The sequence below is a fragment of the Cetorhinus maximus genome, chromosome 13 (assembly GCF_964194155.1).
Source record: "Cetorhinus maximus chromosome 13, sCetMax3.hap1.1, whole genome shotgun sequence".
NCBI classification, from domain to species: domain Eukaryota; kingdom Metazoa; phylum Chordata; class Chondrichthyes; order Lamniformes; family Cetorhinidae; genus Cetorhinus; species Cetorhinus maximus.
The window spans coordinates 101,571,620-101,630,778 of NC_135891.1; the positions used below are offsets into that span (position 1 = coordinate 101,571,620).

The window sequence follows — 59,159 nt, forward strand, 5'->3', positions numbered from 1 at the left end:
TGTATTTAAGGGAGTCAGAGACTTGGGGGGAGGCATAGTATAAAGGGTTAATTTTAAATATGTAATAGAGAGTTTACATCATCAGTGACTTAAGATCACAAGACAAGAATGCTGAAGAATAGTTCTATTTAGAGCCTCGTACTAAGTCTGTACTGTCCATAGTTAGTATAATGTTCAATAAAAGGTAAAGTTTACCAACAGCCTTACGTCCAGGAGTATCTGTAAATCCAGACCATGGACAACTCCATCTAAAACCCACAACAATGATAACTGGCTTTTGGCCACAGCAGAACAACACATAGGATGACTAGTTAGTGCCTGGGCCTTAAAGACAAAAGCAGCTTTAAAGAGGGAGGAATAATGAAAGCCTCAGGGGAATATTTAAACTGGAAAGAAATGATCCCAAGAGATCCAAAGCACATCAGGGACAGATAAATACTTTTTGAAGTGTAGTCAATGTTATAATGTAGGGAAATGTGGTAGGTAATATGTACAAAGTCGCACAAACAACAGGGAACATTCTTTGCACAACCAGGTTACCTGTTCTAGTTGCTTGAGGGAAAAATTGGACATGACACTAGTAGTGCACCCTGATCTTTTTTAAAACAAACAATGGAATCTCTTATATCCACCTGAGAGTGCAAAGGGGCCTTTGATTTAAAACCTTATCCAAAAGCTGGTATCTATTGAGGTTCTGCACTGAAGTATGAGCCTAAGTTCCTGTTAAAGGCACTACATAAATGCAAATTGTTCTTACATAGAATTACATAGAGCAAACAGCACACAAATTAGTCATTCAGCCTATCTAGTCTGTCTTGGTGTTTCCAGTCCAGATTAGTCATCCCATCTATCTCATCAGTCTTTCAGAATATCATTCTATCCTCTTTTCTCTGTGTGTACTTGTCCAGTTTATTTTTGAAAGCATCTAAGCTATTTGCCTCAATCACATCCAGAATGTGTTCCACATTCTGCCACCTCTCTGAGTAGAGAAGTTTCTCATTTCCCTATTGTAATTATCAATAATTATCTTTTTTTTTGTGGTCCTTAGTTTTGGATTCTCACCCAAATGGAAAAATTCTCCCCACATCAAACCCTGTCCAACCCATTCATAATTTTCAAGATCTCTTATCAGATCGCCTGTAAGAGTTCTCTGTTGTCAACAAAAAAGGCCAGGAGGAGGATTTTCCCCTCGTCAGGTGGGCTCATCGGGCAGGTCGGGAGCTGTCACGCGATGGCCCACCACCCGCGATCGGGACCCGACCATAATTTCACACTGGTTGGCCAATTAACAGCCAGCCAGCCTGAATCACGCGCTGAAACGCTCAGCGCTGCCTGGGTGGGTGGGTGGGTGGGTGGGGGGAGGAGGAGGGTGAGTGCAGAAGTCAGCACATGCGTGCGGGTGCGCTCAGTGAAAGCTCCCTGAGGGCATGGGGCTGCCTCAGGGAGCTGAAGATTTTCCACATTAAAAATAAAGTTTTTTAAAAAAGAAAAACATGTCCCCTCGTGTGACTCTGACCCATGAGCAGGGACATGGTGAAAATGAGTTCTGAAAGCTTTTGTTTTATTTTTAATTATAGCTGTTAGAGAATTATGAATGATTGGCTAAGTTTCTAAAGCTCCAGAACCACTTCTCTCTGAAGGGGGCTGAGTTCACATTTTGATATACAGCTTTAAGAGGTCATTAAAAGATTATTTGTTTTTGATGTGGTTAGTAAGTAGATGGTTGTTTGTTTTTATAACAGATTGACCACTTGAGAGGTTTTAAGTTTTTTGAATGGGTTTTATGAATAAGAGCTTTTTTTTAATATGAAGTGTGTTGGAGAGCTGGATGGTTAGAAGTTTTTTTCATCTCCATTTCAAAGACCTAGCTCCTGAGTTCTACCCATAATGGATACTGCGTGGGTGGCTATGCAGGAAACGTGGAGGGCATGGAGGTGGCATATGTGGTATGTGGAGGCATGGAGAGGGGCGTGACAGGGCTTATGAAGGGTGAGGGTTTAAGGACCTAACATTCATTATTAAAACTGGGACATGTCCCAGTAAATGGATGCAGGCATTCTCGCCGAATAGTCTCGTCATCTGCCCGCCTCGATTGCCACCTCGCAGGCCCGACTCTATCCCACCCCGCCTCCCCGGCACAAAAATACAGCAGGCGGGGACCCTTTTAAAGGAGATGGATCTGCGGGGTTGACAAGTTTCCTGACTCAACCCTCTGGCCTCCCTCATGAAAATCTGGACCCTGGACCTCCCTCCCTAATAGCAGTGTGTGTGTACCTCAAATACATGGACTGAAGGGCAATTAGAGATGGGCAATGATGACACTCGCATCCCAAGAATGAATTTTTTAAAAAATCAGTCAGAGATCCTGAATTGTTCTAGGTTTGCTGTCTGCCCACAAAAACGAATTATGCCATGTTCACATGTCTCTCAGTTGGATAGCAAGCAGCTCACCTAAACCAAATAACATAAGCTTTGGTTAGCAGGAGTTGAAGTTAACAGTTCCTAAGGTCAGAGAATAACCAGCTAAACTACACAGCTTATTAGCACTAAGTACTGGTAACCTTTCTGCTCCTTGTCTCGCTCCTACACTTAACTATTAAAGCTTTGAGTTCCCACATTACAGCAGTAACTACACTTCAAAAGTACTTGTGTGCTGCTTTGCCACAGATTGTCACAAGGCAGGATGTAGACTGGTCACTGGAGGGCACTCTTGGACTTCAAAATGCTAAGAGCTACATGTTTTGACCATCCTTAAAGGGGAAGCGTGACCACGCCCACTGAGAGACTAGAGAGACTCAATATGAAGAGTCAGCCTTACAATTGTTGGTATGGATCTGATTGAGGTCCTGGCCAAGGGAAAGTTTGATGACAGCTGAATGAGGCAAGCAACCTTCGTTTACTTCATTGTCTCAGTCCACCTTCAAATTCACTGGGTCAGCAAGACTCAGTCATATTCTTTATCATTGCAGGGCATCTCATGACCACATGTCACACACTCGCAGATGGCACGAAATTAGTGGGGTAGTAAATAGTGAGGAGGATAGCCTTAGATTACAGGAGGATATAGAGGGGCTGGTCAGATGGGCTGATCAGTGGCAAATGGAACTTAATCCGGATAAGTGTGAGGTGATGCACTTGGGCAGGACAAACAAGGCACGGGAATACACGATGAATGGTAGGACCCTGGGAAGTACCAAGGGTCAGAGAGGGACCTTGGTGTGCGTGTCCACTGGTCCCTTAATGTAGCGGGACAGGTAGAAAAGGTGGTTAAGAATGCATACCTGGGATACCTGCCTTTATTAGCCGAGGCATAGAATATAAATGCATGGTGGTAGAGGCAGAAACCCTCATAACATTTAAGAAGGATTTGGATGTGCACTTGCAATGCCATGGCATACAAGGCTATGGGCCTAGTGCTGGAAAATGGGATTAGAATAGTTAGGTATTTGTTTGACTGGCACAGACTCGATGGGCCGAAGGGCCTTTTTCTGTGCTGTAAACCTCTGTGACTCTATGACTCTATGACACTCCTAATTGTTCAGGCACCAGCTCAGAGACCTCCATCTAAGGGATTCACTTAGCCAGAGCTAGGGAGTAACACCACAAACTGTACAGCAAATGTAAGGAGGAAATAGAGGTGGGAGCAGAGGGGCAGGAGGAGCTGAATGGATGCCCAGCCATTGCTCTGCTGCAGGCTCATAGAAACTTGTATAACAGGTGCAATCTGTAGAGGGATTATCTTTGTAGAGTATAAATACTTCATGCAGCCTTTCAACAATCTTCACAACAGCCTGCATTTAAGGGACTGTGGAAATGCAGGCCAACCTTTATTCAAGTCACGTCAAAGGGATTCATGAAGCCTGCTACCCATCAAAAGGTGAGTAGGGACTCCACAGACATCTGCAGGGGAATGCCTGAGAGCAGAGATCCGAAATGCAGTCACCGGCCAACCCATCATGCAGGTGGGAACTTCCGGTCCTGCCAATGTGAACAGAGATTTCAATGGCTCAACGGCCCTGCCATGGTGTCGGGGAGGGGGGGACCGGAAATTCCGCCCACCATCTCTGTCAAGAACAACGGCACTCCAAATTTACAGGACCTAAATCCTGGATTAGAGGCAGAAGGAAAGGCTTGTATTTACATCGCATCACTCATGACCTGAGGACATCCTAAAGCACTTTACTGCCAATGAAATATCTTCAAAGTGTAGTTACTATAGGGGATAGGAAACATAGAAGCCAATTTGCACACAGCAAGCTCTCACAGCAATGTGACAAAGATTAATCTGTTTGTTGATATTGGTGGAGGGATAAATAATGGTCAGCACACTGGGGATAACTTTCCCGCTCTTCTTTCCTGCTGCTGATTTGAACAAGTTCTGCTGTAGGAAGGGAGCAAATAGGTGCCACAGAGTTCTGAATAAACCACGGCAATTTTACCCAACTTAAAGAATAGTATTGTCAGCTTCATTGAGTTGTGAACATTATCACCTCGTAGGTGAGAATGTTGTGGAATCAAGTTCCACTCCAAAACTTAATATACGTAAAACTGATACTTCAGTGCAATACAGTGGGAGTGCTGCATTGTGGCTAAAATGTTAAGCTCTGTCAGCCCGCTCTGATGGGTGTTAAAAATTCGATGCTACTATTCAAAGAAAATTAGGGCCCTCTTCAACTAACACAACTCATCACGTGACTCATTCCAGCTGCTGGGATTTTGCTGTGTGCAAAATGACAGTTATATTTCCCTACATAACAAGAGTGGCTGCACTTCAAAATGATTCATTGCGTTTTAAGCAATTTTGGGTTACGTGAGAAGATGGTATGTAAATGTAGCCCTATTTTAGAACCGGCCAAATTCCCATGCTGTCAACAGAAAACAGATTTTCTGTGTACACAGAACAGGAGCATCTAAAATCAGAGGAATATACTGTAGATAAACGGGGTTAATATTAAATGAAATACTGTGTATTTAAATAATCCAAAACCGGTTCACTCAGAATTCTCAATTGCCTTAAAACGAATGTTCAGTGTAATATGGCAATGAGCTAAAAGTCCATTATTGGGAGTTCTTCACGAAGAACATATATTGAGAAAACTTGGTGGATAATAAACTGTTGAACATAGTACTGTGCAATGAAAATGTAATTTCTAGAGACAAGTTTATTAAAGTATAGCAACAGGTTAAACCCTACCTATACCAGCACAATGTGGTTTACTCAAACATTTCACCAGAAACAGAATTCAATAGCATTAGCTGGACCACAACTTCCTAATTTTGTTATTTTAGTTCCACAATCTCTTTCTGCTCAAAAAAGCCAAGATTTTCAGGTTTAACAAAATTACAACAGTCATTTCAAAATAGCTACCTGACACAAGCCAACATATTTGGCATCTGTTGATTTCAAATGCAGACACAGTGCACAAAATTCTAATGAAAAATTAAATATAACATGCCCAAATTATGATTTTAAAAATCATTTCTAGTAGATGTTGAGGGGCTTTGAACAAAGAAGCAGCCCATTTATGATTTTTTCACTGTGCTTTTCCTACAATAATTTTACAAAATATGACACAAAAGCATCACTCTGCTTCAGGAAAGGAATTGCAAGTGGCACGGGTGACTTAGGCAAACATAAATTAAAGCCTTAAATAAACTGAACCAACCAAGCCATGAAGAAAGGCTGAAGGAATGAAGAATTTGCAAAACCCCATTCCAAACGTGCAACCCCGGGCACCCTTCGGTCATCTGGCTGTAACTGTGGGGGTGGAAAGTCGGGGATCGTCTTGTTGTCAATAGCATGAGAAATCGCTCAGCAAGTTGCGGAGGGGGGAGCAGCAGTTCCCAGCCCCAGCTTAGCCCACAGGCTGGCTGACAAAGAGCTGAAAGACTTGGCCTGACTTTGAGAGCTCTGAATCCATCAGGTTGAACGTGTAAAACCCGTGGGAAATGAGGTTGTATTTTGTGGGTAAAAATGGTGCCTGATTGTATTGATTACCTGATCCAAAATCCGGGAAAATCCAAAATCCGGCACAGTCTCAGTCCCAGTGGTGCAGGATTTTGAACATTGTACCTGGTCGTAAGGACCGGATAACCTGTATTTTGTGATGGTGATTGAGGGATAAACATGGGGCAGGACTCGGGGGATAACTCCCATGCTCTTCTTCAAACTAGTGCCAAAGGGTCTTTTACAGCCACCCCAGCAGGCAGATGGGGCATCAATTTAACATCTCATCTGAAAGATGGCATCTCCAACACGGCAGCGCTCCCTCAGTGCTGCACTGCAGGCTCAGCCTAGGTTTTTGTGCTTAAGTCCTGGAGTGCGACTTGAACCTGGAACTCTGTGACTCATGATTTTACTAGTTAATAATGGAAGTTACACTGTGCTCTTGCACTTTTAAATGTGAACCATGGAACAATGTGGTAGTCTAAGCATTTGTTTTCTCCTTTGGAAACTTTTGAACATTTCAACAGCCCTGTTACATTCATATTAACTGTGCCTCAGACAACTGCTCAGGAATCCTACTCATCAATAATCTGTTTATTGATGCTGCCTGAGTTGTGCCAGAACCAATTGGCTCCAAACCTCATCACATCCTTATTCCAGTTATGGGCACCAGAGCTAAAATCACAGAGGAGGTGAGAGTAGTTTGCATCGACATTAAAGTAAGTATGTGTTACTTTAACATAGAGCTGAGAATAGCACTGAGAAAGCTTCCAGTGACTGGAGTTATACCTGACAAGAAGGAAAGATGATCAAGCTGGGCAACCATTGCAGCTCTACAAACGTCACTGCAGAAGTTCCTCATGGAAAAGTCTTCCACCCAATCATCAATTAACTTTTTTCCATTGAAACAACACTCGAGATGCTGAACAGTATCCAAGGCTGAGCCCTTAATTTGGGTACACTTCAACCTTGTATCTTGCAATCTGTGTCTTTAATATCACATTTCATTTTGGATTGCAGTATTTCTGAAATTTCTTAATTATTACATCTAGTATCAGGTCACCCTGCTCCTCAAAATTGAAGTTCCTCTAAAAAAAAACTCAAACCACCATCCTAATAACATGTAGGAAAATTAATGCTTTCACTTAATCACTTTTTCCAGCTGTGACCAAATTTGCAATGAACAATTTTAAACCATTAGTTAAATATTTTCCAAATGCCTGCAAGATTTCCAATCATCTGAGTTCTACACTGCGGCTTCTCTACTTTACTTTCCTTATATTTTTACTGTGTAAGGTTTTTTTTTCCTTAAAGATATATTTCTTAATTTTCCTGTCCCTTTCTTTCACCTTTTTCACCAGCCACTCTGAACTGATTTCTCACACTAAGGAATGTTCTAGTAACTGAGTCACTGAAAAGTAATAACTTTATGCAGATTCCGAAATAATGGCCCAGAATTGGCTGAAAAAAATAATAATGTCTGAATGAAGCACTTCGTTACTAATGCAAAAGTCAGCCAGTAACTTTCGGCGAGGAAGATGTGGTCCATGAATTGTGAAACGCCAGGAGTTACTGGTCAATTTGTGCCTTTCCACCATCTCATTCAATGACATCTTGCGCATAATCTTCCTGTAATTTTCATGAAGTCGCTGCATTTGTACATTGCTGTAATTGCCCATTAAATATGCCACAAAAATGTAAATTCAGTTATTTACATCATAAGCACACTGTTAATGACATGATAATAGCACTGTGGGTTGTACCTACACCACATGGACTGCGTCGGTTCAAGGAGGTGGCCGATCTACCACTTTCTCAAGGGAAATTGGGAATGGGCAGAAAATGTTGGCCTTGCCAGCAACCCTCACATCCCATGAAAGGATACCAAAAATTCTTACTGACTGCCAAACAATGTCTCTGACCTAGAAAGTGAACAATTAAAACAGTGGAGCCTCACTCCTTCAGGTTGTGAAATGTTTTTGGATACTTTCAAATTATGAACAGTTTAAATTTAATTTCCTACTTTTCTTTACTGTCTTATTTTTCTCTCAGTCTTTCGTTTCCTTTGTTTTACATCTCTTTTTTGTACTTGACTTTCCAATAAGTCCAACCATTCTAATTCACCCTCCACCTCCCTCCTCCCTGTTTATTTCCGAATCCTTAAATCACATTCGTTAAGGGGAAATACTGTATATTCCATTGTTCACCCAAGTTTCCAGAGGTCCTTGCTGTGCCGTTACCAGTGTACACACCCACTTTGTGAGCAACATATCTTGGAACTGATGGCTGCAGGAAAAGTCTAACAGGGCATGCCGTGAGATGTCCCATTCCAGCAAATTCTGGGACACGAACATTCAGACTCAGCTGATAGAATTATACCTCACCCTCTTAACTGCACTATTCTGCTTGAAACCAATCCACTAATTATCTCCAAATTGAAATATGAAGGCTTTATAATAACAGAAGTAAAGAGCAAGTATAAATGCTGAGACTACGATCATTGCACAAATATGCCATGCAACTCACTGTTCCTCCTCTCTTAAAATCAAGACTCATTACACCATCTGCTGTTCTGAGTCTTTCATAGACCCACAGAACTGAGGAAGTTTAACCTTCCTCATTCTTCCCTTCCTCCTTTAAACTATGGGGGTGAGAAATTGGGTTCAGTAGAGTCCATTCTTCAGGTGCTATTGGCACTCTTAGGATTCCAAAAAGGCATCTACAACATACTTGCGCCCTTCTGATGCAAAGCGCACCAAAAAGCATCTGGGTAATTGGGCCGGTGCATATTTTAACGTCTGTTGAGTGTACACAGTGCAAGCAGAACATGACATCAGTCAGGATGCTATGCTAATTTGATGTCTTGTGCCTCCATTTTGGATCCCCACATTACAGCTGATGCACTCTCTTAAACTGGCACAACTGAAAGTGCATTAAACAACAGGAAGGGACACCCCCTCCCTCCCCCATCCCAACCATCCCCTCTACCAGCGCTATTTAAAGGGATCAACAACTACTTAGAGGTTAGTTGCTTGTTGATTTGTTTCAAGTTTCAAAGATGTACAGGGAATGGTGTGGCAGATGCTCACATCATTTTTGCCGACTCCAAGGCTTCTGCACAAACCAGTTGCTCCCAGGCATGGGTCCATTATTAGGCTTCCTCTTGGAACTGAGCATGGCTGGGAGAATGAGCAGAGGTCACCAGAGCAGGACAAGCTGCTAAAAGAGGGAGGGGGGGCACGGGGGAGGAAAAGCAGGATGAGGAGGAGTTAAAAGAAGAGACAGAGGAAGGGAAGCTGCCACCTAAACAGCCCTTTCCTTGCAGGGCTGTGTATGAAGAACTAATAACAATAGCCTCAACCCTGACTCTCTATTCACCAACGGCGCCACTCCTTACCTTCCCTGTCACTGGCCATACATATCCTCTCAGCCACAATGCAAAAAGAAAAGCCAACTCAAAATACAGATTGTAAGCAGATTTAATCATAAATCGTGCCATACTGCACATAAATGTAATTTATCTTCCATGTGCCTTTGTATGTCCTGGTGCCTCTATGAAGTGCTACTCCAGTGGCTGAAGCATGGCAGCCGACTTTCAGTGGACTAGGCTGCAGATGGCCTTGCCAGACCTTGCCCCACCTTGGCATGAGCTGCAGCAGGGCTGGCCGACTGGCAACAGCAAGGGCATTGGCAGAGTGCCAGGGTGGGAGGATGAATGCTGTCTCACTGAGAGGCAATGCTGCTTGGAGCCACTGCTACTTCCCCAAAGCACATCAGCAATCCTAGTAACATGTTGAAGGGCAGATTGCCAGACATTTGTGGTACTCTGCAAGCCCCGTTGAGCAGTGGCATCTACAACCATGACAGCAGCAGCCTGAACTGGAATGGCAGAAATTGGCATTCCAATGGCAATCTGACCTTACATGATTTCATACTGAGCTTCCATTGCAAGAAGCTGTTTGTGCTGCACACTGAGACATTAACTTCGGCATCGTGTTGGGGCCTTAAGTGTGTTGAGGTGGCCACCAGCTCCATGCTCGAAAGGATTGGCTCCAGGCTTTATGCAAAGCTCTGTGCCAAGTTGGTGCCAGACTCCTCCACACTCATTAACATTGACCACCCTAGTGCTCTTCCCAGTGCATCAAACATCCTTCAGCCTTCGCCTAGTGAAGTTCTCAACTGAGTCCTCTGCAGCAAAACCTCACCCTATGACAAGCTGGCACCTGTCCTTTGTGCTATCCATTCCTCCTGCCTTGGCTGCAGTGCACTAGTGCTTTGTGTTTCACCATGCGCAGGTCCCATCACAGAAACATGCAGTGTCGGTATCTGAATCGGTGGCTCTGGTAATCAGGTGGTAGTCTTGTCTCCATCATCACTGTATTCTTGGTCTACCTCCATTCCCTGGAGCGTTGCAATTCTTAGGTGTTTGAAAGGAAAAAGGTACAGGGGTAAGGTTGTGGTGAAAGGAGAGTGGAAAGTAAGCATACTTACACCATCACCAGCTTGTAAGTCAGAAGAGATTCTGGGATGAAGGGAGCGTGGGATGTGAGAAGGAAGATTGGGTTCTGAGGGGACTGTCATCAGTCAACGCTGTCAATGGCCATGTTCTCAGCAATGGTCCATTGGATAATGGCCACTCCTCCTTGGTCTCCTCCTTGGGTTTTAGAACATGTTGGCAGGTTTCTTCCCCTCCGATTAACCCCTGCTTCCTGCCTGTAAGAAAGGGGGAAGCGTGTCAGTGAGTGTCAAGAAACCTGTTTGGATAACATGGCTGTCAGGTGGTAGCGTGTGCAAGCTGCACGATGTGCTTCTCTAATCTCCTTTTGCACAGACCCGCAGGGTGGGATGAATTGTGAAACGTCCAACTGTGTAACAATTACTTGTTGCCATTTGAAGTCCATTCCATTGTGTGAGCACAGGGAGATTTTCACGTTAATATAGATTCACAGTGTACTGTATACCTGGCTAGCTTTTAAGAAAGAGTTGATTTATAAATTTGATCACAGTCTGAGAGAATTAGAACAGGAGGAAGCATGGAACAGAAAATGGCCATCTGGCCTCTCAAGCCAACTCCCTCCACAGGCTTTGCACAATTCACCTACTCAAATCTGCTTCGCATGGCACTAGAGTGTTTAAGTGTTGCAGAGACCTGGTGCTGGTGCTGTGCTTTTTATGCCACCCAACAAAGGTTTCGTATTCTCAAACTGCAGTGAGTTAATTTTCCACTACTTATTGATTTATCTGATAATGTCCTTATGAGTTGTTGGCAAATTAATTAGTGCATTCCTCCCAATAGTGAAATGAGCAATCACAGTTGTGGATAGATATTTCATAAGCATACATACCATGTGCAATGGACAGTGCAGGCTGTGTAAGATGTAATCATTACTGATGAGCTGGAAATGCTCCCTGAAAGCTGAGGTTAAGCTATATTTTAATTAAGTCAACTTTTGCCAGAAACCACTCAACATTTTGCTCATGTAGCTGCTTCACTGATGAAATGATAACACTTGAGTCTTACTGTTGTTCTGTTTATATACCTGATGATATAACAGTCCTTTTTCCTGGTTAACACCTAAGCGCCGACACAAGAACACGAGAGCGCAAGAAACAGCAGCTGCAGTTTGCCATTTGACCCTTTGAACCTGCTCTGCCACTCAACAAGATCATGGCTGATCTTCGACCTCAACTCCACTTACCACATTATCTCCCTATTCCTTAATTCCCTTAGTACTCAAAATACTATCCACCTCTGTCTTGAATATACTCAACAGCTGAACGTCCTTAGCTCTCTGGCATAGAGAATTCTAAAAATTCACAACCCTTTGAGTAAAGAAATTTCTCCGCTTCTCAGTCCTACTGACTCCTTATTTGGTATCGCATTCTGGATTCTCCAGCCAGGGAATATATTTTCTCAGCATCTACCCTGTTAAGCCCCTTAAGAATCTTACATGTTTCAAGTACATCGCCTCTCGTTCTCGTAAATCCCAAGGGTATAGGCCATAGTTGAAATCCTCCTTACAGGACAATTTGCTCATCCCAGGAATCAGCCTCGTGAACTTTTGTTGCACTCCCTCTAGGGCAAGTATGTCCTTCCTTAGGTAAAGAGGCCAAAACTGGGCACAGTAAACCAGGGCCAGAATCTTCAGGTTGGCAAGCAGGGCGGGCCCCACTTGCAGACACGTAAAATGACGCGCGGTGACATCGGGCGTGCGTCCAGACGTCACCGCGCGTCATCCAGATCTTCAGTTCGGCGGGCCGGAGTTGGCTACACGCCCACCAAACTGTAGAAGGCATATTAAGGCCATTTAAATACTAATTAAAATAATTAACTGAGCTGCCCATCCAACCTTAAGATGGCGGGGGGCAGGCGAAGAGCCCAGGCGGCCTTTGCATTTATCATGAAACCTCATCCACGGGTGGGTTTTTAAACCTTTAATAAAAATTTTTAATAAAATTCATAACCATGACACTGTCACGTGAGGGGACATGTCTTTAAAAAAATTTTTTTCGCTTTATTTAAATTTTTAAAAATCAAACTCATCTCCCTGAGGCAGCTCTGTGCCTCAGGGAGATTTCTGCACTCATGCACGTGCATTCGCGAAAGAACGCAGGCCCTGACTCAGCCTCCTCCCCACGCCCGCACAGGTAGCACTCAGCTTAATTGGCCTGCCCGCGTATAATGGCAGCGTGCAGCTGATAGCGGGCTGCGATCAGCTGCACGCCCGCCTGCACCCGCTCCCGCCCAACCACCAGGTGTGGCTTCACCAAGGCCTTTTTTAATTGTTCTAAGACTTCTTTTATTCTTAATCTCCAATCCTTTTGTACCAAAAGCTAACATGCAGTTTGTCTTCCTAATTGTTTGTTGTGCATGTGTGTTAACTTTCTGTGAATCATGTACATGGACACCAAGGTTCCTTTGAATGCAACATTTTTCAGTGTCTCACCATTCAAAAATAAAACTCTGTCTTTTTTAATTTTCCTCATTATGGCACAGTGGCTGGTAAATGCCAAGCTGCTCAAATCCCTGAGATGAGGAAACTTGAAACAGCTGTCGCAACTGCATGAGGTGCGTGCCTTGAATTCAGTAGTAATAAGTCCAAGTCTTAGAGATTTTTTGCAAAACTAAATTAAACATTTCTTAATAGGAGAAAAGATTTTAAGCACATACATAGGTCTACAAATTGCTACTATAATAACTCCTAAATCCCCTAATTAACCTGACTCCCAGTTACAACTCCATTAAGGCAACTGTAAAAACAAATACATTTCCACAGATCCAGGCAAAGCACACAATACCCTGGACAGTGATATTCACAGTAAGTTTTCTTAGCTTCAATTCCTGTAGATAGCAACTTGATGCATAAAGGCTGGAGGCTTTTCACACTTGTTAGATCTTAGAATGCCTTCTCTCTTACACAAAACCTCATCCCATTTATACATGTTGCTCCATTTTTAATGTAAATTCCATTGTTCCTATATGTCTTTACAACTTTACTCATAATATAAATTTTTCATAGTACTCGGACTATCAATAACCTTTGGGAAAAATAAACACACTGTTTGTCTTAGCTTCTTATGGCTAGGTGTAACATCTCACCACCTCTTTGAAATTCAAACTGACTTAATTTATCTATAAATGCAAATGTTCCTCACACCTCACATTCTAAAACTTCAGCCATGTTTACATATTTAGCATTTCAAAGCGAGCTTCCCTTTTGATAGCTCAAAAGCTCTGGAGAATATAGGTGCTAACTAGCTGAGGCCCATGTACTGATCCATGCAGAACACAGCTAGTTACAGTAGCTAGCCCAAAAATGTCCCATTTATTCCTACTCTGTTTTCTGTCCATTAACCAATCCTCTATCCATGCTAATATATTATCCCAATCCCATGAGTCCTAATTTTGTGTAATAACCTCTTGTGTGGCATTTATTGTATGCTTTTTGAAAATCCAAGTAGATTACATCCACAGGTTCCCCCTTATCCATCCTACTAGTAAACCCACAGCCACCACCATCTAGAAGGACAAGGGCAGCAGATAGATAGGAACACCACCACCTGGAGGTTCCCTTCCAAGTCACTCACCATCCAGACTTGGAAATATATCACCGTTCCTTCACTGTTGCTGGGTCAAAATCCTGGAACTCCCTTCCTAACAGTACTGTGGGTGTACCTACACCACATGGACTGCAACAGTTCAAGAAGGCAGCTGACCACTACCTTCTCATAGGCAATTAGGGATGGGCAATAAATGCTGGTTTAACCAGCAATGCCCATATTTCATAAACAAATAAAAAATTTTTTGCTGGACCCTTGATTCCCCATTATCATCAGAATTTCTTTTGTGTTTTCTACCGGAAAGACAAATACAAAGTATTTGTTTAATGTCTCTGCCATTTCCATATTTCCCAACATAATTTCATCTTCCTCCACCTCCAATGGGTCCACATTAACTTTTGCTATCCTCATCCTACTTGCACACCTACAGAAATGTTTACAATCTAGTTTTCATGTTTCTCGTTAGTCTACTCTCTTTTTCTCTTTTCTCTTTCCTAATGAATTTCTTGGTCCTCCTTTGCTTAATTCTAAAACCCTCCCAATCATCGGGCTTATGACTCTATTTAGCAACATTATAAGCCTCTTCTTTTGATTTTTAACTCCTCTTGTTAGACAGGATCAGACCAATTTTTCTGCAAAGTTTCTGTGCCTTAAAGGAATATATATTTTTCAAATCATGTGTTAATTCTTTAAATGCTAACCATTCCTTGTCTGCCATCATACCTCTTAATATAGGGCAGGATTTTCAAGACCCACCACCAGGGGGATCTTCCTGTCTCACCAAACTTAATGGACTATTGGTTGGCTTGCCGCATCCACTGAGGTGGGACCCGCTGCGCCAGGCCAGAAAATCCTGGCCATAGTTTCAAAATTGACCTCAGCCAAATCGGCCCTCATGCCCACATGATTTGCTTTGTTTAGATTTAAGGCCTCAGTTTTGGACTTCACTAAACAATTTTCAAACTCAATATTTTGTGGTTGCTCTCCTCTAGATGCCCCGTTACTGCAATTAGCCCTTTCTCATTGGAGGAGGATTATGAGGCAAGGCCAGTTCCTTTATATTATGGCCAACAAATTCCACCTCATCAGCACGGCCAACTCTATTTCAAAGAACACATTTCCAACATTATAGGCTTTCTGGCTGGCTGAGGATTTTAATGTCTATTGCCTGAGAATGTATTACCTGCCAAAAACAGACTTTAGCTAAGAATAGTTACTGAAAAAGAATGATGGCTCTTGACACAACTGTGAAAGCTGGCTGTTCTCCAGTGCCTTGACTAAGCAGCCTTTCTTCTCATGAGAGTAATAAGCGTCCACAAGCAGTTTGACTGGGAAGAGGGGGAAGAAAATGAATACAGCTGAGTTGAATCATGTCAACACCTGAGGGAAGTTATTCCTCTTATCGCACTTGGGTGTCAATATAGGATTACATAAGATATATGGCACAGAAACAGGCAATTCCGTCCAAGCAGTCCATGCTAGTCTTTATGCTCCCCTGGAGCCTCCTCCCATTTTTCTCATCTAATTCTACTATCGTAACCAAATATTCCTTTCTCCTCCCACTGCTTGTCTAGCTTCCCCTTAAAAGCATCTTGACTATTCGCTCCAACCACTCCCTCTACTAGAGTTCCACATTCTTACCACTCTTTGGGTAAAGAGGTTTCTTCTGAATTCCCTATTGGATTTCTTGGCCAATATCTTATATGTATGGTCTCCAGTTACTCTATTCCCTACAAGAGAAAGGTTTGGGTAGGATTTTGTTCCAGAGACACGGATCCCCCCCATCTACCTGTTTGAGAATTGGCAAGAAATCCCCCATCGCTTCTGAAGGGGAGGCCCGACGCAATTAAGTGCCCGTCAAGCACGTCACTGGCCAGTGTTGGGCATCCCACGTGATCAAACACCAGTGGGGCAGGAATCCCATCCCTGAGAGCTGCCGGCCAATTGGAGGCTGGGAGCAGTGGCTGCTGCTGGTGTTGCACTGAGGCCCAGTCCCAGGATTGATGCCGGATCCCAGGACACAGGTGAGTGAGGGTGGAATGGTGGTCTTGAAGAAGAGGTCGCTGGAGAGGAGAAGAAGTGGGTTTGGAGGGAAGGGCTGGGTGTGGTGTTCAAAGGCTCTGCACCCTCCCTTCCTGATGCTGGGTCCCTCGATGGGGCACATTGTGGCTGTGAACAAGGAACCCCATCTCCTTTTCTGCAAGCAAACACAACATGGTTTGATGGGCTGCCTTTGGGAGGCACAGGAAAGCTGTGCGGCTCCCACTTCAGCCACCACTAAATTCCAATGGGCTCAGGAATGATTGCCTTTAACTGCTTCATTAATGAGCCTAATTGCCTTCCCACCACAGCCGGCGAGATTCCTGTATCGGGCCCTCCCTGTCCCCCACTTAACTGGCACCAGTTTTCCTAACGTTGGGAATCCGATGCGGGTACTCCAATCCAATTCTCCCGGTGGCCCTGCCATCATTCCCACCTCAGGGAGCTCCACTAAATCCAGCCCATCCCTATGTAGCCATTCTATCAAAACACTTCACAATTTTAAAGACCTCCTTTAGGTCAACCCTCAGTCTTCTTTTTTTCAAGAGAAAAGAGACCCAGCTTGCCAATCCTTTCCTGATATGTACACTCACACATCTTTTAGCATCATCCTTGTAAATATTTACTGCACCCTCTCCAGTGCCTCTATATCCCTCTTTATAATGTGTCAACCAGAACTGTACGTATTACTCTAAATGTGGTCTAACAAGGTTTGATACAGGTTTAGCATAACATCTCTACTTTGCAATTCTATCCCCGTAGAAATAAAGCCTAGTGCTTGCTTTGCTTTTTTTTTAACAGCCTTGTTAATCTGTGGCGTAGCTTTTAGTGATTTAGTGAAGGATCACCTAGGCAAACTGGTTGTGAAACCAGTTTGCAATCATCCGCTCTGCCCACCAATGGTGGGCCACATTTCCTGCCATCTGATGTCAGGAACCTTATTGTGATCCATCTGCATATCATTATAAGCTCAGCTCGCTGGAATCGAGCCCCCACACTGGATCATCGAAGTGTGTCGGCATGATTACACGCTGACACGTTTCACAACAGCATTCAGTGTCTCACCATGTCCCCTGATGGGCTGCACTTCACTCGGGGTTTCGAGGTCTGTTTGCCTACCTTGCTTCGGGCAGCACTCGCAGTCATCAGTGCCAGGCTTCACAAGCAGCACCACATCACTTTTAGGGGGGCACAAGGGCAGGTCACTACTTACCAGGCCAACTATAAGTTGGGGGTGGCTTTTCAATGGCTACAGGGCTAGAGTTTGCTTGGGGAAGGGGGAGAAATGGCCTCAGACAAGGGAAGAGGCTGCAGGACGAGGGGTGTACTGGAGAAGGGGGGGTATCCCAGGGTGTGTGGGGGGAGGGGCTCAAGTTGATCTGTGCAAGTGGCCTCAAGATGGTGAGGATTGAGATAGCAGTCTCCAGAGGAGATGAGGCCAGATGGAGATGTGTGTGTGCGATAGAGTGAGTGGTGATGTCCCTTGAGCTGGCAGTGAGTGAAATGCCAGTGAAAGTGCGATGGGCTTGAGTGTGAGAGTTTAGAGTGATGAGATGGTTTCCATACCCTGGTGGCATGGATGAGATCATTCATCCTCTATCTGCGTTGGATGGCCAACCTCTTCTGTGCAGCATTGGCACTGACCACCACAGCCACTGCCTACCAAGCCGGAGTGGTGAGATTGCTGGACTTTCTGCGGCCAGAGTGCGGGTAGAGGACATCACAGCGAGCCTCTACAGTGTCCAAAAGGCATTCCAGGGATGCATCACTGAATTGGGGGCTGCAGTCATCTTGCTTTTCGGGGCCATATCTTCTGTGTAGCAGTCCTGGGCTGGGAGAATTGAGTGGTGTGCGTGCGGCTGCCCTTTAAATATGGCACTCGGCATGAAGAAGCGGTGAGGTGATGGCGTGGTGGGCAAATGAGAGCCCGCCCACCATCGAAACGGCGTGTTTCCCGGGAACACACGATTAATGAGTCGGAATTGGGACAATACGGTGTGAAACTGCGGCCGGTGGGTAAAACGTCCTTTTTCCCGCCCACTACCGCACTTTGTGCAAATCTGGGGCGATTCCGCCACTAGTCTCCCTTTTTTTAACAGAGATCTCTAACTTCCCTTGCTCGACATGGGATTCTCAGGTCAAATGTTGCAACCCTCTGTGCTTTCAGGTCAGGTATCACTGAGCAAACCTTAATAGTTGAAATAATTCAATTGCACAGACAACAGCAAATTTTCTGAGCATTGCAGGAGTTAACTTTGTGCGTCATGCTTTGGAGCTTGTGATCCACTTATCTGGTTCTCACAGTTACACTTCCATTCAGCACTGACTCTATCAACTTCTTGTATTTCACTCCACAGTCATAAGAGATCTAAGCTGCGTCTGATCAAAAGCGGAACTCATGTACAGTGAGGAAGTGCTGCAAATGTTGAGAGATCTGAAGCAACAGAAAAAAACATGAAGTGCTATACAAGGCAGGTTCAGTTTCTAAAAGAAAAAGCATAGTGTTTCAAGGGAGGCCCTTCATCTAAAAGGACAAAGTCTCCTGCCAGGAGCACTAACTTCTTTCAGCTGCGGACTTGCCTCCAGCATTTCTGTTTTAACTCACATCCAGTTTTTTTTGCCTTAGACAGCTGCTGCAGAGAAAATGTGAAAACCCAAAATGTAAAAGTTCTAACTGCTTTAGAAATAAACTCTTTTGCAGGTTCAAAATTCGAATGGGTTTAGCAGTCTGGGAACATGATGCTTTTTGCATGTGCTGCTTGGCAGCTGTGCTCTGTGCAGAGTGTGGTCAGTGTTTCTCCGTGTTGCAGAAATGGAAGCCACCTGGCGTTTTCAGATAACAATTTAATAACCTCATACAGGAAGCTTCAGTCAGCTCTGGTTTATGATGCTTTCCTATCACCTATGTACTTGCTGATCAGATAACTGCAGAGCAAACCTCAACAAAATCCAGCAACTGCTCTGCTACTAGTTCCCTAATAAAGAATTGAGAGCTGAGAGTGCTCTGCACATTGTACCTTTCAAGTACCATCTAAACGTGCAATTAGAATATTTATATGACACCACATCACTGACTATATTATTCAATTATGCTGATAGAGTAGCAATTTTATTTGAATCCCAGCAGGAGCAATGGGCAATTTGCTAAGATTTCAACATCCAAATGTATCTGTATATTCATGTTTAGAAGATGGAACTTGCATTTAGAACCTGTTTTCATGTCCTCAGCATGTCCCATCACAGCCAACACGTTGCTCTCGAAGTGCTTTCGCTATTGTTGCGTAGGCAAAGATGGCAGCCAACTTTCACACAGCGCGATCTTATCTTCAGCCGTGAGATGAGTTAATGGGTTAATCTTTGTTTTGACGGTTTTATTAGAGGGATGGCTGTTGGCCAGGACACGAGAAAATTCTGTGGTCTTCTTCATAAGGGGCAGAATGTTCCGTTTGATTTGGGGGGAGGCGGGCCCCACACGTCCGCACGTAAAATGATGCACGGTGACGTCGGGCGAGGGTCCTGATGTCACCGCGCGCCATCACGATGTTTCGCTGGGCGGGGGCGCGATGAAGTCCGACGCACGCCCGCCATTAATTAACGGGCCACTTAAGGCCCTTTAGTCTTCAATCGACACTGATTTTCGGTGCCCGTGCGATTTTCGGGTCAGCGTGTGGGCGCAACGGGCAGGCGGGTAGGAGACATTTGTATATCCACGGGCGGGATAAGAGGGCTCATTGGGGTCATGAACTTGCTCTGTGAAGTATTTATTGTTGAAAGTTTTTCAAACTTGCCTGTGTGATCTGCAATACTTCAGAAGGCATCCCAGCTGCTTTTTCTGGATTCTTAACCTTCAGGTCAGCACTCTGCAGTGAGGAATCTTTTCTGGGCCTGCAGGTTTCAGGAAGCCTTCCCTTAGCCTGGGAATGGGAGCTGAACTGTTCACTGGAGGCAGCTCCTCTGAGGAGGAAGGGAGGGCTAGAAGGGGGAGGAGGCCAGGGGTGCACATTCAGCCTCAAGGGGAGCCACCTTTGGGAGGACAGGCGCAGGCACAAGGGGTGCAGGGCCAAGAGGTTGCCCAAGGTGGAAGGGGCCGCAGAAGATGCCACTATTCTGCTGCCAGGGGATACAGGCAGCGAAGCAGCTACCTCAATACGACTGAGGTGCAGTGCCGAAGGAGGCTCCGACTGTCAAGGGAGACAATACACTACATCTGTCAGATGATTGGCCCTGAGATCTCCCCTAACTGTGTGGGTGGACACCCCATGCCAGTGGCTCTGAAGGTCACAGTTGCCCTCAACTTCTATGCCACTGGCTCCTTCCAGGGGTCGGTGGGTGATCTTTGTGGTGTCTCCCAATCAGCTGTCCACACTTGTGTCAAGCAGGTTACAGACGCTCTGTTCAGACGTGCATTGACCTTCATCCACTACCACTGGGACCAGGCAAGCCAGACACAGCGAGCCAGAGGCTTCGCAGCCATTGCTGGCTTCCCCCGTGTCCAGGGTGCTATAGACTGTACACATGTGGCCATCAAGGCGCCAGCAGGTGAGCCCGGTGCCTTCGTCAACAGGAAGGGCTTCCACTCCATGAACGTGCAGATAGTGTGTGATCACAGGATGCTGATTCTACAAGTCTGTGCAAGGTACCCAGGCAGCTCCCACGATGCCTACATTCTCAGACACTCCCAGGTGCCGGGGCTCTTCAGTGCTCCAGCCCGGCTGGATGGATGGCTGTTGGGTGACAAGGGCTATCCCCTCACAAGGTGGCTCATGACGCCTCTCCGCCATCCAAGAACAGAAGCTGAGCAGCGGTACAATAGGAGCCACGGCACCACAAGGGCTGTGGTGGAGAGAACCATCGGTCTTCTCAAGATGTGCTTCCGATGCCTGGACTGGTCAGGGGGTGCACTCCAGTACCCCCCAGATCGTGTCTCGGTGATAGTGGTTGCATGCTGCGCTCTCCACAATCTTGCGCTGGAAAGGGGGGACGCAGTGGATGATGAAGATGTTGACGCAGTGTCTGCGGCTGCACACGATGAGTCCAGCAGTGAGTCCGAGGATGAGCACGCACAGGGAAATGCTGAGGGGGTAGACGCTGACCCGGGCATACTCCAGGGAGGCAGGGACACCTGGGAGGCTTTAATCCAACGAACCTTCAGCTAGCACAACACAGATAGACCTCCAGGACAAGCCTGGACTGTAGGCTCCATACTCGACACCTCAGTGCAAAACCTGCCAGGCCAGGAGCACTAACTAAGAGCCTTGTAAATAAAGCTGAGTGTCCAACAAATCACTCATCACACTTTTGTCAACCACACACATGCAGAGGAAACGAGGCCCCCTCAGCCATGGTCACACATCTGCATTTAATGTGTGAAGCAAAACAACTTATCACAAAAGAGAAAACAATAGTGTTAACAATGAAAAAGAAATCATAAAGACTTCATCTCGGGCCAACACAAAAGCACTGGTGATAAACCCGTGGTGTGCCTATGGTGTTTTATGTTTTCAGTTTCGGGTGCTATGTCTTGGTGCTGACCCCATCGCTCGGAATGGCATCTGAGCCAGCCTGCTGACTCTGCTGTCCTGTTGGCCACAATGACCTTGGCAGTCGTCCTCTGTCCCGTGGAGCCTGTGCTGGCCCCACCTGGGAGGGAGCTGCCAGTTCCACAGCTGGCATCTCCACAGTCGTCGCAGCCTCACCAGATGACACGGTCACTGGCAGAGGGGCGAAGGAGCTGCTGCCATCATCCGGAGCGCCCTGAGAGGAGCCCACAGAGATGATAGGCAGCTGCTGCGCCAACGTGAGGTTGCTTTGGACCTCCCTGCTCACCATGGATGGATGGGCAACGAGCTGGGAAACCTGATGCTCAGACCATCTCCCACACTGGCACTGACCAGCTGAGGTCAATGCCGATGTGAGGGCTTGCTGGTCAGAGCTCATCCCCAGGAAGCCCTGATGGGTCTCCTGGAGGAGCCTCTCCATGAGAGTCGCCACTCTTTCCATGGAGGACGCATGGAGTTCGGACATGAGGCTCATTGCTTCAGCGAGCGTCCGCGTAGACACTTCCAACACGGAGAACAAGCCAACCATGGCCTCATGTATCTCCCCCAGATGCTCCCGCACACCCGGCCGCATTTCCTGTAGCTGCTGCGTCGTGGACGACTCCAGAGACACATCATCAGGCATTGACAGAGCATGTGCCTGGTCTCCTGCAGTCCTCCGACTGCTGGCTCCATGGGCACTCTCTGTCTCTGCCAGCTCCTCCAGCGACTGTGAAGTGCACTCATCGCTGTGCCCCGGGACACTAGCCAATGTTCGACTTCCCACCGAGGTGCTGGTATCTGCGCTGGTGCCTGCCCGGCAGAGATGGTGTGACGCTGGTGAGACTTCAGGCCCCTCGGGTGTGAGAGGGGCCTCTGCTGCTCCTCCTCCCGGCCCTGCTCCGCTGATGCTGAAAGGAAGACCAAGGACATTGGATTAGTTAATGTGGAGACAATGTCAATGTGTATCCCTGTCCCCCGGATCATTATGTGCTCATCCTTCCATACGCAATGGTCAAGCCATGTTGCAAACTTCAATCACTGAACATTCAGCACTGCCATGGCTGTTGGGAGAACAATGCTGACCTCACTGCTGGGCAAACATACCTGCCCGTGGCACCCCAGCCTCACCGACACCAGTGAACCTGGGCGCATGGCGCCTCTCCAAATCCAGGGCCTCCTGCTTGAAGCAGCTGAGAATTGCTAACTGTGCTGGCCCTCCACCAGTCCTCACCCGCTCGGGGGCATTATGAACATTCTTCTCCTGAGAAGGAGAGAAGAGCATTGATTTTTGCAAATTGTACCTGGAATCTCTTTGCGCACGGCCCACCCCAACCAGAGTGGGACATTGCAGGGCTCCAGTGCCTCCTCACCCTGCTGCTGCCGAACACTCACACAAAGATGCTCGGCCTGTCCCCACCACCCCCCCCCCCCCCACCCACCCAGACCCCCATTGGCCAAATGCTGCCTACGTCACATTAGGCACCACACGGTCTAAACTTCCATAGCCAGGACGCAAAGCACGTGGAGGGCAGAGGGCAGCAGATCGATTGGTGCCAACGCCACCTTGAAGCTCCCCTCCCAGCATCTCATCACCCTGACTTTGACATGTCCTGGAGTTCCAGCTCTGTGCCCAGGTGCAGCTCCTCCAGGTTGCCCCCAAAACAATCATGTGGGTCTCAGTGTACCACATGCTGCGGGTGCAGAACCCATCTCTTCACCACCCTCTCAGGGTGACCTCGGCATGGGCAATATCTGCTGGCCCACCCAGCGAAGGAAAAATGCCGTCAATGATTCAATGCAGTCACTACACTCAGACTTGGCGGGGGTGGAGGGGGGTGGTGGCCTTAGAGGGTAAGGCTACCTGCTGGGTCAAATGCCGAATGCCAACATGGTCCTCATCCCTCCAGAGCGCAACAAATCGTTGAAGCGCTTGTGACACTGGACTCAGATGCACCGCACCACATCACAGGAGCTCACCACCTCCACCACCTCCTCCCAGGCACGTTTCGTCATGTGGGGGGGCCTCCTCCTCCCATCCTGAGATACCAGCACCTCCCGCCGGGCTGCCACCTCCTTGAGGAGGGCAGCAAGGTAGTCAGCAGAAAAACGAGGGGACGCACTGGCCCCCAGCCCTACCCTCCAGCCTGCCCTGCTCACCCGAAGCCCTCAGCTGTGGCCAGGAACTGGTCATTGTGAGCAGCCTACAGGAGGCTGCCAGGCCTCATTTAAACAGGCTGCCGGGTCGCTATTGGACCCGGGGGTCTGTGCACGCCCACCACCGCCCGCCCACTCCCGCTATCCACGGGAGTTGGGAGGTACGCTGGGTGCACCTTAATTGGCCCGCCCGCGTAAATTGGCAGCACGGACTCGATCATGGGAAGCGATCGGGTCCCTGCGCGCCTGCGCCTGCTCCCACTGTAAATGAAATGCTCGCAATTATTTCATGGCCAGGGTTTTCAGCTTGGCCCCGCTCGCCGAGGCGTAAAATCACATGGGGTGATGTCGGGCGTGCGTCCGACGTTACCGCGCATCGTTTTGATTTTCAGTTCGGCGGGCACGCACCAGAGTCAGCTGTGCACCTGCCGAACTGTCAAAGGCCTATTAAGGCCATTTAAAAACTAATTAAACTAAGAAACTGAGCTGCCCGTCCAACCTTGAGGTTGTTGGGAAGCAGGCGAAGAGCCCAGGCGGCCTTCGCATCTTTCACGAAACCTCATCCATGGGTGGGAAGAGGTTTCATGAAGTGTTTACAAACTGAATAAAAATTTTTATAAAAATTCATTGACGTGTCCCAGCTCGTGTGACACTGTCACCTGAGGGGACATGTCTTAAAATATTTTCTTTTCTTTATTTGAAATTTTAAAACTTAAATGAATCTCCCTGAGGAACAGGGGTGCCTCAGGGGGATTTCTGCACTGTTTTGTGCGCATGCTCGAAAGAGCGCAGGCCCCGACTCAGTGAACCCCCTGCGCCTGCACAGGGAGCGCTCAGTGCTTCCAGGCGAGCATCACGCTGGGTGGGCTTTAATTGGCCCACCCATGTAAAATAGCGGCACGGGCCCGATCGGAGGCGCCGATCAGATCCGCGCATGTCCCCGCCGACCCCTGCACAACCCCTCCCCCAATGGGGGGGAGAACTCTCCCCCATGTGTGTGGCTATCTATTTTACTAAGCTAGGCTGGAGAGCAGCCAAGCATGACTTAATGTTTGGACTAAAGTGCAAGTTTAGAACCTTGGCTTGTCTTGGGAATTTTCTTCCTCACAGCATTATCCCCCTCCCCATTGACAGAACCATTGCCCAGTATGGTAGGGAAAATCTCAGTCAAAGCTTATCATCGGGATGGCTTGTCAACTTTCAGTTCGACAGCTCACTCTCCGCTTTCTTCAAAGTGCAGTTGCCGAGCTAATTAAGAATTCTTGGAAACTTACATAGAGGAGCAGTGATGCTCTTTTTGCAAAATTCCAGTATTTTGAGCTAGAGGAGCATGAGGGGCTGAGCTGTTTGAGATACAGTGGAGCGGGGGAGGGGGATTCGGAATTTGTTTAAAAATCATTGAATTATTGAGTTTTGTTCAAACTTATAATCAAAAATTGGTTTGAGCAAAGGCATATGGGTGGGTTTGACATCTGGGTGGGTTTGACATCTGGGTGGGTTTGACATCTGGGTGGGTTTGACATATGGGTGGGTTTGACATATGGGTGGGTTTGACATATGGGTGGGTTTGACTTATGGGTGGGTTTGACATATGGGTGGGTTTGACATATGGGTGGGTTTGACATATGGGTGGGCTTGACATATGGGTGGGTTTGACATTTGGGTGGGTTTGACATATGGGTGGGTTTGACATTTGGGTGGGTTTGACTTATGGGCTATAATCAACTATTTTTTTACATTGTAAATTCTGCCAACAAAATATTGCTGACCTCAACTCTGTTCTTTGCTGATCCAATGTTAGGAAGCCTTTCCCCTGATCACAGTGTGGATGAGTGATCTTCTCATGAACAGCTCTATGCTAGAAACAACAACAGGGACAAGCTGAAGTAGTTTCCTCCAACAGGATGCAGTGCACATGGGCCAGAATTTATTCCAATGCTAAGAATTGCTAGGGATGAACATTTTGGTCGGCTCCAACTTATGGCGGGTGGGCAGTGACCAAAAGCCTGATGTGGCAGCATTTTGCTGTAGGGAGGGTCACCCCTCTCCCAATGCTGGAGCCAGGATGGATGGCAAAGGCAGCGGGACAATCGCGAATCACCAACCATTCAATCCACAGCATCTCCGGGGGGGTGGCATCAGAATTCAAAGGGCAGCTCCTAATGGGCATGCTTATATCTTGTACCTTGTCGAAAGTGTAATGCTGTATTTGAAGCAATAGAAAAACAAATTCCCGCCAAAAAGTAATTAAAAATTCCAGAAATACAGTAAAGTGTCTACTGAAAACATGGTACAGCAGCCATTAGAAAAGAAATTAAAGTCTGTTTCTGTTTATAAGCTCCGTATACCATTCCAGATGGATATTGAAAGTAAAAAAAAGAGCAAATGGTAGAAAATGGGCTCTGGGACTGTTTCCAATTCTTTAATCCCCTATCCTGGGTGTGAAAATGCCCTCAGTGCACAGCGCCAAAGATTTTGCTCCAATACATTATCCAATACAACGAAAAGTTTTGAATATTAAAAGATTAGTGCTAATTGGGCTAAGTCACCACAGGGACGTTTGCCGATACAAAGCACGGTTGAGACCTTTCGTTGTTTTTATTACCAGAGAAAATTTGTTTCCTTCCTGACACAACTGTACCTGATCTGTAAGCGTTTCACATTGTCACTGATAGAAAAGTGCATATAAATTCCATTCATAGCCAGATTGTGGTTAGGGAACGTAAGTGCAAGCAAGTATATTCTTCTTAAGTTGTACTTCTTAACCATTTTAGTAACATGCAAATACAGCCTGTTCAGGTTCGAAAGGGATAGTCTGCCTAAAGTGTGGATCCTGAAATGCCAGAAAGTGAAATACTCTTCCCAAAGTGAACAGTGCGAACAATTGTAAATGTAGAAACCCCTTTAGTATCTTAAGCAGTCTCTAACGTCATCAGGTTGAAACTGGGAGCTCAGTTACTTGTGTGGTATTGTGGTTTAACAGACAAAAATTGCATATCCGCTGCACAAGAATATTAGATTGTGTTACTTATTTATGTGTCTATTTATATGTTTAGGGATGAAAAGCCAAATTTGATTATAAGAAGAAATACATCAATTATTCATTTTGTGTGGCTGGTTGGTTTTTGCACCAAAGCAGAAACCGGAACACTTCCCTGCTTACTGGTGGCCACTAATGTCATTTAACAATTCATCGGTACATGTTTGTTGCATCTTACAAGGTAGCTTGCATCAGAACTTCCTGATTTAAGAAAGTCTGGTCAGTTTTAACGAGAGAGAGGGAGAAAAAACACTACTGCCTTATTTTGTCACACAGGCAAAGGTTTGCAGCCAGGATGAGTGGAAGCACCTCTGATGTGGACTCAAGCAGTACCTGCTCACAACATCAGACCTCAACTTCAGGAGACTCGGCAATATTCAACTCAGGAGAATCCAACAGTGGCTCAGACTCAGACACCAGGAGCTATGTCAATCTGGGTAAGTTTTGAATTAAAAATACAAGTTTTGTGCAGCGCGGTCTATATTTTTCGCATCAGTACAGAGCTGGATAATAAGGTGGATCACGGAAGAAAGATAAAGGTGAAGAAAAGTTGAAATGTGATTTTCAATTTAATAAACTTCTGTCCTCTAGTTGCTCCCTACTTTAACTACAGTGTTTTTTAATATGACAGTATCATTTGGCTTAAGAATGTAGGTTATCAGCTAAAACATTGAAATAAACAATATTTATCCATTAATTTTTCAACACCTGATCCCAGTTGCATAAATTGTCAAATAGTCTGTAACTAATCAGAAATAATTAATTAATAGAAAATAACTAATTGACTGTTCATCTAGTAAGACAGTTTTCCTTTGTTGTACGCTGTGCTACATGAAATTGAGGACCAAATGCAGAGATTTTTTTTATGATTCGTTCATGGGGTGTGGGTATCGCTGGCTAGGTCAGCATTTATTGCCCATCCCTAATTGCCCTTGAGAAGGTGGTGGTGAGCTGCCTTCTTGAACCGCTGCAGTTCATGTGGTGTAGGTACACCCACAGTGCTGTTAGGGAGGGAGTTGAAGGATCTTACTCTAACTCAAAGTAAACTAGTGCAGAAACAGACTGGGCTGAATTTTACACTCCCCCGCTGATAGGTTTGATGGTGGGGGGTGGGCGGGACATGTAAAATACAGCGGGTGGCTACCCTCGGTCTACCCACTCGACCCTGCCCCCACTACAATTATAGGAGCGGCGGGGATAGCATCGCCAATGGCCTCGATTGCCTCACTGAAGGGCGGGCTGCCCAACGCAATCCTCGCCATTACTATAATTGTAGCGGGGGCAAGGGCAAGTGGTTAGGTGGAGGCTAGCGACCTGCTGTATTTCACGTGCTCCCCCTACCCACCACCTTCAAACCCGTCGACGTGGGAGCGTAGAATCCAGCCCAGGCTGTTTCTGCACTAGTTTACTTTGTGTACTACCAAGGGTCCTGTAAAGGGCCTCCAACCACCAACAGGAGAGGCCCAAGCCAAGCCTCCAGCCCAACAGGTTACCCTGCATGGGCTCTAGGCAGCCGGGCGGCCCCTCCTTAACTGGTCCCCGAGATCATTGGAGGGTCCCCCCAAGGCGTAACAACCCTCCCCCCCAACCCATTGCCCTCCTGCCATTGCTTCTCAAACCCCTGACCCACCTTTTCTTGCCAGCCCCCCCTCACCGACCCCCAAAACACCGACAAAGCTTCGATGCGTTGCAACTCGCCTCCTCATCGCCCGAATACAGTACCAGCAGGCGGCCATCGCTCTGCCAATGGGGCTACCAATACATCAAGAGCTTCCAGCCCGTGACTAGCCGGCAGCTCTCTAAGGCAGGATTCCTTGTCCCTGAGGAGCTGAAATCCCACCTTTTAATGGCCAATTGGCCATTAAATTACTGCAGGGTGGCCATTCTCCCCCTGAGCGGGTTCTCTACTGACTTTTTGACCAGGGAGGCAGGGACCACGGCGTCCCATAAAGATCAGCCCATAGGTTTTTTTCAGATTGATGATAATCAAGCAATGGTTGTTTTTCCTCAGTCACTTCCTCATTCACCTGCAGCCTAACATTCACTGTTCCAACAAATGAATTGTTTTGTATTCCTAATGAGCTATTTGATAATTATAACTCCATTTTAGCCTGGGTGTCCTGGGTGGAAGTCAAATCAACCTTATCATTAATAGCCTCCCACTTTGGCTAGGGGCTTTACTATCCAGGTTCTATGTCAATAAATGAGGAACATTTTTGGGGTTGAGAAAACCCTGTTACTGCAGATAAGTGGCTGTGAGCAAAGGCTAGAGAAATGCAATTCTTTTGTGATCGCACCAGGCAATTCATTTTTAAAAATCTTCACCTCAAGATGAAAATGGTGAAGGGCCCAACCAGCAAGCGCATTTTCATTACGTGAAAATAATGAAACATCAGAATTGGGCCACACGTCATATTGGTTGGTCTACTTGTGCACTCAGCATTTTCAGGTGTACATCAGCCAAACCAGGAATTGCTGAAGGCTGCCACGTGTAAAAAAAAAGTTTTCTACTTCGTGACTGACATTAACGTGGCGTCAGGAGGAGAAGTGGTGCTCCTCCCGATTCCTCATTAAAGCCCTGGCCTCCTTCCTGTGAGCGCTCACCTTCCCCCTGTACCCCCCCCCCCAACCCACCCCACCCCACCCTCCTAATTGCTTCCCTCCCTTCCAGAGTCACCGTGCATGGCAGATTCGTAACCCTTCCTCGAGATACCCTGGGGCCATGACTGACATTTGCAGTTCCTTATGCCTATGAGGCTGGCCTAACCCTAACCCTAACCTATTTGCTGTGCTCCTGCTGCCAGGTTCAATCGGGGTGTACCACACTTGCTACACTGGGATCATGCCCCGATTAGGACACAAGCTAATTTTTAGGTCTTATAATTCAATCACTCATATTATTCTCTGTTCCTATAGTTCTGCTGACAAGTTCATCCTATTATTTTATTTCTTAATAACAGCCACCAATCACACGAAAATGTGTTTGCTTTTTCCTGCTAGTAGAAAGGAGGATAAAAAAACAAAATGGTGTCAGTTTTATTAAAATGATATCATGTAAAAAGGACAGAATGATGTGCTTTCACTTAATATATGTCATTTTTATCATGAGTATATTGTCCTTTTGGGAGTTTTACTTCTTATCATAACTTTGGGTGCAGCTAAAAGACAGCTACCGAGATATGCGTAGAGATTATTTTATATGCATGTGTTTCTCTACGTCTGAGTCAGAAGGTTGTGGGTTAAAGTTTACTCCACAGACGCCCTAGGCTCACACTCCAGCATAACACCCAGGGAGCACTGCATTGCTGGAGGTGCCGTCATTCAGACGACACGTTAAACTGTGCTGTCTGCCCTCTCAGTAAAAGGCACCCCATGGCATTATTTGATGAAGAGCGGGTGAAAACAACCCTATGTTGTGGCCAATATTTGCCCCCCAGCCAATATCACAAAAAGAGATTATCTGGACATTTATCTCATTTGTGGGTAGAGTGCTGCGTGTAAATTAACTGCTGTGTCTTGTACATTACAACAGCGCTGTTCAAAAGTACTTAATTCAGAGAATCACATAGAAACCTGCAGCACAGAGGAGGCCACTTTGTCGTGTCTGTGCTGTTTCTTTGAAAGGACAAGTGTGCGTAGCCCCACGTCCCCATTTTTGCCATAAACCCGAAAGTTACTTATCTATAAATACCTGTCCAAACTCCTTTTAAAATTATTTGTGGACTCAACTTCCACCACCTTTTCAGGTCTCAGTGTTTCAGATCCCAACAGCTCTCTGACTGAAAAAAATTGGACTAATTGAATGTAAAGTGCTTTGAGGCTTCATGAAGTTGTGAAAGGAGCCACAGGTACTTAAATGCAGGTTGTTTCCTTTTTCCATTGTCACTAATTTAATTTTATTTTTATACAGGGATGCCTGAAATCAGTGTTAGCCTTGACTCAGTGACAGTATTCTGGTTTTCCTACTGTCAATAGACAGTGCCAGGTAGCTCATAGACCTGACCTGTTCAAATCCTGAGTTCACACAACCGATAAGGTGAAATGTGCATTTTAATAAATGGGAGGAGAGCAGGAAGCTATATAGACCACCTGCAGCGTGCCCAACACACTGTCACAAGTACCATATCTCAATATTCCTGGCTGCTGGCAACAGAACTGGGGATCATTGCTGTGCCTACTTCCAACATTTCATCCACTCAATACTTGCTAAAACCATACTTTTGTGAAGTTTTGGGGAAGGAATCGCTTCTCTTTCCTCCAAGATTCTCAAAAAGATGCAATCTGGTTAAGGCACTTACTTCCCTGCAAGGGAGAGCACAAGGAATAGGAGCAGGAGTAGCCTGCGTGGCTGGTCCAGCCTGTTCTGCCACTCAGTACAACCGCGGCTGATCTTGGGTTTCAGCTCCACTCTCCTGCCTGCTCACCACATGCAACATAAACACATTCAGCAAGGCTAAAGCAAATGGCACACCTGGTAGGAGAGAGTCACATACTGACATTTGAAAGCCATCAAAAATGTCTGAGATAAAGTGAAAAAAAAATCATCTGTGGACACAAGGAAGATGCTATACAATTACACCATGTATCAGATGGCAACAAGTACAGGAATCTATTGCTTAAATTGTAAGCAGTTGCTTCACTTTTCCTGTTTTGTGCAATACTGTGGACAGAAGCAACCAGTCAAAGTACGAAATGGAGTAAACATTAAATAACGGCTGTAAAAGCAACAAAAAGCTAAAAGGGCTGAAAAATAAAGATAAATAGAGTGAAAAAAATATATAGAAATTGTTGGATCAAATGCAGCTTGAAAAACCATAGAAAAATAAAAAGTAATTTGTAAGGGAGAGACCTGCCTTGGTGCTAGTAAAAATAAAGCTTCTTCAAAGAGGTAGGTTGTAAATAGAAGGGAGAGGTGAAGAGACAAAGGGGCTTAGAGAGGGAATTCCAGAGTTTGGGGTATAGATATCTACAGACACCAGGGTGGAGCAAAGTAAATTATGGGACCCACAAGAGGCCAGAGTTGAAATGCATTAAGATAACTAGGGATGGGCTTTGTCAGCATCACCGACATCACAAAAGCAAATATAAAACTGACGCCAGGAGCTAAACTTTTTTAAAGAGGAAATGTGCATAGATGTAAAATGGTCAACAGCACAGCTATGAAGAAGCAGATACTTTGACATACCTACACAATTAACTTTTTCTTTAAGCACACAGATGTTAGGATGACTTCATTTTGGGATATGGAGGTCCTTCCCTCCCTAACAGCACTGTGGGTGTACCTACACCACATGGACCGCAACGGTTCAAGAAGGTGGCACACCCCCACCTTCTCAAGGGCAATTAGGGATGGGCAATAAATGCTGACCTAGCCAGCAATGCCCACATCCCATGAAAGAATATTTTAAAAACTGGAAATATCATGGTTGGCGACAATAGTACCATCCTCTCTCTCTCAAACTAGGATTGCATTAAAATCCTTTAAATGGCTGCTTGGTTATGACAAGTCTAAGTGGAGCAGTGAATTAGCTGTTTTCACTTTGTTTCAAAATTAAAATGTAAATAATGGAAATAAAAGTCTGTTGTATGGCAGAAATATTTTTGCAAAATGAATTTGGGAAAGTCCCTTATAGATGTGGACACACGGCACCAAACTGTGGCAATCTCATTCAGGAAGGTCACTGGTGGGGAATGTAAATGTCACTCTAATATAGTTTTAACTCTTTTTCTGAGTTTTGGCTAGGGCATGCTGTAGTGGCAAAGTGGGCAGTGCTTCACTCTGTAGCTGGCTTTGCTACATTGACCTGACGCTGTTTGATACTAACACTGACTCCCTGAATGACAGTGTCTTAGTCCTTAACATCCATCGCCTTGATGAACCCAAACATTCACCAGAAAAATGATTGGACACAGGCTTGCTACTTTGAGTCTATAAAAGGCAAAAACATCAAGAACTTACTAAGTCCAATGCCGGTGGAGAAATCTCTCACTCAATTTTACTCATTGTTTTACTGAAATAGTTTAATTATGATAAAACCTATTATTGCAATTGAATGTTAATATTCACCTTAAAATTTTTTATATTTTACTTGGGCAGTTTTAACTAAAAATATTTTTAAAATTATTTTGAATGTTTAAGTCAAATTAAGGCCGTTTATTTAATCAGATAATACTGCACCTTGTGGCACTGGCACTTTAGAGATATGATCTATTTCAAAGAATTTATAAGTTACTATCGCTCACAAGTATATTTTGAAATACGACTATTAAAAAGAAATTTGAAATGTACATTTTCTGGCGTATTTTCAGTAATCAGGGTATGATTTTATCAGTAATATGAATGCTAAGTGAGGACAAAAAGGTCCTCATTAAAGGTGTAAGCCTGAAGTGTAATTTGTGGGTGCTTGGCTTTGATCAGACAGGTGTCTGACACCAGCAGAAAGCCATCACTGTGTTTAAAAAGCTAGAAGCCAATCTCCTGAAAAATACACAAAATAGAGCTTTTGGATCCCCAGTTTGGGTTGAACATCTTTCCCATCACGATATAGCCTATTTACCCCAGCTCAGGGAGCTTAAGGATAGATAAAGCCAAGTTTTAGGGGCTCCCAAGTTTGTGCAACGATATGTCTTGATTTGATCAGACAGGGTGGTTGACGACGTCAGTCCTCAGCCTTGTTCTTCAAATAAACCAGTGTGGATTATAGGATTATCGAATTTCCAACACAAACCAAAACAGGAAGGCACCACAATTCGGATGGAACCCAGGTTTCTCTCCTTGCACTTTAAGCTAGACTTTGTGATTTTGAAATTGGAGGGTGTTTCATAGGTCCACCTCTGTTAAGACAAGGTTTGGGACCATTTCTGGGGTATTGATTCTTAACGAAGTGACAATGGATGGCTGGGTTAAAGCACTTATAAACATTTTTTGGTGCCCCCTTGCAGAGCAGCATGATGCCACCTTCTCGATGGAGCAGCATCTTCTTTGCAGATGCACGCACCTACCCAGAATTTTTAAATGACCTGATCTGCATGGTTTAAGACAAGATCAGTCATGGGACATAACGGCAGAGATAAGTCCTGCTCCAGCACACTTCCATTCCCTTAAAAATGTCTGCTCACACTTTAGCTCATATTTTTAAATGGGAATTTTTTGGCCTCACATAACCTTCCTAAATGACATGACTGATGGAACCATATCACTGTATGGTGCACACTCACAGGTACACATTACTGACAACCAGCCGTACGTGGTCCAGCAAATTATTACTAGAGAATGAGATCACTTTATTGATGGAAAAGTTAGAAGCAGGGAGAAAGGTCTTAAACTAGATTGCTATGAGCTGCTTTAATTCATATGATTTTTGAACAAATTCTATAAATTTGACTCAAGCGCATAACTTAAATATGTATATACGTCTGCACATTAGTAATTGGAAAATATTTAGTTTCTCAGTCAAGGCCTAAAGAAGGACAGTTTTCAGAATATATGTTATTAGCGGGTAACCAGATGCACCATCCACGTAAACCATGGGTATATTGCCCACTGAGTCCAATGGAAAAGCAGATAAGGCTGGGAATGAAATGGGCAGTCCATGTGTTTTGTCCGCTTTGCAGAAGCGCCAAAGAACAATTTCACCCCTCTGCCGACAGAAAATAATAGGTTAACAGTCAAGAAAGTAATTATTTTACAACCCTATTGCCAAAGTGCACTTTAACATCATGGTTTGTGGTTTGTGCCCTTTTTATGTAAGAACACAAGAATTTTTGAGGAACACAGAAAGGCCATGAGTCCCAAAAAACCAATTTCTTTTTGGTATTTCTTAACCCAAACTTCCTGCCTTCTCACCATATTGGTAAATCCCTCCCTTCCCCAGAAATATGTCGAATCACGCCTTAAACTTACTTACAATGTCTGCTTCCATGAGCTTACTTATTGCGTATTCCAGGGGCTAGGATTTTCCCAGCCCTGGGATGGTGAGCTGGAAGTAGGGGCAGCTTGGAAAATAGCAGGGAGACATGTCATGATGGCTCCCTGGCTCAGTCCCTCCACAGGGAAGTTTCCCAGTGGTGGTACCAGATGGGGAGCCTGAGCAGAGGCGGGCAGCCAATTTTAAAAAATTAAAGGTCACATTAAGGGTGATTTTTCTGGGCCATCAATCAGCAACAGGGCACCTTCCGCCATTTGGGGAGGCTGCTATCTTCATGGGGACAGTCTCCCTGTGGTCATCCAAAGGGCCAATGAAGCTGGAGGCTCCAAGCCCCCAAAGAGAGGGCTGTAGGCAGAGAAGACCACCCCTGTGGCCCCAATGGCCTCCCAGAGGGGCCCTGCCCGCCTGGGCCCTCTGATTTTTAATTTTTAACTTACCTGTTCGAGGGCCCCTCCATATTGAGGCACCCTCTCGATCGCCAACCTGCCTCAGCAGTGCCCACATTTCCTGTTGGGGTTGCCAAGGCTTCAGAGCTGCCATCCTTCTGATTGGACCTGCAGCATCTACATATATACATAGAAACATAGAAACTAGGAGCAGGAGTAGGCCATTCGGCCCTTCGCGCCTGCTCCGCCATTCATTATGATCATGGATGATCATCCAACTCAATAGCCTGCTCCCACTTTCTCCCCATATCCTTTGATCCCTTTCGCCCCAAGAACTATATCTAACTCCTTGAAAACATACAATGTTTTGGCCTCTACTACTTTTTATGATAGTGAATTCCACAGGCTCACCACTCTCTGGGTGAAGAAATTTCACCTCATCTCAGTCCTAAATGATCTACCCCATATCCTTAGACTGTGACCCCTGGTTCTGGACTCCCCCACCATCAGGAACATCCTTCCTGCATCTAACCTGTCTAGTCCTGTTAGAATTTTATAGGTTTCTATGAGATTCCCCCCCTCATTATTCTGAACTCCAGTGAATATAATCCTAACCGACTCAATCTCTCCTCATATGTCAGTCCTGCCATCCCAGGAATCAGTCTGGTGAACCTTTACTGCACTCCCTCTATAGCAAGAACATCCTTCCTCAGATAAGGAGACCAAAACTGCACACAGTATGGTCTCACCAAGGCCCTGTATAATTTCAGCAAGACATCTCTGCTCCTGTACTCGAATCCTCTCGCACTTGAAGGCCAACATACCATTTGCCGCCTTTACTGCCTGCTGCACCTGCATGTTTACCTTCAGCGACTGGTGTACAAGGACACCCAGGTCTCGTTGCCTTCTCTTAATTTATAGCCATTCAGGTAATAATACCATCATACCAGCCTCTGTCCTTAATTGGAGGGCAAGCCTGGAGGCAGCCAATTAGGAGGCCACCTCTGGCAAAAGAGCCAGTCCTTATGCAGGCAAGTGCAGGCTCGGGACCCCCATTTGGTCCTGATGTGAGTGTCCTGTAGCCCAAGATAAAGTTCAGCTCTATAACTCTATTACCCTGTAAAAAAAAATCCGCTTCAACTGCACTTCTAAACCACTCGTGTTAACTGTGTTCCTCTCACCATAGTGTACCTTTCACCCACGTTGATTCACATTGAATTGTATTTGCAATGAGGTGGTTGCCTTCATGACCAGATCCTTTGATGGTCGCTGAATGGTTCTGCATTATTCGCTCTCCCTTTTCTTTTGGTATCATCTGTAAATGTGGAAATTTTGCCTATAATTTCATTCAATTTACTACCATGTGTTAAAAATATCAAGTGCATCATAAATAGTCCCTGGAGTATATAAACTGAAACATTACTTTCTGTGTGTCCGTAGATCTCTGAAGGCAGAGGGGCATGTTAGTGGGATGATGAAAAAGGTATATGGGACACTTGCCTTTATCAATCAAGGCATAGATTACAAAAGTAGGGAGGTCATGTTGGAGTTGTATAGAACCTTGGTGAGGCCACAGCTGGAGTACTGTGTGTAGTTCTGGTCACCACATTATAGGAAGGATGTGATTGCACTGGACGGGGTGCAGAGGAGATTCACCAGGATGTTGCCTGGGATGAAACATTTAAGTTATGAAGAGAGGTTGGATAGATTTGGGTTGTTTTCGTTGGAGCAGAGAAGACTGAGGGGTGACCTGATCGAGGTGTACAAGATTATGAGGGGCATGGACAGGGTGGATAGGGAGCAGCTGTTTCCCTTAGTTGAAGGGTCAGTCACAAGGGGACACAAGTTCAAGGTGAGGGGCAGGAGGTTTAGGGGGGGATGTGAGGAAAAACTTTTTTACCCAGAGGGTGGTGACGGTCTGGAATGCGCTGCCTGGGAGGGTGGTGGAGGCGGGTTGACTCACATCCTTTAAAAAGTACCTGGATGAGCACATCATAACATTCAAGGCTCTGGGCCAAGTGCTGGTAAATGGGATTAGGTAAGTAGGTCAGGTGTTTCTCTTGTGCAAAGTCGATGAGCTGAAGGGCCTCTTCTGCACTGTGTGATTCTGTGATTCTGTGACTGCTAGTTAGGTCAATCACAGCCCAGTGGCACATGTGGGGTGTCCACTCTTCCCATTTGTAACTGAAAACTGCAATTGGGGTCCTACAATCGGTGTAGGGACTCTGTTTGGCATCTTTAAACAGCCCCCTCTTTGTTTCAGTGTAGGTTACTAACCCCTATACTGGCTACTGGCTTGTCTGTAAATTGCACCATGTGGGCCCTGAGCATTAACGTAGTGACCGAGATTCCCCCTCTCCCACTTCACCGCCCGCAACCTCCCTCCCCAGCACCGCTCCATGTCCCACCCTGCTGCCGACCTAAATTTTCGATTGTGATCTGCCTGTTTTGGAGGCAAGAGACCAGACAGCTGGTAGTTGAAAGTTTTCATTTTCTGAGGGTGTTACACAACAACAGTTTCAAGAAATATAACTAGACTTCTGCCAGAGAGCAAATTCACACCACAAACCATAACCCCACAACAGCTCTCTGGAAACAGAACATTCAAATGGATTTTTTTTAAAGGTTATTTTTACAGAAAGGTGGATATTTTACTGACTGAGGACCAAATAGACTCAGATTGAGCTGCAGAAGAAACTGTGTTGCTGTATCTGTTTTAGTTGCATACTTCAACTCAAAATGTGATTTGATCCTAAACAAACTTCAAACAAATGCACAATAATATTAATGCATTAAAGCATGCAGCCATATTAAACAATAGTGCAGTACATGCAGCTCATTACCTCAGTGACATGCAATAAAGTTAAAACTTGCACCTTTCAAAGTATAAGAAGGCTTGGGCTGACATTTGGTAAGTAACATTTGTGACACACAAGTGTCAGGCAATGACCATCTTCAGCAAGACAGAATCTAACCGTCACCCCTTGACATTCAATGGCATTACCATCGCTGAATCCCCCAATATCAACACCCTGGGGGTTACCATTGACCAGAAACTAAACTGGACTAGCCATATAAATACTGTGGCTACAAGAGTAGATCAGAGACGAGGAATCCTGCGATGAGTAACTCACCTCCTGACTCCCCAAAACCTGTCCACCATCTACAAGGCACAAGTCAGAAATGTGATGGAATACTGCCCACTTGCCTGGATGAGTGCAGCTCCCACAACACTCAAGAAACTTCACACCATCCAGGACAAAGCAGCCCACTTGATTGGCATCCCATCCACAAACATTCACTGCCTCCACCACCGACGCAGTGTAGCAGCAGTGTGTACCATCTACAAGATGCACTGCAGGAAATCACCAAGGCTCCTTAGGCAAAACCTTCCAAACCCATGACCACTACCACCTAGAAGGACAAGGGCAGCAGATAGATGGGAACACCACCACCTGGAAGTTCCCCTCCAAGTCACTCGCCATCCTGACTTGGAAATATGTCGCCGTTCCTTCAATGTCACTGGTTCAAAATCCTGGACCTCCCTTCCTAACAGCACTGTGGGTGGACATACAAGACATGGACTGTAGTGGTTCAAGAAGGCGGCTCACCCCCACCATCTCAAGAACAATTGGGATGGGCAATAAATGCTGGACCAGCCAGCGAAGCCCACAGCCCGTGAATGAATAAAGAAAAGAAATATGGCCAATGGCACGCCCTTGCAGAACTAAATGAAAGTATGCTAACCTTATCAAATCACTTGGTTAATAAGTGTTATGCTTGACGATTTTTGCTGTAGAAACTTCACTCCTGCACTATCACTGCTTATCTGGTTTAAACTGAACAATATTGAATAATTGGCAAGCAATTAAATTGTGCAGCAATCACTTGGAAAAACACAAGCACAGATGTTAAACAGGGAAGGAGCGCTATAGTTTTCAGATTAATAACAATAGTCTTTTGATCAAGAATACTAGCTGCGTGAGATGGCTGATCTTATCTAGAAAATGTTGCTTCTGACTGGCAAAGAAAACTGTCATATCTGATGAAATCTGAAAGAATGTTCATCACTGACCATAAATGGTTGCTAGTGAACGAGAGTCATTTCATGATCCAAGAGTAGATACAGTCATTGAGCATCACCCTGATCTCATAGAATTAATTCACAAGCTCCATTGATTTAAGGGCACAGCCCAAACCATGTTAGATTCCAAACAGGCCCAAATTTGGATTACTCCAAAAAGACTACACTTACTTAGAGTGATCTGACAGAAATCAGCTTCAGTTGTGGTTATTCTGTAAAACAAAAATGTTAAAAAGATTATATATGCAAAACAAATGGATAAATACATTGTTCACCAAAAGTAAACGGCATAAATGTCCTTAGTATTGTGAGATTCCTGAACCGAAACAGTGTTGGGGCAGAGTTGTACTTACGGAAAATCGGCAAAGTCAGGGACCACCCAGAAGGAAAAAACAGTTTAGACCAGTACTCTTATAACCCAGTTTTTACTGGTGTACCCTTTTAAGGTATACAAGACCAGTTCAGACCAGTATTTTTATTTCCCAGTTTTTACTGCTTTTTTTCCCTTCTGAGTAAGGTTGTGGTTGATAACTGTTGGATCCAGTGCCCTTGGTTTGTTGGGGGCTAAAGGATCCAGGTTGCACGCTTGTTTCAGGGTGACCGAGTTTGTACAGAGACAGAGAATATCAGGAGATCGGTGTTGGAATAAACACAGGCTGTTTATTTGCAAACTAAACTCAGCAGCTACACTTGTGTACTCACAAAACTCTGTCTTCACTCTTCAGTGTCCAACTCAAGACTCTCCCATAGAAGTAGCCCGTGCTACTCCACTATTGGGTAGCAGTCTCACAGACTCCCCAAATTTCTCAAACTCCCCAAGTCAGACTCCCCAAAGCCTGTCCATCATCTGCAAGACAAAAGTCAGGAATGTCTTAGAATACTCCCCACTTGCCTGGATGAGCGCAACTCCCACAACATTCAAGAAGCTTGACACTGTCCAAGACAAAGCAGCCCACTTGATTTGCACCGACTCCACAAACATTCGCTCCCTCCACCACCAATGCACAGTAGCAGCAGTGTGTAACATCTACAAGACACATTGCAAGAATTCACCAAGGCTCCTTCGACAGCACCTTCCAAACCCATGACCACTGCCATCTAGAAGGACAAGGGCGGCAGATACATGGGAACACCACCAGCTGGAAGCTCCCCTCCAAGCCACTTGCCATCCTGACTTGGAAATATATTGCTGTTCCTTCACTTTCGCTGGGTCAAAAACCTGGAACTCCCTTCCTAACAGCACTCTGGATGTACCTACACCACATGGACTGTAGCAATTCAAGAAGGCAGCTCACCACCACCTTCTCAAGGGCAATTAGGGATGGGCAATAAATGCTGGCCCAACCAGCGAAGCCCACATCCCGTGAATGAATAAAAAAAAAATGTGACTCCAGACTCATGGCAATGTGGTTGATTCTTAACTGTCCTCTGAAATAGACTAGAAAACCACCCAGTTCAAGTGTAATTAGGGATGGGCAACAAATGCTGGCCTAGCCAGTGATGCCCACATCCCATGAAAGGTTAAAGAAAAGATCTCATACTACTGTACATCAAAGCACCCAGACTAGCTGGCATTAATCCAATTAAGACACACACACAGACACAGACCCTACTACAATTTCAATTTAAAAATAATCTCCAATAACATTATAGACATTAAAATCCCTTCATGACAATTTTTATTCTACAGCATACTTGACAGCAAAGCTCTGTAATTGTGATCCCTACCAAAAACAAAAACATCAACTCTGTAGCATGTACTGAGCAATAATTATTAAAATCAAAGATATATATATATATGGATAGATTGGTGATGAGATAAATTGGAGAAGTTGGGACTGTTTTCCTTGAAGAGATGGTTGAGAGGTGATTTAATAGAGATATTCAAAATCACGAGGAGTCTGGACGGAGCAGATAGGGAAAAATGTTCCTATTGGCAGAAGGATTAGAAACAAGACAGCCCAAATTTAAGGTAATTAGCAAAAAGAAGCAATGGCGACATGAGGAAAAACTTTCACGCAGCAAGGGGTTGGGGAATGCACTGCCTGAGAGTGTGGTGGAGACAGGTTCAACTGAAATATTCAAAGAGATAATTGGATTGCTATCCAAAAAGGAAGAATGTGCAGAGCTAAGGGGAGAAGGTGGGGCAGTGGCATTAGGTAAATTGTGCCTGCAGAGAACAGGTGCAGACACGACAGGCCGAATGGCCTCCTTCTGTGCTGTAATGATTCTGTGATAGCTCTGTAAAGACAACTAGATTAACTGTAGGAGGCTTATTCTTGTAAAATAACTGTCTTTTTTTGCTTTGTAGCAGAAGTCCGATCCAATACGCCACCCGCAAAGACTCTCAACAGTGTGAGTGAAAAATTAATGGCATCCCAAGGAAAGCCGGCTCACGAGAGGTCCCCTGACAATTCGCAGCCACCCCCTCTTCCAAAGAAGACACTCAGCAGAACAAACTCAGCACCTGGTGGAAATCAGCTTGGTTTAACAAGAAGTCTTCCATGCTCCCCTGGCATTCAAATAAGTAACCCACTATATGGTATCTATGAAGGGAAGACAAGTATCAGCACCCCTTGCAGTCCAATGAACGCTGATGAAAAATTCAATCTCTCAGGTCCTTTCGGTAGTAGGAGGACAGGGATGATAAAATCTCGGAGTCTGGATGGATCTACCAGTTACTATCATATCAGCAATCCTCAGATAGATATAGGGAAACTGAACTTTTGCATTTCAGATCTGGAACTACGGAATTGGTTTAACTTTGAAAATCAGGTGGATATTTTCAGAATGCTCGCCAATCGATGCGTGACATCTCTGAAATGCATTTGTGCAAAATACAGCGCATTCTTCCTGGATGACAAGAAAGCCAAGATAAAGTTTAGCGAGAAGGACTGGCCGGATCTCAAGATCCCAAGTGACGAGTCCAGTTGTGACTCCAGAGATGCCATTTACTACAGAGTCCAGTACACGCAACAGCCACAGGATGAGTTTGCTTTAAAGGTAAAAGTGTTTTTTTTTAATAGAAGGAAAGAAGAAATAACTTGCATTTAAATTGCACATTCAAAATCTCAGGACATCCCCAAAACACCTTACAACCATAGAATTACCTTTTAAGGATGACCATTATTGAAGGTTAGGAAAATGGGGCAGCCAACTAGCACAATCCAAAGTCCCACAAAGAACAATGAGGTAGACGATGATTTGGTGATATTGATTGAGAGAGAAATGTTGTTCCAGACATCAGGAGAAATTCCTTGCTCTTTGTGAAATTATGCCCTGGGATCTTTCATGTCAACCTGAGAGTGTAGACAGGGCCATATAGTTTAACGTTGCATCCAAAAGATGGCACTTTTGTGAGGAGCCATAGAATACCAAGAAAAACCCGCACAATCAATTTTTCTGCAGTTGAGACGTGGCATGGTCTGGGATTAACAAATAATGCAAACTAAAACTGAGGTGTACATCTTTCAAAGGGACAACACAAAGGCAGTGAGGGAAGGTTAAACAGATTGATAAAAAGTACTACTCAAGAAAAAAGTTGAAAGCAAATGGAACACCTTAAAAGGCTACATGCAGACTAAAGAAACGTGCTTCCACATTACTGAGGCAATACAAAGCAAAATAGGTGGATAAGATGAGCCTGTGGGTAGCTAGAAGGTAGTAATAGATACGCTAATGATCGTTTAAAAGGATATTACAGTGGTGTTAGGGATGAGGGTTGGGTGGAGGCTGAATTGTCTGTTTCTGTGCTCTAAAGTTAATGTAGAAAATAAAACTGGAAAGAATAGAAAGCCCTTAAACAATGTTTTTAAATAGCAGTGGCCAAGGAGGAAAAGAAAGGTAGGTGTAGTTGTCCACTTGCAGGCCTGATCTGCGCTTCCCCAGATATGGAGTGAGATCCATGGCCAGAAATAAAGTTACAGTCACCCCTTTCAAACTACATGTGAGGTTTTTCTTCTGTGAGAACCAATTCGCTGGAATCCTTCCTGCAATATGATTGGGGAGGGTTCCACTGCATTTTACATAACTACTCATACAAGTTCAAAATACGCCCCAGAATTAGTTAGATCAATGTATCTATTCCTGATTCTTTTCTATATGTTAACTTGCTGTTAAGTGCAAAGTGGGAAAATCGTAAAAAGCATTATTACAATTTTGGGCAGGTTTCTCCGGTCGGCGAGCGGTGGTGGGGCCCGCTCACCGATGCGTTAAATAATGCGGGGATACGTCAGGTGGGTGTCCCGGCGTCATTCAGATTTTCAGCTATGCAAGGGTGCAGCCGAATCGGCTGTGCGCCCACCGAACTGTCAACGGCCTATCAAGGCCATTAAAAAAACTAATTAACTTGGTTGATGGAGCTGCCCGTCCAGACTTAGGGTTGGCGGGCAGGCCGGGAGCCCAGGTAGGCCTAGGAAAAAGCCTGAAACCTCATCCACGGGTGGGATGAGGTTTCATGAGGGCTTTTAAATGTTTATCAAATGTTTAAATAAAAGGTAAGGACATGTCCCAACACATGTGACAGTGCCGCATGAGGGGACATGTCAGGGAAATTTTTTTATTACCTTTCTGTCAACTTTCTATTCGGAGCCGATCTCCCCGAGGCAGCGCTTTGCCTCAGGGAGATTTGTGCGCTCTTTCATACATGAGCGCACTCCCGGCTGAGCAAATCCACTCACCCCCCTCCCCCACCCCTGGCCTCCCGCCCCCTGCCCGCACAGGGAGCGCATAGCGCTTCCTGGTGGACGTCACGCTGAGCGGGCCTTAATTGGCCCGCCCACGTAAAATGGCAGCGCCCCCCCCTGACCGGGGGCACCGAACGGAAGGCCGGACACCAGCGCCCACTCCCGCACTTCCCCCCCCCCACCCCAACAGGGGGAAAATGTTCCCCAAATTGTTACAGGTAGTATATGGAGGACTTTGACTTGTACTTTCTCGGTGTAACAAAGTAGATCAAGCTTCTGTCCATTTATCTGTATTTTAATCTATACCAATACTTAGTTATTCATTATCAGAAAGATCAGAAATGGTCAAAAATCCACCACATCTTATTCTATGAATCTTATTTCACCAACCGAGCCTAACAGGAATACTGAGCATAACAGCAAAACGATACAGATGGTGGAAATATTGAAGGGACCTTCACCTGAAACATTACATCAGAAATAGTTAGCACATTTTGACTGGGTCTCGACAGGCGCTGTTTCATTAGTTACTGTGTGTAAAACCTGGTGGCTGAAAAGCAGTTTATTTTTATGCGCTGACTCTGGTACTGGTAAACTGTTTCACAATTTTTAGCCAACTGTCACTGTCATTCATTTAGTTCTATGACAAACAAAGTGGCCTAAATTCCTCCATGTGCAGCTGTCCATAACATCATTTGGGCTTTTTTCCAAGACAGGTGCATAACAAGCCATGGTGCTGCCATCTGTTGAACCCACCCTCCATCACTGTAAGGATAGCCACAAAGAATTTCAACATTTTGATGGGTATTTGCAAACTTAAAACACCAAAGGACAAGATTTTTTGGATTGCAGCGTTTCCCACCCCATGCTGCCCAAAGAGTCGAATGGGAATGCATCCCTGCCGATCACAGAAGCCCCACAGCCATTGTTCCAAGGAGCATTAGTTGGCTGGAGACGGGACTTCCATCCCTCACTCAGCAGGAACTCCCATCTCAGAGACAGCACTGGCCAGGACTGGGACTGAATGCAGTCCCCAAATTCTAAGCCCCAGAGCCCAGGACCAGGTAAATGTGGGGGGTCTCATGACAGGGAGAAGAGTGGAGGTCTTGATGGAGAGCGGGGGAGGGAGCACCCGTGGAGGCAGACCTGGGGTGGGTGAGGGGAGCCGGTGGAAAGACAGCCTTTCAGGGCGGTACCTGCACCCCCCAACTTCCTGCCCAGGGTCTGAGCAGGGTGACCTGCCCGGCTCCCTCTCCTCCCCTCAACCCCTTCTGCAAGCCTCAAAATTGAGACCGTGCGGGATGCGACCCTTATTGACCACTTAAGGGTCTTGACTGGGGCAAGGGCGGGTGGGCCACCATAGGCCTCATCCAGCCCCTGTAAAAGTGCGGACATGCCAGGGGCAGACAGGAGAGCAGCAGGAAGGCCACATGGGAAATTTTGGCCTACGTCTGCAAACCCGCCAGCAAGGGGACCTTAAAATTCTACTCCAAGTGTGCAGCTACTGTCCATCAAACAGTAAATTACTCTTGTTTTGTTGTAAGTATCGAGGAAGTAAAGGCATCGCTAGAGCAAATCTGAAAGTGGGTTTACATTATATTGATGAGATATGAAACCGCCTGTTGTGAACTACACGGATGGATCTATTCTCCCAATAGCAGGAAATTACACACAACGTACTCAGGTCAGCCACATCATCCCATGTACAGCATTTGTTTAAGTAAGCTCTAATCAGCATTAATTCCAAACAATCACTGTACTTGCTGAGCCACATGCAAACCAGAGCCCTAAAACCCTGTGAGACCTCTGCACTCCTCCTATTCTGGCCTCATGCACGTTCCCAAATTGCATTGCCAAGCCAGTGACGGCCATGCCGGCAGCGGTCTAAGGCCCTAAGTTCTGGAATTTCCTCCCTAAATCTCTCTGTCTCTCTTCTCTCTTCTCCTTTAAGAATATGAGAGTAAACTAGCAAGAAATGTAAAAACAGATTATGAGGGCTTTTACCAGTATGTAAAAAGGAAGAGATTATTGTAAGCAAAGAGGGTCTCTTAAAGGCAGAGGCAGGAGAAACTATATCGGGGAAGAAGGAAATGGCAGAGACATTAAACAAATATTTTATGTCCGTCTTCATTGTAGAATACATAAAGAATATATCGAGGAACAGAAGGTCTAATGAGAGTGAGGAACTTAAAATGATTAACATTAGTAAAGAAAAGGTACTGGAGAAATTATTGAGACTAAAACCCTGAACCCGATGGCCTATATCCTAGGGTTTTAAAAGAGGTGGTTGAAGAAATAGTGGATACTTTGGTTTTGATCTTCCAGAGTTCCCTCAATTCTAGAACAGTCCTTGCAGATTGGAGGATAACAAATGCTAGCCCACTGTGCAGGAAAGGAGGTAGAAAGAAAACATGTAACTAAGCCTGCTGGCCTGACATCAGTAGTAGGGAAAATGCTAGAATCGATAATTAATATATTCTGTTAAAGATTTTGAGTGTATAACTAGCAGGGGAGATAACTGGGAACCAGTGGACATGGTCTGGAAATGTAGGCCACTCTCCAAATTTTCCCCTCCCGCCCACAACGAAGTCTGCCGTTGGTGAGATCGGAAAATTCCGGCTCATATTTGGATAAGGTGCTCCACAGGAAGTTATACAAGATTGGAAGTAGTTCAGAGAAAGTTCACTAGGCAAATTCCTGGGATGAAGTGGTTGTCTTCTGAAAGGTTGAGTCGGTTGGGCCTATCCTCATTGGAGTTTAGAAGAATAAAAGGTAATCTTATTGAAACATATAAAATACTGAGAGCGTTTGACAGCTGCTAAGAGGATGTTTCCCTATCATGGGGGAATCTAAAACTGGAGGCACAGTTTAAAAATAATGGGTCGCCCATTAATACAGAGATAAGAAGAAATTTCTTCTCTTACAGGTCCATTAGTCTTCAGAATTGTCTTCCCCAGGGAGCATTGGAGATTGGGTCATTGAATATATTCAAGGCCGAGTTAGACAGATTTTTTGTTGACAAGGGTGTCAGCGATTATAGGGTGGCAGGCAGGAAAGTGGAGTTAAGGCCACAATCTAATCAGTCATAGCCTTACTGAATGGTGGAGCAGGCTCAATAGGCCAATTGGGCTACTTATGCTCCAATTGCTTATGATTTTATGATGGTATTAGGGCTCATTGGATTGGAGATAACCTACCAATATGGATTGAGGGCTGGTTAACAGACAGAAAACGGATGGACGGAAATGTCCGGTCCCGTTGGTGGTGGCCGTCATGGCGGGTGTGAGTGGACAATATGGCGAGAAGGCCAAAAATCGGTTTCACGCTGTCCTGAAACCAGTTTGTGATCGTTCACTCCACCCGTCAACAGCGGGCCACGTTTCTCACTGCTGCACGTCAGGGGCCTAATTTCAATACTTTAGCATCTCATTATAAGCCCTGCTCGCCGGAATCATCCCACCCCCACGCTGGATCATCCAGGCAAAATGCCGACGTGTTTCACAATTGTACACAAACGACATGCATCAGGAGTGCTGCACTTCACTCGGGACTTTGAGTTTTGTTTGCCTACCTTGCTTCAGGCAGCACTCACAGTCATTAGCACCAGGCTTCCCAGGCAGGACCACATCACTTTTAGGGGGGCTCACGGGCAGGTCTCTACCAACAGACCAGCCGTAAGATGGGGTTGGCTTTTCAATGACTACAGGGCTAGGACTTGCTTGGGGAAGGGGGAGAAGTGGCCTCAGGCCAGGGAAGAGGCTGCAGAGCAAGGGCTGTGCTGGAGAATGGGAGTATCCCAGGGTGTGTGTGGAGGACCATGTTGATCTATGCAAGTGGCCTCAAGATGATAAGAGCTGAGGAGGCAGTCTCCAGAGGAGATGAGGCCAGATGGAGTTGTGAGGGTGTGTGTGTGAGAGTGAGTGGTGATGTCCCTTGAGCTGGCAGTGAGTGAGATGCCAGTGAATGTGTGATGGGTTTGTGAGTGTGTGAGTTTAGAGTGGTGAGATGGTGGCTTTACCTTAACGGCACAGATGAGATCATTCATCCTCTTTCTGCACTGGATGGCCAACGTCTTTTGTACAGCGTTGGCACTGACCACCACTGCCACCGCCTCCCAAGCCGGATTGGTGAGATTGTTGGGCCTCCTGCGGCCAGAGCAGGAGTAGAGGACATCACGGCGAGCCTCCAGAAGGCATTCCAGTGATGGATCAGTGAACTTTCTTGGCTTTCAGGGCCATGTTTTCACTGGAGCAGTCCTGGGCTGCGAGCATTGAGAATTGTGTGGGCGGCTGCAGTTTCAGTATGGCCCCCGGAGTGAGGAAATGGCAAGGCGACCAATTCAGAGGCTGCCCACCAGCAAGAGGGCGTGTTTCTCCTGCAGAGCTGCATAATTAATAAAGCAGGAAGCGGATGATACAACGTGTAAACCCACACTCGCAGACGGTGGGTAAAACATCGTTTTTCACACCCACTACCACACTTAGTGCAAATCTGGGATGATTCCGCCCAGAGAGTCAGAATAAATAGATGATTTTCCAAAAGGCAAGCTGTAACTACTGGAGTGCCTCAAGGATTACAGGCCTCGGTTATTTATAATCAATATCAATGATGTAGGAGAGTGGACCAAATACAATATATCAAAGTGTGCTGATAATACAGAGTTAGGTGAGAAAGTAAGCTGTAATGGGCAGAAGACGGTGTAAAAGGATGTAGGCTGGTTAAGCAGTTGGGCAAGAAGGTAGCAGATGGTGTTAAATGTGGGGAAGTGTGAAATTATCCACTTCCCCCATTCCAGCCACTCCTCTAATCCAAAACCCTTTCAACAGATATTCTCTCCTCATTAATTTCCTTGCTGCAGTAGCTGATGTTAACATCCCATTGATTCTTCCTCACCCCACACGATCATAAAAGACTTAGTCCAACTACCTCCATGTGTAACTGCAGCTGATAAAATAATGATACTCCCCAAAGCTGAAGGTGGGGCAACAAAATACATTCCTTATGGGGGCTGTCCCGGTGGTCTAACTGGTAAAGGTACTGCTTGATGTATAGCACTAGGCCAGAGGTTTACAGCCTGATTCCTGCCCTGTGGTGATTTAACTGGGACCACAACAATTGGCTGCAGTGCTACATTGCCAGTTGTAGGAATACATCAAAGAGAGCAATTTTTCTGCTGTGTAATGGCAGACTTTCTATCAGAGTAATATTGATATATTCTTTAATCCTTTACTTTGCATTCAGATAGCTGCTTTCCTACCATTCACACCTCCTCTAGACACGTATATTGTTTCTTTACTTGTCCCATTAGCACTCCCTTTTGCCTTTGCACCTTGCAACCTTTTGTCATTTAATTTCTCCTGCCCTTCACCCTATTACAGACCTTTCCTTCTGTTTTTCTTCCCACCTTCCTAACCACCTCCCCCCGCCACTGCCCCCCAACTTTCACTTGCTCAAACCCTAATGCACTGCTAACTTTTTTCAGTCCTGATCATGTTTATAAGAAATAGGAGCGGGAGTAGATCATTCGACCCATCGAGCCTGCTCTGCCATTCAGGGAGATCATGGCTAATATGACTGTGGCCTTAACTTTACTTTTCTGCCTGTCCCCCATACCCTTGACTCCCTAAGAGATCTAAAATCTAACTCAGCCTTGAATACATTCAATGACGCAGCCTCCGCTGCTCTCTGGGGAAGAGAATTCCAAAGACTAACAACTCTCTAAGAGAAGAAATTCCTCCATATCTCAGTCTTAAATGGGAGACCCCTTATTTTGAAACTGTGCCCCCTAGTTCTAGGCTGGAATTTTCCAGCCCCTCACACCGGTGGGATCTTCTGGTCTTGCCGATGTGAATGGAGATTTCAATGGCTCGCCCGCCTCATCGTGGGGGAACCTGCCGGAAGGGGAGGTTGGAGAATTCTGGCCCTAGATTCCCCTCACAAGGGGAAACAGCCTCTCAGCATCTATCCTATCAAGCTCCCTCAGAATCATATATGTTTCAACAAGATCACTTCTCACTATTCTAAACTCCAATGAATACAGGCCCAACCTGCTCAACCTTTCCTCATAAGACAATTCCTTCATCCCAGGAATCTGCCTAGTGAAACTTTTTTGAGCTGCTTCCAACGCAAGTATATCCTCCTGGACCGAAACTATACACAGTACTCTAGGTGTAGCCTCACCAAGACCCTGTACAGTCATAGAAATATTTCCCTCCTTTAATACTCCATCCCCCTTACAATAAAGGTCAAAGAGCTGAAACATTGGCCGGGATTTTCTGGTCCTGCCCTCAGCAAGACCCGGAAATTCCCACCAAAGGTCAATGGACATTTTGCTGGTTCTTCAAATTTTCAATCCCACCCACAATGTGTCCCAGCACAGGCAGGACTGGAAAATCCCAGCCACTAACTCTGTCTCTCTCGCCACAGGTGCTGCCAGACCTGCTGGGTGTTTCCAGCATTTAAAAAAATTATTTTAGATCTCCAGCAGCATTTTGCTTTCGTAATAACGGTTGACTATTTGAATATTCTATTATGAATTGTGAAATATTTTGTAATCAGCCTTAGGAAGTTGAAGAAATGTTGATTTAGCTCTTGGGGCTTGAACACGTATACATCAAGAACAAAAAAAGGGCACTCAATACTGAAAGATTAAAGTGCATCAAAAGGCAAATCTTTAAGAATCTTGCTTCTATATTTACAGGTGTAAAAAGCCCCTAAAACAATTCTATTTAGAAGATGCACTACTGCAGCCCTGAAGTTTGCAGTAAAGCCAGAGAAATAATTTAGTTTATGTAGCAGTTGTGAGTAGTCACTGTGCCTAATGAAAGGGGTTAAGTTAAAAATTCAGTAAGTTAAAAATTCAAACTGCATGAGAAGGCTGTGAAAATTTTTTTTCAATAACAGTAACTACCCAGGCCACCAACAAGAAAACAGTTTTGTCCTCATTGGGATAGATATCCACGATAGCTATTAATAGAATTTTGGGAAAATTCTCAAATGATAGAGCGATTCTAAATATTTTGTCCTCAATATTTAGTTTACATGACAGACTGAATCACTTAATCACTCGAAAGAAACCCTCTTTTAATTAATGTGGTGATTTTGGTTTTCCAGGGTTAGCTTTCTCTAAGCACATATTTAGTGAGCGATATGAGCAGCCAAATTTCTTCTCGTCAGTTCCTATCATTTAGGAAAAATATCACCAATATTCTGGTGGCCTATAGTGAGGGAAGTAATTGTAGCGGTGATGTTACAGGGCTAGTAATCCAGCAAATGGGAGCTCAAATTCCTCCATGGCAGTTTTAGAACTGAATCCAGTTTTCAAAATCTGCAAATATAAAGCTGGTAGCAGTGAGGCTAATTCACTTAATGTCCTTTAGAGAAGGAAACCTGCTGTGCTTAGAGGGTCTGGCTAAGTCCCACAATAACATGGGGCAGAATTTCACCCCCCCACCCCCGTTGGGGGGGAAGTTCAGGGGCGGGCGCATGGAGGCGCGCCTCCAATCGGCACCCCCAATTGGGGGCGCGGTGCTATTTTGTTTGGGTGGGCCAATTAACGCTGTGCGCTCCCTGTGCGGATGGGGGGGGGGGGGGAAATCCCTGAGCCGAGAGTGCGCTCTTTCGCGTATGCGAGGGAACGAGCGCACTCATCTCCCTGAGGCTAAGTGCTGCCTCAGGGAGATCGGCATCAAAAATGTTAAAAACAGAAAAATAAAACTTCCCTAACACTGTCACATGAGTTGGGACATGTCCATCACTTTTATTAAATTTTTAAAAACCCACATGAAACCTCATTCCACCCGTAGATGAGTTTTCACGCTTTCTCTGAAGCCCGCCAGGGCTCCCGGCCTGCCCGCCAACCTTAAGGTTGGACGGGCAGGTCCTTTAACTAGCTCAACAATTTTGTCAATGGCCTCAATTGGTCGTTGACAGGCCGGCAGACGCACAGCTGATTCGGCCGAGCCCCCGCCGACCTGAAAATTGAAAGTTCCGCCCGACATCATCCCGCGTCATTTTACACGTCGGCGAGTGGGCCCCACCCCCATGCTCGCCGACCAGGAAATCCTGCCCATGGTTAACTCTGATCTAACCTCTGAAGCAGCCTAGAAAGCTGCCTCTCAAGGCACCTAATGATGGGCAATACATGATGGTCTTCCCACTGAGACCACATCTCGAAAATGAGTAATAAATTATCACAATGGGCGGTATTTTATATGCCCTCCCTCGTGGCGGGTTTGGAGGCAGAGGAAAACATTTAATTGGTTGGGATGGTTGTGCTGGGGTCCCTGTCACCTTCCCGCCTCCACCCTGGTTAAATCCATGGCAGGAAGGCCAGTGGACAGCCTTCCCGCCCCACCGCCAATTGAGGTCCTTAAGGGGCAATTAATGCCCAATTAACTGGTATTAACCCAGTGGTGGGCGGGCCTGTCACCACACAGGGATCCTGACATGTAAACCTGTGTGGGTTCCTTGTGGTCTCCCAGGGGGATCATTTGTTCAAAGGCGCTTGGTGCCTGGCTGAGGGACCTGGCATCAGGAAGGAGGGGACCCAGTGAGAGCCACACCCTTCCCTTGCTGCTGATCCCCCTACAACTGCCTCCCCCACCGTGACCGCCACCCTGCGAAACCCCTCCTGCCATCACTTACCTTTGGACTAGGTCACTCCACGATCCTGAGCCTCCGGTGGGTTTTGTTCTGGCAGCGGCCATCGTTTCCCCGGTGGCACTGCTGAGCAAAGCAGCTTCGGATTGGCCAGCAGCTCTTGGCAGGTGGGGTTTCCCGCCTCTGGGGTCCTGATCCAGTGGAAGGCCAGCTGGTGACTTCTCAAATGCCTGATTGGCACGTAATACCAGCAGGTCTTCCCAGAGGAGGCAACATGGTCCTCTCAGCTGTGGCTGGATCTGCAACAAAGAAGAATACAATTTTCTGCAATTACTAGCCGAATTTTGTTGTCTTTATCCAAAACGTTACACACAGCTGGAAAGTTGAATCAGTCAGTAGTTTCGTCATTAAACAATGTCAAATAGAAATGCTCAAAATCAAAATGGAATGGTGTCTATAAAGGAAGGAGTGGTAATATCAGGTTTCTACTTTACAAGCATCACAATCATACTTTACTTACCTGGTTCAGTTTGGGACACTATCCCTGAGTGCCAATTCTTATTTCAGTGATACTTCTATCTTCACGTGTCCATGGAAATAAATCCCCTAATTTCATACTGAGAGTAACATTAACAGTAATATTATAAAATATTCTTTCTTAATTACAAATTCCTTTTTATCTTTTTCAAATGCAGGTCATCAAAACTCCGAATCAAGAATCTCTGCAGACGGAACCTTGTGGCCTTTCAGTGCAGGAAGGCCTCCCAGTCCACTTCAATGTGCAAGAGGTGTGTGGGCACTTTGTTGCCACAATCCCAACAAAGTTCTTACCCCCTGAAGATGCAGCCTTGAGTTCAAGTGATTCAGAGACAGAAAAGAACGGTTCAGGGCCAGAAGCTGTGGCAGAAGCCTCCAAAACTCAACCAAATGACAAAACAAGCCAAAGGCCTCAGGTTGTGATCATCACTCAGGATGTCCCCTACCAAACGATGGCAGATTTCGTAAAAGAGTCAGCAGCTCTTCACGAGTCCCAGGCAGATGACTATGAACGTCATGTAAGTCTTCTTCTTCTGCAGTTGTGTCTAGGGTTGGAACACCTTAAAGATCATAACATTACACATTGTGACCTCCGCCTAGAAAACCTGCTGTTGGTTAAGGTGGCTGAGCCAAGACGCAAAGAAGAATGTCATAATTTTCAGTTGCCGAGGCTTGTTATTAGCAACTTCTCCAAAGCTAAACAAAAAAATACAGCCACTGATCAAAAACTGCACCCAGATCAGGCCCGGTTAGCACCTGAAATGATATCAACATCCCAGTACAAGAAGGTCGATGAGTTTCAATTAGGCATTTTGATCTATGAAGTTCTACACATGTCAAATCCATTTGAGAGCATTTCAAGCCAGAAGGAATACGAAGAGTACAATGTAGAAAAGCTGCCTCAGATTCCCCAGTTATCTGCTTATTCTAAAGGGCTTCAACATCTTGCCCACTTACTCTTACGTGCAGATCCTAATAAAAGAATACATATTCATCAAGCAAAAAGCATCTTACAGACCTTACTTTGGGGTCCGTGCCCCAATGTGTTCAGTGTGAACACTGGATTCAAAGACCCACCTCATTTCCTGAAAAACTGGTTGTATGTTAAACGCACTTTGCTCATGCTGAAGTTTGGAGAAAGGTTTCTCGATGATGTGAGCCAAGCAAAGCTGGAAGACTGGCTTTGCTGCCAGTACTTTGCATTTGTTACTCCTGACTCAATGTTTCATGCACTAGAAAGGTTACAGATTCTATTGGAAGAAGGCTGTTAAATAAGAAATTGAAATCAAGGCAAGTATGCATTGACTAATGCAGCTTCTACTGCATATAATAGAACAATACCAGAACCATAACAACACAACAATAACACCAGCATATATTTATACTGTATCAGGTTGTATAACATATTATGGTCAGATGAATTTGATTAAGCTGCCTCAAGCTTTATTTACACACATATGTTCTATGAAACTGGAATTGACTGGTTGCATTGGGAGTGATGAAACATAACTATCATGACTCTAACCTGTTAAGAAGTAGTTCCCAAGACTTTCTAGCCTTTCCCTGATGGTTTAGTATGTTAAATACATCTTGTATGGTATCGGTCCATATCGGTCTCAATTTTCAGTAGCCTGGGCTGTTAGTTGATCTCAGTTACAGTTATACTCAGGGCACTATAAAGGGGCTCAGGAGGATAGGATAAAACCGGGTGATGTCCCCAGTGTTCCCGGTGCTGATTGCTATCACAAAATTCTGCTGTAAATTCAGTGCGTGTGTATTAGGCAAGGCCAGTAACAGACTTGGCCATGATGCCTTGTACAGCCAGCTAGCCAGCCAACATTCACTCTATGGACACACATGTGAAAAATGATGAATTACACAGCTGGGGAATTAGGGAATTGCCAGCTGCTGACTTAACCAAATGCCAGCAGAAGAGAGAAGAAAAGCAGGGAAGTGCATTACATTCCAAATACTCAGGTTTATTAGCATAAGCTTACGTATATCTTTGATTGAGGACACAAAATTTGTTCAGGCCTCCTGCCAATGTCATAAGACAATGGAGCAAATCTCCCCCTCACTGCATGTCCACCTAATGTATGCTCCAACATAACCCACTTGTAAATATTAGCTTTAACCAGGGAGCATTAGGCGGGATTTATGTCCACTACCATTGCTTCCTACCACCCATCACTAACATTGCAAGCTAATAAAAACAGTTTTACATAATTGTCAAGTCTTCTCATGCTCTCTATAATTTCCACTATATCTTGTTGCACCTGGATAATAACTATAGCCAGATATTTGCACAAAAAATGCAAAATAAGAAAAATACCAGTAACCCTGACACAACTAATCACAACAAAGTGAAAATAACTGATGATAAAGTCTTGATCAAAAGACTTGTCCAGTTCATTGTGCAGTTCCTCAACTTGTAGTTTCAAAACAAAAACAGAAACAGAAATACCTGGAAAAACTCAGCAGGTCTGGCAGCATCAGCGGAGAAGAGTACAGTTGACGTTTCGAGTCCTCATGACCCTTCAACAGAAGTTTCAAACGTTGTTTAATTTTTTTTATATGCGTTCATGGGATGTGAGCATCATTGGTGAGGCCAACATTTGCTGCCCATCCCTAATTTCTCTTGAGAAGATGGTGGTGAGCCACCTCCTTGAACCACTGCAGCCCATGTGCTGTAGGAAGGCCCACAATGATGTTAGGAAGGGAGGTCTGTGTTTTGACCCAGCAACAGTGAAGAAACAGCAATATAGTTCCAAGTCAGGATGGTGTGTGGCTTGGAGGGATACTTGCAGGTTGTTCCCATGCCTCTGCTGCCCTTGTTCTTCTGGGTGTTAAAGGTGCATCTTGAATATGGTACACACTGCTGCCAATGTTCATTGGTGATGGAGGGAGTGAATGTTCAAGGTGGTGTATGGGGTGCCAATCAAGCAGGCTGCTTTGCCTTGGATGGTATTGAGCTTCCTGGGTGTTGTTGGAGCTGCACTCATCCAAGCAAGTGAAGAATAGTCAATCACACTCCTGATTTGTGCCTTTGTAGATGGTAGAAAGACTTTGGGAGTCAGAAGGTGGGTTATTCTCTGCAGAGTTCCCAGCCATTGCCCTCCTGCTCCTTCTGGCCCACAAGGAGTTGTAACAAAACCCATTTTTAAAGGCTAATCATGACCTCTTCCCATCATGGTTATGCTGTCAGCCTGCAGATAGTGTGGGACTCCTTTTGATTATGTCATTAGTTATTTTATTGTTTAATATTATATTGCAGGCACTGTTGCAGCAGCTCTGGGTTCAAAACAATTCCTATTTCTTATTATTTTAAACTAGATGAGGTAACAAGTTTAAAAATCCCAGTTGTTGATTAGAGTAGAAATGTCATTAACAACTGAATTCCCAATCAGACAATGCGCCTGGTTCCTCGACGCTTTCACACGCTAGGATCTGTTCAGCTAACCGTAGTACGGAGTGCAATACCTGAAAGGGTAATGGAAACTGATTCAATAATAATGTTAAGGGAATAGGATACTTAGCTGAGAAAATTACAGGGCTATGGAGAAAGAGCAGGGGAGTGGGATCAACCAGCTAGCTCTTTCAAAGAGCTGACACAGGCACGATGGATCAAATGGCCTCCTCCTGTGCCATTTATGATTCTGTAATTCTCGAATGATAATGCCACACAGCTCCATTGTAAATGTGGATACCAAATTTTCCACATTAACAAACTCTTTCAGCAGCATTATTCAATAATCATAACCAGAAGATTTTACTCTCAAGCGATTGCAGAGTGGAGAACTTGGTTTCTACTGAATGTTCAGTACTCACCTGCCCAGAAATATTAAGGCCCGCACCTTGAGGAGTCTCAATAATCTTAATCCAACCCTGAAATTCTCTTGAAGTTAGATGACAGGTGAGCTAATGTGAATTATATGGAAAGGCATCAGGCATCAGAAGTCAATCATACCCCTAAATCAACTCCGATTTGAAACTTTCCTAGAATGTTCCACTGGTGTAACAATTTTCCATTCAGTCTCTGTTTCATTAATTGTGCTATATATATAAGATTGTTGATGTTCACTTTTTTCATCTATTTCAAATAAAAGTCACAAGTATCAATGATTTAAGAATATATTATAATTTTGTTTGATTTTTACTTCAGTATATATTGGGGTGAGGGAGAAGGAAACTAGCTATTGCCTCAGAATTCTCTCTGGATCTTAGTTATATTAAATCTAATTTTAAAAATAATATCTGAGTGACTTATTGTACCGCACCAGCAGCTGCACAACAGCCCTGCTTCAGTCACGGTTAATCCAGCCACACTACACTTTAATCTAAGATATGTGGGCCTATGCTCACTGCCTGCCACCCTATTTGGGGCATATCTCAGAATTCTGTTCACTCTGGGGATGCATCGCTGGCCCTGGCTATATTTGTGACCACAGTCTCATTTGCATACAAGAAGAGGGCTCCCTGGCATCCTCCAACCCCCGGATTGTGCCAGTATGGGAGGGGAAAATTGTAGTGCCAGGCCTCGGGGTCCTTCAGCAGGAGAAGAATGGTTGATGTAGGTTAACAACGTTGTAAGATCACATTAACAAGATCCATGTACAGACACATTTCAAAGCCAACTTTAGGGTCCCATCATCTGATCACTGAATGCCAGGACATAAAAGGCAGTCCAGGGAACATGGGAACATAGGAACACAGGACCTAGGAGTAGGAGTAGGCCATTCGGCCCCTCAAGTCTGCTCTGCGATTCAATAAGATCATGGCTGATGTGAGTGTGGTCTCAACTCCACTTTCCTGTCTGACCCCATAACCCTTGACTCTCTTGTCTATCAAAAATCTATCTAAGTCAGTCTTGAACGAATTCAATGGCCCAGCTTCCGCTGTTTTCTGGGGAAGAGAATTCCACAGACTAACGGCCCTCTGAGAGAAAAAAATTCTCCTCATCTCTGTTGTAAAAGGGAGACCTCTTATTTTTAAACTGTGCCCACTAGTTCTAGTCTCCCCCTCAAGTGGAAACATCCTCCTGGTATCCTACCACAACCTCTCCAGATATTATATGTGTCAATAAGGTCATCTCTCATTCTTCTAAACTCCAATGGGTATAGGCCTAACCTGTTCAACTTTTCTTCATAATATAAGTCCTTCATCCCAGGAATGAGTCAAGTGAACCTTCTCTGAATTGCTTCTAATGCAGTTATATCTTTTTTCAAATAAGGAGACTAAAACTATACTCATGACTCCAGATGTGTTCTCACCAAGGCCCTGTACAGATGCAGTAAAACTTCCCTTCTTCTATAGTCCATTCTCCTTGCAACAAATGCCAACATTCCATTTGCCTTCCTAATCACTTGCTGCACCTACAGACTAACTTTTTATGATTCATGTTCATCATTTGTAGGGTGCAAGCATCCTTCATTCAAGTCTTTAACAGGAACCCAGCCATGTGACAGGATGCAGATCCCCCACCAACCCCCAACCTCTGCACCCAGGGGAAAACCACTGGAATCAGGGACACCATGGAGCACAACCAATTTGCTTTCTGCCGCTGCTTATCCTCAGATCTCCTGAAAATCAGTAGGGACAGAGAGAGAGAAAGATAAAATTGTGACATTCAATCCAGTTAAGAAGATAAATCATTGATTCAAATAGTTTTATATCATAAATGTGATATTTGGACATTGGATGGTGGGAACACAATAATCACAATAGTAACTCCGGTATAAATACAACGAAAAGCCAGTCTTTGTCTATACCGCGTTAGCTGATCTCAGCCAGGTTAAAATGGGGCCTCATCATTGACCTCATCATCTCTGGACAACGGCAAAATAAAATCATCCAGGGTTTCATTTCCTAATCACTGTCCGTGGGCAACAGGAGGAAAGCACAGGTATTGGGTGAGGATAGAATCAGGCTCATCTATGATTCGCTCCATGATTGGATAGTCTGACATTCACTGTTCAGGATCGCAGATGAAGGATAAACATTGAGTCATGGTCCCAGAGATTTACCAGCATCTACAGAGCTATACCCAAGCACAAGTTAGTCCCTTACACAGAGGAAAGTGGGAGAACATTGGAGTGGAGTAAATGCTAAGCCTGTATGCTTATATTAGTAATCAAGCAGATTGCAAATAAAGCCAAC

General features: G+C 45.1%; 1 protein-coding gene across 1 annotated transcript; it reads left to right on the forward strand.

Moving 5' to 3' along the window:
* The first annotated feature begins 27,059 nt into the window (after nucleotides 1–27,059).
* On the forward strand, nucleotides 27,060–54,530 carry LOC144688895 (inactive tyrosine-protein kinase PEAK1-like). The gene is made up of 3 exons (XM_078555915.1): nucleotides 27,060–27,219; nucleotides 41,492–42,183; nucleotides 53,162–54,530. The coding sequence occupies exons 1-3, from the start codon at nucleotides 27,078–27,080 to the stop codon at nucleotides 54,272–54,274; spliced, it is 1,947 nt and encodes a 648-aa protein (XP_078412041.1). The 5' UTR covers nucleotides 27,060–27,077; the 3' UTR covers nucleotides 54,275–54,530.
* Nucleotides 54,531–59,159: the final 4,629 nt, after the last annotated feature.

Excerpts from the sequence above, each read along its gene's own strand:
- LOC144688895 (XM_078555915.1), top strand. The coding sequence starts at position 27,078 with ATGAGTGGAAGCACCTCTGATGTGGACTCAAGCAGTACCTGCTCACAA. Across the intron at positions 27,220-41,491 it reads CAGGAGCTATGTCAATCTGG|CAGAAGTCCGATCCAATACG; the intron begins GTAAGTTTTGAA and ends TTTGCTTTGTAG. Across the intron at positions 42,184-53,161 it reads AGGATGAGTTTGCTTTAAAG|GTCATCAAAACTCCGAATCA; the intron begins GTAAAAGTGTTT and ends TTTCAAATGCAG.